General features: G+C 44.9%; 3 protein-coding genes across 6 annotated transcripts in view; 1 reads left to right on the plus strand and 2 right to left on the minus strand.

Moving 5' to 3' along the window:
- Positions 1-8946: 8946 nt before the first annotated feature.
- On the minus strand, positions 8947-40178 carry vapb (VAMP (vesicle-associated membrane protein)-associated protein B and C). The gene is made up of 6 exons (XM_056274498.1): positions 39926-40178; positions 21764-21916; positions 15998-16101; positions 13475-13555; positions 10564-10743; positions 8947-9329 (listed from the first exon to the last, which is right to left on the minus strand). Exons 1-6 carry the CDS (start codon positions 39981-39983, stop codon positions 9168-9170), a joined length of 738 nt encoding a protein of 245 aa, XP_056130473.1. The 5' UTR covers positions 39984-40178; the 3' UTR covers positions 8947-9167.
- A 14447-nt stretch (positions 40179-54625) lies between these two features.
- Positions 54626-61859, minus strand: rab22a (RAB22A, member RAS oncogene family). Its single transcript, XM_056274952.1, has 7 exons — positions 61559-61859; positions 60892-60971; positions 60340-60421; positions 56512-56583; positions 55659-55765; positions 54891-55000; positions 54626-54758 (listed from the first exon to the last, which is right to left on the minus strand). The coding sequence occupies exons 1-7, from the start codon at positions 61592-61594 to the stop codon at positions 54661-54663; spliced, it is 585 nt and encodes a 194-aa protein (XP_056130927.1). The 5' UTR covers positions 61595-61859; the 3' UTR covers positions 54626-54660.
- Positions 61860-62060: 201 nt separating this feature from the next.
- The window catches only part of ppp4r1l (protein phosphatase 4, regulatory subunit 1-like), a 29823-nt gene continuing 19794 nt past the window's right edge, over positions 62061-72089 (plus strand). For 2 of the 4 annotated variants that reach the window (XR_008809795.1, XM_056273456.1), the window contains exons 1-4: positions 63052-63516; positions 64010-64139; positions 68040-68146; positions 68360-68502. Coding sequence is in view for 3 of the 4 variants with exons in the window: in XM_056273456.1 (XP_056129431.1) it covers positions 63414-63516; positions 64010-64139; positions 68040-68146; positions 68360-68502 (483 nt within the window). In the remaining variant the exon portion in view is untranslated. Of the gene's footprint in view, positions 62152-63051; positions 63517-64009; positions 64140-68039; positions 68147-68359; positions 68503-72089 lie in introns of those variants that run through there. The other 2 variants (XM_056273457.1, XM_056273458.1) reach the window with 2 other exon arrangements.

Genomic DNA, 72089 nt, shown 5'->3' on the forward strand with positions numbered 1-72089 from the left:
TAAATGGTATGCTACCATTACTTTCAGTTTATCAAAGAAAAGGACAAGAACACAATCTATCAGACTTTGGTCCTTTGTCTGCCTGCCCATCCATGTCTCCAAGCCATTTGTTTATGTAAAAAGGTCTAGGCTAATTAATTTTTCTATATCATCACACTATTGTTAATATATCAGGTCTATGGCTTCATTAGGCTGTAAAATATCGCCTACCACTGGGTTTGTAATTAACTGCAGTAAACTTGAGCTTCTGTGCTTTGATTACCAACAATGAAACATTACCCTCTTCCATTTTATAATGCCCTGTCGTACTTCTGCGGTTATTTTGGTGGAAGTAACGCAAAAGTAGTGTAATCAGTAACGCATTACTCTACGCAGACATCCATCCATCCATTATCCGAACCGTTTATCCTGCTCTCAGGGTCGCGGGGAAGCTGGAGTGTATCCCAGCAGTCATTGGGCGGCAGGCGAGGAGACACCCTGGACAGGCCGCCAGGCCATCACAGGCATCCACGCAGACAATAATATTTAAAGTAACTTATACCTTTAAATGAAAGTAACTAGTGTAACCGAGCTATTTTCTCGCCCGGTGCGGGATTCGATCCGGGTGTGCTGCACCACAAGGCGACGTCGCTAACCGCTCCACTAAAAGGGGCTGATCCCCCTGGCGATCGGCCAGCGAGTCTGTTTATTTTGTAGGTTACACTTGCAATATGTAATACATTACATTTTGAAAGTAACTTGCTGATCGGCACGAATATGCCGTAATATCTAATTAGGCGGTATACCTGCCAATTTCCAGTTCTGTTCTTCATCCGATGATTCCAGGGGGAAACAATCATCTTGGTCTGTAGTGCGGGCCTACACAGAAGAAAATATATTTTCTACTTCTGCCATTTTTTTATATAAAAGATATGATGGACAGACAACTGACATGCAGCATTCCTGTAGATGAAACAGTCTTACTAACTTTCAGGTTGCTGAGGGACGTAGTTTGACAGAAGAATTCCCATAGTAGTCATCTATCAGTTCTGGTGGCTTGTTAAATCAGGTCATATTTCTGCTCTGAGGTTAAGTTTACACAAATGATTGAAAAGGTTATTGCTGGAGAGAGCTGCGGCAGCTATTTTCCCATACTGCATCACTGTCTGCCAGTTGTCCTGGCTCCAACTCTTCTGGCATGCTCCAAGTCCTGTTCAAACAGTTGTGGTCCAAAACGCATCAAAAACTCTTACACGGACCTCTTGGCTTGACCAGTGCCATTGGCGAAGCAGAAAACATTTGCAAAGCATTTGGATAATTAACCTGCCAAGCCACTCTGCCTTGAAGGCTGTTCAGGCTGCGTTGCACTTGCTGGTCTTTGAGAGGGAAAACAAATAAAACATCTGTATGTGCCAGTTTTGCTGGGGGAAAAAAAAAACTAAATGAGGATAAGGATGGATTGTTTTCTCCATGGAGTCAAAAACAGTGAACAACGATGCTCATCGCGTTGCCAAAAGTAATTATGGCACTCGGTTAACACAACTCAATCCATTCTACTCAAAGCATCTCGGCTCGATGCGTAGCTGAATGTGGTGAACTTGGACTACGATGTTTTCCAGTTTTCCACCTTTCACTCATGGCCAGACACCAGGTTTATTGCAGACCTCAATGAGGACCAGATCTACTGAAATGCAGGTCGGGGTGAAGCGTTTGGAAAAAGGAGACAAAAATCACACACGAGAAGGGCGGCACGGTGGCGCAGTGGTTAGCGCGGTCGCCTCACAGCAACAAAGTCCTGGGTTCGAGCCCTGGGGTAGTTCAACCTTGGGGGTCATCCTGGGTCGTCCTCTGTGTGGAGTTTGCATGTTCTCCCCGTGTCTGCATAGGTTTCCTCCGGGTGCTCCGGTTTCCTCCTACAGTCCGAAGACATGTATAGGTCAGTCAGGCCCAGATAGCATCCGGATGTGGGCCACTTCAGGCAATGATGTGGCACTGTTGGTCTTCTTCTGGCCCTGACATAATGGATATAAGCCTGAAGTGGCCCATGTGTATAATAGCAAATATGGCCCAAATACAGTGGTGCTTGAATGTTTGTGAACCCTTCAGAATTTTCTATATTTCTGCATAAATATTTCCTAAAACATCATCAGATTTTCACACTAGTCCTAAAAGTAGATAAGGAGAACCCAATTAAACAAATGAAACAAAAATATTATACTTCGTCATTTATTTATTGAGGGAAATGATCCAGTATTACATTTCTGAGTGGCAGAAGTATGTGAACCTTTGCTTTCAGTGTGCAGCAATAACTGCAACTAAACGTTTCTGGTAACTGTTGATCAGTCCTGCACATCGGCTTGGAGGAATTTTAACCCATTCCTCCATACGGAACAGCTTCAACTCTGGGATGTTGGTGGGTTTCCTCACATGAATTGCTCGCTTCAGGTCCTTCCACAACATTTTGATTGGATTAAGGTCAGGACTTTGACTTGGCCATTCCAGAACATTAACTTTATTCTTCTTTAACCATTATTTGGTAGAACGACTTGTGTGCTTAGGGATATTGTCTTGCTGCATGACCCACGTTCGCTTGAGATTCAGTTCACGGACAGATGTCCTGACATTTTCCTTAATTCGCTGGTAAAATTCAGAACTCATTGTTCCATCAATGATGGCAAGCCATCCTGGCCCAGATGCAGCAAAACCACCACCATGTTTCACAAATGGGATAAGGTTCTTATGCTGGAATGCAGTGTTTTCCTTTCTCCAAACATAACACTTCTCATTTAAACCAAAAAGTTCTATTTTGGTCTCATCTGTCTACAAATTTTTTTCCAACAGCCTTCTGGCTTCTCCATGTGATCTTTAGCAAACTGCAGACGGGCAGCAGTGTTCTTTTTGGAGAGCAGTGGCTTTCTCCTTGCAACCCTGCCATGCACACCACTGTTGTTCAGTGTTCTCCTGATGGTGGACTCATGAACATTAACATTAGCCAATGTGAGAGAGGCCTCTAGTTGCTTAGAAGTTACTCTGGGTTCCTTCGTGACCTGGCCGACTATTACACGCCTTGCTCTTGGGGTGATCTTTGATGGTCGACCACTCCTGGGGAGGGTACCAAGGGTCTTGGATTTCGTCCATTTGTACACAATCTGTCTGACTGTGGACTGGTGGAGTCCAAACTCTTTAGAGATGGTTTTGTAACCTTTTCCAGCCTGATGAGCATCAACAACGGTTTTTCTGAGGCCCTCAGAAATCTCCTTTGTTCTTGCCACGATGCACTTCCACAAACATGTGTTGTGAAGACCAGACTTTGATAGATCCCTGTTCTTTAAATAAAACAGGGTGCCCACTCACACCTGATTGTCATCCCATGGATTGAAAACACCTGACTCTAAGTTCACCTTCAAATTAACTGCTAATCCTAGGCAGGGGTGCCCGACTCCAGGCCTCGATGGCCGCAGTGTCTGCAGGTATTTGTTCCAACCATGCACCACACCACCTGATTTAACTAATTCCTTTCCCTCCTTGGTTCAAGAGGTGAGCTAATTAGTTAAATCGGGTGGTGTAGTGCATGGTTGCAACAAATACCCGCAGACACTACGGCCCTCGAGGCCTGGAGTTGAGCACCCCTGTCCTAGAGGTTCACGTACTTTTGCCACTTACAGATATGTAATATTGGATCACTTTCCTCAATAAATAAATGACCAAGTAGAATATTTTTGTCTCATTTGTTTAATTGGGTTCTCTTTATCTACTTTTAGGACTAGTGTGAAAATCTGATGATGTTTTAGGTCATATTTATGCAGCAATATAGAAAATTGTAAAGGGTTCACAAAATTTCAAGCACCGCTGTATTTGGGCCAAATCAAATGTGGGCCTTTGTTGGCAAAGATGCGGTGCTCTCGGCAACATGTAATCTGGATGTGACCCTGAAGTGGCCCGTGTGGTAAATGGTGAATATGGCCCAAATATCACAAAACAAATATGGGCCACCTTTGGCAAATGTGTGGCATACGTGGCATTGCTATGGCTTGCTTCTGGCCCAGATCTGGCAATCAGGACCGGACCGCCCAAGTGCCATCATTCCACACGGTATGTGGGCCGGATGAAAGTGTCAGTGTGGGACGGGTCCGGGCGAGGGCAGTTTTGCTCTCTGGGGGTGAATCAGCCATACTAAATTGTCCCTAGGTGTGAATATGTGTGTGTGCGTGGGCCCTGTGATGGCCTGGCGGCCTGTCCAGGGTGTCTCCCCGCCTGTTGCCCAATGACTGCTGGGATAGGCTGCAGCATTCCTCTGACCCTGAGAGCAGGATAAACGGTTCGAATAATGAATGGATGGGGGGGGGAGGGAGGAATCCTGTGGTCTTGAGAAGATGACTCAGTGAAAGGGTTAAAGGTCAGCATCAAATGTGGTTCTCTTATAGTCAGCGTTGATAATGAAAACCATCGGCTCCAGTGCTTTCACAAAGAAAAGTCAGTTGATTAGAATTTCCTGTTGGGGGGGGGGGGGGGACAATGATCTTTCATCTGCCCTAATACACACCAAAATAATCCATTCCATGTTGCTTCTTACCTTATTGTTTCCCAGCTCTTTTTCCTACATCATGAGGCTTATGTGACTGCGGGAAAGCCGCCAGGGCTAAATGGCCCTCAACCACACACCGCTTACGAGTGATCGCTTGTTATTTTGCTCTCGTTTTAAATTGCTCTACGAGTGTCATCCAAATTCCTGAAATGTGATTTAAATGAAATACATTTCAATTGTTGCTTGGGCGTACACTTAAACACGGAGGAGTGGAGCGGAGGCCGAGGCCAAGTGTGGTTTCAGCAGTCTGGCATGCGTGCTGAAGAAGTGAGCCGCAGTTTCAAACAAACGCGATGAGGCAATGGCACCAAACCAGCCACCTCAAGACGCTGAATTTAATCATTTAATCCCGGCCCCGGATCGTGGCGAATGTCGGTCGCCGACTCCGTGACCCCCCCCCTCCCTCCCCCATCAGGTGAGCGGTGCGAACCCCGTGCAGGACCCCCGAATACACCCCTGCCCGGCATGTGGAGACATTCCTTTGTGATTTACCTTGGAGATGGAACATTTCCCAGCTGAATGTAAAAATGTAAACCAACATCGGTCCCTTTCCATCGCTGCGTATCCAGCTGCGTCCTCCCCCGGCCAAGGCAAACAGCGGAGGAGCTACCGGGCCCAGGTGCACACCGGGGGGGGGGGGCCTTCGGCCAACCAAAGAAAGCCCCCGCCCCCCCCCTCCTCCCCCCCGCAGCCTCCCTGCGCCGCGAGGTGCGGACAGGAACAGTCGCCCGGCTGTTACGCGTACAATAACACGGGATGAATCAACGCCATTTTCTTCCACACCACAACTGCGGATTGCGAAAGGCGAGGGGCAATTAATTTGCCCCGGCAGCTACGCGTTCTAGCACTTTTATCCCTCTGCAAATATGGCCCCTGCCAATCCAAGCAAGAGAGAAGGACTTACATGCCGGCCAGGTTGTGGATCTAGGCTGCAAGTGCGCCTCGGGAGGATGCGTGCGCTCAGTGCAGACAAGTGACAACTTTCTGTCCGCTGGCGGCACTTCATCATTCGGTGACAGGAAGTCACACACGCACATACACACGCATGCATGCGTGGACACACATACACACGCATGCATGCGTGGACACACATACACACGCATGCATGCGTGGACACGCACACACACACACACACACACACACACACACACACACAACGTTCTATTTCTGAGATAGGACGAGTTACCCGCGAGCAGAAAAGCCTCCCAGCGAGGGAGCGTTCCTGCTCCGCGTGCGCAGTCTCCGCTCGCGCGACGTGCTGGGTTTTGACGCTTCCCTGCTCGCGCGACACGTCGCGTTTTGACCCATTTAAACGCCACGACCAGTGGCCAATTAGCGCTGCGCCTTCTGACAGCTTAATGAGACGGCCAACTCTCCGCCGGCAGGGCCGTGTCTAGCAGGGTGACGTAAAACACGTGTGCGTGCGTGTGTGTGATGTGCGCGCGCGCGCGCGCACGAATCACACCTGACCAAATGAACAATAAGTTTGACACAGAGTTAGATAGGGAATTTATTTCATTTAATTTATTAAGATGCTACATAGTCCAACAAGGTTGGGTTTGTTTTTATACACCAGAGAGACTACTTTGACTAGGAATATTAATCTGCTTCTCAGATAGAATTTTATTTATTTATTCATTTATTTATATACATACAAAACAGGTACCCGACTGCTTACATTGATCACGGCGATGGTAAGAGACTCCAGGATAGGTAACTGTAGTGTGTTCACAAGCAGGCCCGGATCAGTCAGTATCTGCAAATGATTGACGGTGTTTGATTTGATTTTTTTTTTTATTATTTATTTTCTTTTTCCACCTTTGGGTACCAGAAAAGTGGGGCTAACTGCGTCAGGTCATTTTCTTTTGTCAGTGTCAGGTGAGTTGTTCATTACGGAAAAGTATGGTATACAAAAAGTCTTTCCAGCAGTTCTCAAAAACAAAACAAAACCAAAACAAAACTAAAACTTTCTGATACTCGATGTAATGTCCTTTGCGGCAAACGCCACCCGTCTGGTACTTTTCCAGCAGGCTCAAACATATACCGAGACTTTTTGTTCACAACCCCAAGACGGGACCATGGCTCGGGCCTGCTCTGCCCTCCCTCTAAGCAGCAAGTCATCCTCCACCCAACAACCCTGCACAGATACAGTAGAAACACACACGTTCTTTCTTTCTATATTTGCCTCACAGCCTCCAGTCTTATCCATCCTCCTCCACTTCAGCTTCGTGGATACAGAGTACGGTTCATCTCTCCATCGGGAGAGAGGTGGATGAAATTCTCTCTCTCTCTCTCTCTCTCTCTCTCTCTCGCTTTCGCCCCTTCGCTCACCGCACCTCCGCACAGCAAAATACTCCCAACCATTCATTTACCCAAAAAACTGCGAAGTGGAATTACACTCCCCCGCTCTACACTTTTGATTTGCACAATGCATCGTCTTCTGTAATATGCAAACTGCAACATGGAACAATTTATTTGTTTTTCGTTTTTGTTTTGTTTTTTTTTTTTACATCATTTTTTTGACAGAACAAAGAAGAACATTGATGGTACAATGGTATATTATGGTCCCAAAAAGATATGGCTGGGGTCCACCACTTGAATCCCCTCGCTCGCCAGACGTAAAAGAGAGGAATAAAGGAAATCAAAACGGTTGCAAATTGAAAAACGAGAGAAAGAAAAAGGTCCTCTCCTCAAACAAAGGAGATATGAGTGTTAACGTGAAGACGAACTTTAGGTGCTATGATGGACATAACGGTAGGAGGCAAAAAGAAAACATACCTGTGCACATATATACACACACACACACACACTAACACACGTGCTCTGGAGTGAAAAAGGTGCGAGGACACTGAGAGTAGTCACACATGGACCTCAGACAAACTTCTGCCCCGACACACCAAACTGGTTTGCTGGGGAAAACATAACAACTGGGTGGGAAAACATAGCAAAACCAAAGGACCAAGAGGAAACCGATGTAGCGATGTCGCAGCTTGGTATCGGTAACGTCGCTGGGGGAAACGAAACGGTTCGCCCCTACACTATATATCTTCCGTCCACTTCTTCCTCTCTCCGTCTCTCTCCGAGAATAACTTGCCCAAACAGGTCACAAGGCAGAAGGCTGGCATCGTCAACAAACGGGCAGAGTCTGATCCAACCCTGCTGATTCGGAGCTTGTTTTTAGTGAGCTGTGATATAACTGAACGCCTTAATCCGAACACAAGAAGGGTCAAAATCATAAAAAAGCTATATATATATATATATATATAAAAAAAAAAATCAGAACATTGAGTTGTGCAAACCGATAGCCCGAGAGACGTAACGTGACGGTGATAAAAGCGTGTTAACTTAAATTAAAACGTCCAAATCAAACACTCTCTGTGTATGCATGCAGTCAAGCATCTCTTCAGCCAGCTAGGAAATTAGTGAACATTAAGGGATGAGGAAAGGGAACTAGGCCCGGTGTGTGTGTATGTGTGTGGGCGGGGGGGGGGGGGGGTTTACAAAAAAAGAGGGAAGACCATACCTATGTTGCTGTGTGTGATATATCGATCCAGGGTTTTCTCCAATCAACAGACGAGCCGGTTTACACAAAGCCTTTTGATTGGACGATTCCCGGTTCGGAGGCTTCTTCCTGTTCTCCCCGTTAAAGGGGGGTTTCAGGGAGTCGCTCCTCACCCGATGCGGGGGTCTAAGGACAGGATGTGTTGCTGTAAACCCCATTGAGGCAAATTTGTAACACTGGGCTGTACAAATAAAATGGACTTGACGATTCAGTTTAATTGACAATAGCCCCCCCCCCCCCCCCCGTGTGTGTTTGTGTGTGACTCCTACCCTTCCCTCTGGAACCGCTCATGGTTAAATCCCCTCCTGAAAGGGGCTTTTGTGGGAAGGAACACGGCAGACCTGGAGATACTGTACAGTTGGGGGGGGGGGGGGATGGGGGGGGGTTACGTATATGTACGCTCTGACTTCCATCACGTAGAGAAAGAAAATGACGTTCGCACAACACAAACCGACTCCATCGTGTCACCCAGTGGCCTCGATAGTGTTAGAAAATCCCTCGGTCTACATCGCAGGCATCAAATCACGTCTCCGTTAACCCCCCCACAACTAATCGTGTGTGTGTGCGTGTGCGTGTGTGTGTGTGTGTGTGTGTGTGTGTGTGTGTGTGTGTGTGTGTGTGAGAATCTTTGGAAAGTGGGCCAAGAATATTATGTAATGATTACTCAGAGGAAAGACCTTGAACAGTTGGGTTTGTTTGTTCATAACATGTTGACTCGTTTACCCCCCCCCCCCCCGTACAGTTTCCTTTGAAATTTTTACATAAATGAGACCGGATCAAAACTAGCACACCTCCCAACCCCCCCCCCCTCCCCCGCCAACGGACCGTGGCATTTCCGAACCAGAATGCAAGATCTAGTGTTTGTTTTTGTTTTGTCTGTTTTCGTCCCCATCCCCTCCCATCCTAAAAGCATGCTGCGGCCGACCGAATCGCGCTGCACTCTCTCTCTCTTTCTCCATCTCTCCCTCTCTCTCTCTCTCTTTCTCCCTCTCTCCATCTCTCTCTCTCTCTCTCTCTCTCTCTCTCTCTCTCTCTCTCTCTCTACAAGACCAACTTGCCCACGACGACGCCCACTACAAAGAAGAGCACGATGAGTGCCATCATGCGGGCGCTCAGCCCTTCCTCCTTCACCACGGCAACAGAGGCGGAGGGGTGCTGAGATGACATCACGTTGGTCTTCCTCATTCGCAGGCCGTCATCCTCCTGGAATTGGGGGGGGGGGGGGGGACAGGAAAGGAGAGGGGTGAGAAGAAAAGGGTTAAAAAACAAAGGGAGACGTTGGTGCGGTATAATAAAAAAAGAATAACGGTGACAGACAGAAAACAGTGGGAAGGGGGGAGGTGAAGTACGAGGAGGGGGGGGACATTTAAGAAGAAAGGGAGAGAGAGAGAGAGAGAGAGAGAGACAGACGTGAGATGAAGGACGCCCGCAAGGAAAAGAGAGCAGGTCGGAGTGTCAATCAGCCCGAGAGATAAGACGGCGTTCATCCGTTCATTCAAAGACACGGGATATGCCTAACTCTCCATCTGACCCGGTCCCCTGGAGGACTGCGAAAGGCGCCAGGCTTTAACACACTTCATTTCCCAGCAGCGGGTGGGGGTGGGGGTGGGGGGGGGTTCTCTGTTAGTTTAATCTCGGCCGCAAGAGCGGCCAACAGTCGTTCTGCCTCTGGCAACAGTTAAAGGGGAGACAGTGATGTTTGGGGGTGGGGGGCTCTCACTTGGCTGTCTGTGGTGTGTGTGTGTGTGTGTGTGTGTGTGTGTGTGTTGTGTGTGTGTATGTGTGTGTGTGCGCCTGGATACGTTTGTTGGTGTGACTTCATCGCGAGCCAGTCCTTTTAAAAAAGCCGAATACCAAACCCCGCTTTAGTGATAGCCGTGATTGATGGCGTATTCATTAACGAGCAAAAAGTCGCCTCACGAGCTTTAGGATCAAGAGGGTCTGCCACCGATCGTGGATTTGAGGGTACTTGTACTTGCCCCAGACCTTGCGCTCGAGTTCCCTCTGTTTCTATTCGGATTGAAGTAGCGGGATCAAGCGGCGGACAGTAACATTATTTGTGTGAATCGGCCTCCCCTGTGATCAGACTGTCTATCCTGTGAATATGACCCAGTACGATGACTCAGTCATGAAGGACAGGGATGACCACAGACGTACAGCTGGGGCAGCAGTCATCAGTGCTGTGAGAACCGCTGTCCTTTCTTGGCTTACGCTGAGCAACTGGAATGTCTATTTCTGACCGATGCCCCAAAATAAGCAGCACAGTTGCTTTGCGGACCACTAATATGGTAAATACCTTTAGTTCCAATGAGACCTACTGATCATTGTAAATACCTTAACTGCTCTTGTCAACCCTTAAAAAAGCCATGCAAGCCATTTCATGTTTCTTTTGACAACAGATCAGAAGCGACTCTGGATCTGGGGTCGTCAAACCCACCCTGATCTGTTTGTTCTCTTCCCGTAGCCTCTGGGCCTCCATCTGCAGCCTCTTACACTCCTCCATGATCTTCTTCACCTCGCCGTCGTCCAGGGTGGAGCCCATGGACTTCATGGACAGCGTGGAGGACTCCGACTTCAGCAGGCTGGATGACATCATCTTGTTGGACTCCATGTCGTGCTGTAAGAAGGGTTAGAGAGGAGTGAGGAGATGTGCCATATTTTTATACCTGGAGACACAGGAGTAGGCTACATAATGAGCACATGAGCACCTGCGGGCTCACACATACACAGATAATGCTCACAGTCAATCAATCAGTCTATCTATCTATCTATCTATCTATCTATCTATCTATCTATCTATCTATCTATCTATCTATCTATCTAGCTGTCTATCTATCTATCTATCTATCTATCTATCTATCTATCTATCTATCTATCTATCTATCTATCTAGCTGTCTGTCTGTCTCTGTTTGTGAGAGTTCACCTACGGGCGCCCTCCATAGGTGGCTCAAGCTGGTTCCTATTAGCAGTATCTCTCAAATGCACTCTGTGGTGCATTGTGTCGACTGGGAGGTGTGGGTGTCTTGCAGCTCATGGTGAATAGAAAACGCCATCAACAAGAGGCTGTGTTTTCATCCTCCGGGTGCTGGCGAAGCCGTCAGGTTCCTCTCATGAGGAGATAACCTCCACGGCTGTGCGTGGCGCGAGCGGAACCAGAATAACAATAACCTGCGTGTGAGGACGGAGAGGGCGGCCATTTAAGGGCTGCCGCTAGGGGAGGGCAGAGCTAGGGCATGGGGGGTGTGGAGAAAGAGATGGAGCGAGAGAGAGCGAGAGAGAGCGAGAGAGGAAGAATAGGAAGTCTGCGAGAGATGAAACATCACACAGGTGCGACATTTCCATCAGCGTGTTTTTAAGATGAAAATGAAAAATGTTGATGGAAAAAAATCCCAAACATTACACAGACAGTTTTACAGGGTGATGGGGACGGAACTGTTCGACTAAATGGTGACGTAGGGGATGAAGTTGATAGCCATTGCTTTGCAGCCAAATATAAGTGTCAAATACATTTCCTTGTCTTTGTCTTTTGGACAGCATGGAATAAGACCAGGTACAGCTGACAAGAACGCACAATGATGACTCTCAACAGTCCTGACAACTCGCCTCCTCTGAGCGTTAGCACTTGTTAGCCGTTGTGCTAGTTGCTGTTTCTGAGCAACTGTTATTGGCACTCTTTTGATGATGTAGTCTGGTTGCACCCTTTGCACATGGAGGCCGTTTCTTTACACAACACTAGTTAATGGAAGAGCACACTATTTGGCATTTTCGTTGGCAACACTTCAAAAATTTGCCTAAAATTTGTGCAATGCTTAGATGTAAACACAGGCAGTGTTCTAGCACAGCAAGAGAGAGAGAGAGAAACAGAGAGAGTTCTAGCACAGCTAGAGACAGAGCGTTCTAGCACAGCTAGAGAGAGACAGAGAGAGTGTTCTAGCACAGTAAGCGAGAGAGCACATGAAAGTGAGACAGGTGAGAGAAGGGACGGAAATACTGGGAAAGACAGGAGAGAGAAAGGCAGAGTGGAACAGAATAAAGAGAGAAAAAAGAGAAACAGAAGAGAGAGAGAGGGGGGAGGCCATGAGAGCTGGTGAGAGAAGAGTTCCTGGGATATGATCATTTAAGAGATTGGGGATAACGGAGAGTGACAGAGAGAAAGTGTGAAAATGGAGAAAGCAGAAGGAAGGAAGGTAGGAAAAGTGAAGAGGAAGAGAAGGGGAAGAGAGTCGAAAGAGGAAGATTGAGAAAGACAGGGGAGCCATAAGACAGACAGAAGAAGAGAATAAGGGAGGGAGGGAGGGAGGGAGAAAGAGAAAGAAAGAGTGTTCAAGCACAGCAAGAGACAGAGAGAGAGAGAGAGAGAGAGAGAGAGAGAGTTCTAGCACAGAAAGAGAGAGAGAGAGAGAGAGAGAGAGAGAGAGAGAGAGAGAGTTCTAGCACAGCGAGAGAGAGAGAGCGCATGAAAGTGAGACAGTTGAGAGAAGGGAGGGAAATGTTGGGGAAGACAGGAGAGAGCTAGAGAGAAACAGAATAAAGAGAGAAAAAAGAAACGGGAGAAGAGAGAGAGGGAGAGAGAGAGGGAGGCCATGAGAGCTGGTGAGAGAAGAGTTCCTGGGGAATGATCATTGAAGAGATTGGGGGATAACGGAGAGTGAGAGAGAGAGAAAGTGTGAAAATGGAGGAAGAGAGAGCGGGAGGAAGGAAGGTAGGAAAAGTGAAGAGAAGGGGAGGAGAGTTGAAAGAGGAAGATTGAGGTAGACGGGAGCCATAAGACAGAGAGAGGACGAGAATAAGGGAAGGCGGGAGAGAGGGAGAAAGAAAGAACGAGAGAGAGCGTGTTCTAGCACAGCAAGAGAGAGAGAGCATGAAAGTGAGACAGTTGAGAGAAGGGAGGGAAATATTGGAAAAGACAGGAGAGAGAGAGAAAGGCAGAGTGGAACAGAATAAAGAGAGAGAAAAAAGATAAACGGGGGGAGAGAGAGCAAGAGAGGGGGGGGGGAGGCCATGAGAGCTGGTGAGAGAAGAGTTCCCGGGGAATGATCATTTAAGAGATTGGGGGATAACGGAGAGTGACAGAGAGAAAATGTGAAAACGGAGGGAGAGGGAGAGCAGGAGGAAGGAAGGAAGGTAGGGAACGTGAAGAGGAAGCGAGTTGAAAGAGGAAGATTGAGAAAGACAGGGGAGCCGTAAGACAGAGAGAGGAAGAGAATAAGGGAAGGAGGGAGGGAGAGGGAGAGAGAGGACTAGTGCAGCCCGGCAGTGATGAGAGGAGAAACAGACTAGGGAGGAGAAGAAATAAACATGGAGGCTATGAGGAGAAAGGAGGAGAGGAGAACCACGGCGTGCCTACCGTTTTCTCGTTCTCCACTGGCAGCTCAAACATGCACCTCAGCTTGGAGTCCATCAGCTCCTCTGGCTTGGCCTCCTTCCACTGAAGACGGAGAGAGAGAGAGAGAGAGAGAGAGAGAGAGAGAGAGAGAGAGAGAGAGAGAGAGAGAGAGAGAGAATAGAATGAAATGTTGGTTTTTCAGCACCAACGCGTTATTACTGCATCACTTGCAGCCAGCCCGGAATATTACTGCAGTCCCAAAACAACAGAAACCCAATACTTTTATTGTGCATCTGATATTGAAATAATGTGTTATTGTTGTTGTCTCTGTCCCTCTGTCTGTCTGAATCTCTTGTCTGTGTGTTTCTCTGTTGGTCTGTGTCTGTCTATCTCAACTCCGTCTGTCCGTCTGTCTCTCTTCCAGGGATTGATGATAAAACACTGTTTCACACCCCCCCCCCCCAAGTCAATTCCAGCTTTTTCCTGGAAAGCCCCCTTTCAAATACCCCCAGTGAACCCCTGCGTTACGGTTGCACCGTTCTCGGTCCTGTTCTGTGACCACCTCCGTATCGTCGCCTTCTTGTTTATAGTGCGTTGACAACACTGGCGAGTGGACTAGATTATTCCGCTGCGTTGCTATTTGTTTTTCTATGTTGTTCATATTTGCACAACTTGCAGTTGCTTTGTGGGGTTGTCATCATGAGCTACTCCACAGCTGTGGCGCATTTGAACAGGGAGCAATATATCACCAGCAGAATCTGAAGCTGGGCGGCACGGTGGCGCGGTGGTTAGCGCGGTTGCCTCACAGCGAGACGGTCCCGGGTTCAAGCCCCGGGGTCGTCCTCTGTGTGGAGTTTGCATGTTCTCCCCGTGTCTGCGTGGGTTTCATCCGGGTGCTCCGGTCTCCTCCCACAGTCCAAAGACATGTAGGGCAGGTGACTCGGCCGTACTGAATTGTCCCTAGGTGTGAGTGTGTGTGTGTGTCGGCCCTGTGACGGCCTGGCGGCCTGTCCGGGGTGTCTGCCCGCCTGCCGCCCAGTGACCGCTGGGATAGGCTCCAGCATCCCCGCGACCCTGGGAGCAGGAGAAGCGGTTTGGATAATGGATGGATAATGGATGGAATTTGAAGCCGTTGTCTTTGCATGCGTGTATCTGTAACAGAGATTTGTGTTTTCACTGGCTGCGTATTTGACACGATGTGTCAAACGAAATACATCGAAAATGCGAATGCTGTGATTCTGTGGGGTCCTTTCACACACACATACACACATACCCACACAACACAACACCACACCAGGAGAATACTGTGCCAGTGCCTAGGAAGATCCTTTTACACAAAAGGCCATCCCCATAAAAACCCAGGATTTTAATTAGGTGTGAAAAGGGTTTTAGACCCTCCAGCTCGTAACAGCAAGGTCGCTAGCTTGATTCCTGCACCAGATGGAAATATTGGCACAACGAAAGTGGCAGAGTAACTCTCTTCTCTCTCTTCCTTCAAACTAACTGAACCAGTACACAGGCAGTAGAGGCGTGACAACACCGCGGTACTGGACAGACCCACTGGGCATGTGTAAGCCTTGTTCCTTTTGCAGCTACAAGTCACGGTTATTTGTATAGCCCTAAATCACAACCATTTAGTAATTACACCATTTAGCGGTGGTTAGCGCGGTCGCCTCACAGCAAGAAGGTCCTGGGTTCGAGCCCCGGGGTAGTCTAGCCTTGGGGGTCGTCCCGGGTCGTGCTCCGGGTGGAGTTTGCATGTTCTCCCCGTGTCTGCGTGGGGTTTCCTCCGGGGGCTCCGGCTTCCTCCCACAGTCCAAAGCCATGCAGGTCAGGTGACTCGGCCGTACTAAATGGTCCCTAGGTGTGAGTGTGTGTTTGTCGGCCCTGCGATGGCCTGGCGCCAGGGTGTCTCCCCGCCTGCCGCCCAGTGACTGCTGGGATAGGCTCCAGCATGCCGCGACCCCAGTCGGGCTAAGCGGCTTGGGTGATGGACGGATTTACACAAACAAGCGAAACAATGCGGAATATTTACAGCGATTACATAACAGTAATACGTGGGTCTGTAATACCCTCAAAGCTTGTGACTGTGAGTTTAACCTGACAGTCGGTTTTCCTCGAGGCCCGTCTGTCCCTCAGGGGGTCGCCCAATGTTCTGCTCCTCTTCTTTAATTGGGAAAGAAGAGGACGCTGCAGAGGACGGGAGGTTTACCACCAGGAGAATAAGTCGTCTTCATCGTCCTCCAACCACGCGCCCTCTTAACGTTCCCTCGAGGGTTTCTCTAACCCCCGTCCCAATCCCAGCGTAGCGGTTATAGCCCACTGTATTCAGTGTGTGTGTCAGAATTTCGCACTGAATTCTCAGGACACTTGTTGGCATGTCAGAGACGTCTTACAACAGTACAGGGGACAGGGACGCGGCGACTAAACCGCACACTTAAACTGTATCTGGTTACTGTGACGCAGGCCCCCAACCTTACTTCCTGGTTGACCCCCTATGTGTGTGTGTGTGTATCGGTGCGAGATGACAGGGTCCACACTCACCACTCCCTCCATGTCCGTCATGTCGGGCGGTGCCAGCATGGACTGGACCATGAACTTGTGTTTGCTCTTCTCGTTAGGATCGTAGTCGAAGGGCTGCAGCATGACTGAAATGTAGAAAACACACAGGGAGGAAACGCGTAAATAGTCACCCCTCAAATCTAAAAGACACATCTTCGGCATTCCTTACACTAATAAAGTTGGGGTTTTTTTTTTCATCTTCCTCTCGCCCTTTTGGTTATCTCGTTCCCCTCTGCGGAATGATTACGAAGACCCTCCGGAGAACGGGAGAATGTGTCATAAGGACATCTTGTTAGCATCCCCCGAATCACGGCTGACAGGCGGGGGGACGCAATCTGATTCGCAGGCGAAGTGGAGCCGTGAAACTCTGCCCTTCTCGACGCAAACACTCGATAGGATGCCGGCGATTAAACCCCGCGGACCTCTATGTCAGCGACCACCCCCCCCACCCCCCGCGCGCGCTCGGCTCGGCTCGGCTCGGCACCCGGCGTTCCGGTTCACTTCTTCAGATTAAACGAGGAATTAGCGAGTATCGAATGAACGTATATTTGTCAAACGGTAAACTAGGCCCTCTGCGGCGTCAGGCCTCTCTGCTTACCCCCTCCCCCCCCCCGCTGCACGGGGGGAACGGCGGAGACGATTTATTTCCGTGTTCATGTTACCATGACAGTGAAACACTGATGGATCCACAAATATCCCCGTGGGGGTAATCTTTCCAACAGCTTCCAAGGCTGTTGCTTTCCATCGTAGCGTTACACATCGCTTTAACAAAAAACAGGTGTGGGGGGTGGGGGTGGAGGGTTTGGAGGACTGCTCCAACCCATCCCGGCATCGGTCCCCCGCCGTCGGTGGCGCGTTACTTGATGTCATTCCAATGACTAAAGGAGGCATTTTAAAGCTGTAACAATGATTTACAGTGATCACTTTCTTATGTCTCGTGTGTTAGCTAAGGGAGATGGCAGTCAAGTCAAGAAGGGGTGAAAATGGCTATTGATGGGTGATCTCCCCCCCCCCTCCCCCCCTCACCGCAGTTTTTTAGAATGGCGCGAGGCCGGGAATTCAAAGTTCTGATATCGATGCCAGCTCCGTGTGTAGTGCATGCGTGATCCCTCGGCTTTCATTAAAGACGAATGACCTCTTAATTTCAAAGCCAGTGTTGGACCCCTCAGATGTGGCTACCAGGATGGTTCTCATATACGGTACATGCCAATTCTCCCCAGAGTGGAAAAAAAAAAAAACCTCAAGAGTGAGCGGTGGTGCGCCATTACAGCAATCAGAGCAGTTCAATATCGCAAACTAGAACCAGACGGCGGGAACAGATTGAGAACGTCCTGTTTCGGTCAGACCCAATTTGCACGGCCATCCACCTTGGGTCCGAGGGGACAATACTGGAGAATGGAAGCAGGAAGGCGTGGAAGTTCTTTGAGGAACACTGAATAACATGAAAGGGCCCGAATTCGGTCAGATGGAGGGGAGAAGAAGAAAAAAAACAGCAACCATAGCGGGGGGAAAAAAATGAGTGAAACAATCTTTGGTCTGCAGACTATAAACAGGCCCTGACTCAACTCCTCTTCTTCTGATGGTGTGACTTGGTATTCTTACTTCACACTGGGCGATCATTCGTAACAACAACGGACGCTAACTGTAGTCAACATGGTCAAGTGGTGTCGTAATCCGCACGTTTGCTTGTCTGCTTGTTGATGATAAATGAAGCGATCAGAGAAGGGAGGAAGGAAGGTGACAGAAAGTTTCCTTTTCTGTGGCTAGTAATTAACCGGCTGCTGTGAGAATGGATGCTTAGCGCGGCTTCGATTAATTAGTCACCTTCGAGTGTTTACAGCGGTCCCCCAATAAGTTCAGCTGAATTCACAGAGCATCCAGTTTGTAGGGCTGTAGCTGGCTGTCGAGCGGCATTAAACTGGGCTTAAGTAAGCTTTTATGTAATGTTAAACTATTCACAAAGCTTCTTAAATGAGAGGACTACTTTCATGCCCTTTCGGCCCATCTTGTTCATTACTGTAAATAAGGAAAACCCGGTCAAGGATCAGCAAGTCCACCGAGACGCGATCACTTAAGGGTGAGAAGGGCAAAAAAAAAAAAAAAAGAAAAGTGATAAAATCAGCGTGTTCATGAGACAGGTCTTGGGGGACAAGCTAACTAAAACCTACAAGCTATGCTGATGAAGCTGCTCTATAGTTAGGCTTCTAAGTGTAGCAGCGCTAATCTCAGACTCCTGATTGTGGTCTCTAGAGTTCTTGTTAATGTTCAATTAAATTCATTAGGGGGTTAAAAAAAAGAAACCAAAAGGATCAGAAAACCTATTCCAGGGTAGTAAATAACCACCAGCTGAATGTTGGTGTTTTTCTCTGCATCTGGTAGGCATATTTACCCCACTGCACACTTCGGCAGATAAATAAAAAAATTTAAAAAAAATCACAGGTCATAGCATATTCTCAAAACCCGTTTGGTGTGTTAGAATAGTGAAAGAGGCTGGTGCATTTTATGGATGTAACGGGTGGAGAAGATGCCAAAACAGTGTGCCTTGCTATCTTCTGGTGGTTTATGACTATGGACTCAAATATTTAAGTGTGGCACATGATGGGTGCCCCCTTGAATCTGCTCGCTCGAAACAGCTGATGACGCTGGAATTTTACTCTGTGGAAAATGAGGCCTCTGCACGGACAACCCCTGTGCAAGTAGTTGTAGGGGAAGAGTGTTATTTAGCCCCCTCGTTTCTACAGGAATATTGGAACGTCCTCAGAGATCAACAGACTTCTTGACATAAAGGAAAAAAGTACATTGACGTTCTCCCAGAAGCAGGTAAATGTTTGTCAACACAAAGATTTTAAGGCTTCACGCTGCACACCTTTCAATGACCAAACCAAGCTCAACAAAACTAAACTTCAAGAGGGCTACATGTAAAATCTAAAGCTAAGCCGGCAAACTGACACGTCGAGGGTGGGCAGGTATCTTTTAGCCGAGCGTACCCAACAGAAGTACATTTCCACATTGTCCCTGTGTTTATACTCAGCACTCAAGAGACCCGACTCCAGGCCGACTGGAATGGAGGCGGTTACATCACCTAAACCTAAGAGGGCTGGAGCTATTTAGTATAAGCCTGGGTTTCTACTTTAAAGGAACTTCAGAGTGTGTGCAATTCCTGCTCCACAGGCAACCCCTGTGGAGCAGGAATCCATGACCCCGGCCATCCTATTAAGTTCACTGTTCTAGGGTTGGGCGACATGACAGTATATACCGTGCGACGGTAGAAATGTGCCCACCGGTAGAGATTTGGCAATACCGTTTCAACTGCAGGAGCGGGTTCATGTGATTTGGGCAGCAGCACACGCTCCATACCAGTTGATGGCGGTAACGCACCATAACGACAGAGAAACCTGGAGGAGGAGGCATCCCAAACAACCCACGATGAGGGAGAAGAACTCGTTATTAAAATGGGTGCGACTTCTGTTGTGTGGACACGGTTTAGGATTAGCGATGCACCGATCGATCGGCCGGTGACCGGAATCGGGACAGTTTTAAGCTTGATCGGCCATGACTGGTGAACGGCTGGTCGGGCTCAGATAGATCCGATCCTGTGCCAGTCAGAATTACACACACACACACACACTAAAACATCTCATTGGTGGGAAGTTCTTCACCGTGAGTGAAGAAGTTTTACTGTGAACATACCATTGAAATTGCCATTAATGCTGTCAATTATAGTTCTTGGGGGGGGGGGGGATCCGAATCGGCAGGTCAGACTTTTAAAAAAATCAGAAATCGGAATCAGTCCAGAAATTTGCAGTCGGTGCATCCCCAGTTTGGATTTAGAAAATCTGACACCAAACAGAAAACTGTCATCGCCGGAGATGGAAATGCGTTTGACTCAAGGTTTGTCTCATGTGAGGCAGTGTATGGAAGTTTCGAATAAAAGAAGAAAACGGGTGGCCGGGTAGCGTAGCGCTCTATTCCATTGCCTACCAGTGTGGGGATCGCTGGTTCGAATCCCCGTATTACCTCCGGCTTGGTCGGGCATCCCTACAGACACGATGTGGGTATGTGTCCTGGTCGCTGCACTAGCGCCTCCTCTGGTCGGTCGGGGGCGCCTGTTCGGGGGGGGAGGGGGAATAGTATGATCCTCCCATGCGCTACGTCCCCCTGGTGAAACTCCTCACTGTCAGGTGAAAAGAAGCGGCTGGTGACTCCACATGTACCAGAGGAGGCATGTGATAGTCTGCAGCCCTCCCCGGATCGGCAGAGGGGGTGGAGCAGCGACTGGTAGGCTCGGAAGAGTGGGGTAACTGGCCAAGTACAATTGGGGGAAAAATTGTCACTGGGCGCCTGCCGCCCAATGACTACGGGGATAGGCTCCCGCAACCCCGACTGAGATAAGCGGCTTGGATAATGGATGGAATGGATGAAAAAAAAAAAATAAAAGAAGAAAATAATGTGACGAAGTATGGTATGGTTATTTGAAACCATGTGTTAATTGAATTTACAGAACAATTAGTGTATCATTATCTATACCATTACCGTGATATAAAATTACATAGATTTTGGCCATATCGCCTACCCCTACACCGTTGTGATTGCAATTAGAGCACTGAATAGTCACTGCAGCCATGCCGAACAGAAAAGGTTAGTGAAAATGACGGTATTCTCAACATACAGGCTGCTATCCCCATGGGACCCCAACCGGTGACCTTTGTCAGCCTAATGAGGGTGACAAATGAAGGCAGCTACCAGACTTGACCGCGCCAATGTGTTGCCCACTACTGACCGCTTGTCCCAAGTGACACGTGGGCGAAATGGTGTCACCAGATCTGGGCAGTTGTAAAAGGAGTATGCGGTTGGACATAGCAGAAGCTGTGTAGCCTTGAAACCCTAGATTGTACCTGTCTAACTCAAATAGCATGGCCGGGGAGGAGGCCTACCAGGGGAAAAGGAGAGGCGTAAGGAAGAGAAGGAGGGCTACTAGAGAGGAGTTCCTTAAAATAAGAGTATGTGTGTTTTTGTTTGTGTGTGCTCAGTAGATTTCATGTAAAAAGAAGAAACACCTGTGAACTCTGGGAGGAAAACCCGAAGAACCATGGGGAAAAAAATAATGTGATCAGGCAGCAACTTCCTTACGTTATTATGTTGTCGCATATGTGCCGAACCCTGATCCTTTCGGTCCCTTTTTTTTTTAGATTAGGTTCAACAGAAGAGAAGGACACTGAGGAGATCCAGACAGGCTGTGTGCAGTACTGACTGAAGGCTACCCTCGCATGGGATCCTCTTAGTTTATAACCCGGGGCTTGTCTCGTCACCATGGTACCATTTATAAACTGGTGTTGCTGCCCTCTAATATCCCTGACAACCAGTATTACTGCCTTTTGTTAACCTTCCTTATTCTGCATTGTAAATCCTCCCCCATCACGCTGCGTGATTAGGTAGTATGGAAACACTTGTGCCAAAGAGAGACTAAAGAGAGACTCACTGACTGAGGTTAAGTCATGATTTGATGTTGAAAACAAAGTCCTCCAGCTTGTCAATGACTTCAGCCTTTTTCTATGTTATCATTGGTTAATGATCAGCATGTTAAGTGCATTGCTGAATGTGTTTATCCGTTTAAGCTTGTTGCCAAAGGTTAGTGCAGGAGCAAGAATATGCGCTTTCGTTTATTACTAATTAAATAACGGTTAGTACCGTTGGTGCCGCTCTGATACTGTGTGCCATCTGGAGGACATCGTGCCGTGACCGACCTACCTGAGACGTTGATGGAGGTGCCTGCGTCGATGATGCCGCTGTTTGGCCGGACGCAGTACCGGCGTGGTGCCGTCGTCTTGACCTTGAAACACACATTTCTGTCTGTAGGGTTGGAGAGCTTGAGAGTCGTGGTGACCATGTCTGAGAATGGACCTATGGAGAAAGGCGAGGGAGAGAGAAGAGGGAGAACTTAGGCTAGATAAATGAATAACCAGTTTTGGTTGTTTCAGGGTTGTTTTTTGTTGTGTTTTTTTTTTTTTTTTGCCAAGAGCACATTCCATAAGTTCTTAAAAACACTTTTTAATTTGTAACTGAGAATATTGCTTTAGGAAAATTACGTAATGGATTAAGAACGAGACATCGTTGACGATAGTCACATAATCCTACATCTGCGGAGAATGTGTCATGACTCTGTGTTATGAAATGCATCCTGAAAGGGAAAAACCCCTGCAATTATTTCCAAATGACATAACATAACCTACACTCGGCAAACTAAATGACTGGTTATTAGCAGTAGAAAACTAATTAGCTGACTTTATATACAATGTGCTCATTGGTAAAGCACAGTGGAAAGATGAGATGATAACTAAAAAAAACGGGCCCGTAAAACCACTTCTTTTAAGAGAAGCCAAAAAGTAAGCATACAGAAGCAAATAGGCTACTTACTAATAATCAAATGAGTAAAAGGATGTGAATAATAACAAAAGACAATTTCAATCACAAGCAAAAGGAGTACATTTTCTCTGCTAGGTTATACAAAACTGATGCTCGTGGCTATGACGTTGTGGAGTTGGTTAGTTACACTGGTCACGTGACTGAACATCAGCAGGTGAGGAAAAGAACAAGGCTACAACAGCTGCTAGGCTGTGACACCATTGCCAGCATACAGTCAGAGCCTGCAGCCTGTAGAAGGTGTGTAGTATTTGTACACAGTACGACAATACGATAGGATGATTGGACGGCATGGTGGCCCAGTGGTTAGCGCTATCGCCTCACAGCAAGAAGGTCCTGGGTCCGAACCCCGGAGCCTGTAGAAGGTGTGTAGTATTTGTACACAGTACGACAATACGATAGGATGATTGGACGGCATGGTGGCCCAGTGGTTAGCGCTATCGCCTCACAGCAAGAAGGTTCTGGGTCCGAACCCCGGGGTTGTCCAATCTTGGGGGGGGGGTCATCTCAGGTTGTCCTCTGTGTGGAGTTTGCATGGGTGGGTTTTCTCCAGGTGCTCCAGTTTCCCCCGCCATCACAAAGACATGCATGTTAGGGTTAATACTCCTGTCTGTGCCCCTGACCGAGGCATGGCAAGGCGAACTGGAGTTGGTCCCCGGGCGCTGCACAGCAGCTGCCCACTGCCCCTAGCTACACAGCTAGGATGGGCTAAATGCAGAACGCAATTTCCCTACGGGGATCAATAAAGTATCTTAAAATAAAATGTAAAAAAAAAAAAATCAAGGGAGCAACGCTCTACTCAAACAAAGTGAGGGTCAGCTGATCAAAAAAACCACTGAAATGCAAAGCCAACATAAGCTGCTGCAGAAGTGCTGCGGAAGAAGCACTGGATTGAGAAAAAGTACTGACATAAGAGAAGGAAGAAAAAAAAAATACCCCTCAGGCAGGCACTGCTCCTTACATAAGTTCAAAAGAAACAGGCCAGGTTTACAAAATCATGTCCAAATACTGACTTAGACTTGGGGCTTCATTTTTCCTGTAAAGTTCACTGACAGTTTCTGCCTACTCACGGCAAGAGACCAAAAAGGATTGTGCTGAATTTGAGCACTGTGACATTAATAGGGTGAGACAGTTTTCTCGAAATTTAGAGCGATATCTTACATTTGAAGCACTGCCATACATTTTCGGGTGTGCAATTGTCAACGACTTCATGCAGATGTTCACCAGTTTCTCCGTAGAGTCGGGCCTTGGTAACAGACCTATGAGCCTTGTTGACAGAGGCTGTTCAAGTGTGTGAAATGTTTGCATAACAAAACACTGACATACCAGGGATGAAGTTTAGTCAGTATATGAAAAGTGCCGCCACACAAATTTACAAATCACCTTCTTCCTTGTAATTTTATATGCCTTACACGCCGATTATGGCAGTTATCTATAATCGGCACACAAGAGAAGAAATTTGTGACTTTATTTTGCATTGCTGCATATTTTCTCTATGGCCAGCCAGAAGACGTAGGGTTTGAATAACCAATATTCCAATATAAATTCAGCAACATGTTTTTAAAGGACTGCACAGCACTAACACAACTTATCTTCACCGAATACCGATGCACTTGGACACATCCAAGTCAGAGACATCGACCCTGATCTTGACATTTTAGTGCAATCTACACCGTCTATATCCAAAGCAGTGAATTTCAGCGAAGTGCCGCTTCTGTGGTTATAACTGTGTTATTACAACCACAGATTGTCATGGGCTTGACTATGTGATGTGATATGAGTCACAACCCCCCGGCTATGCCCTTCCACCTTCTACTATAAATAAAAAAAATTCAAATTCTTCCGTTGAGGAGAGGAGTGTTTGAGTGAGTTGTAAGAGAGCGAGAGAGAGAACAGACACAGTTATCAACAGAAACAAACCAGTTACATATTTTTGTCTTTTTCAGTAGTTCTAATTTGATAGTTTTTTAAAGTTTTTGTTTGATTTTCTAGTTTTCTATAGAGTTATATATATATATATATATATATATATAATAGTTAGTTTATAGAATTAGCACTCTCGCTTCCCTCCATAATTCCTGTCGACTCGAGCATTGTCCAGAGTAGAATGAGCTTTTCCCAAAGGTAAAAAAAACAACAACAAACAAACAAACAAAAAAACCCCTGCAGGCTGTAGTTTGAAACCTGTAGCCCATCCCAACATTTTCCCCCAGATTCTGTTATTTTTTAAATCTCAGATGGGGCTGCGATCTCTACATTGGGGTATTTTGTTGATCTTTAATGTTTTCCTGAACAGTCCCAAATTCTCCCTGGTAAAAACAAAAACTAGGGGGCGTCCGGGTAGCGTAGCGGTCTATTCCATTGCCTACCAACACGGGGATCCTGGTTCAAATCCCCGTGTTGCCTCTGGCTTGGTCGGGCGTCCCTACAGACACAATTGGCCATGTCTGCGGGTGGGAAGCCGGATGTGGGTATGTGTCTTGGTCGTTGCACTAGCGCCTCCTCTGGCCAGTCGGGGGCGCCTGTTTGGGGGGGGGGGGACTGGGGACAATAGCATGATCCTCCCACTGGCTACGTCCCCCTGGTGAAACTCCTCACTGTCAGGTGAAAAGAAGCAGCTGACGACTCTACATGTATCGGAGGAGGCATGTGGTAGTCTGCAGCCCTCCCCGGCTCAGCAGAGAGGGTGGAGCAGCGACTGGGACGGCTCAGAAGAGTGGGGTAATTGGCCATGAACAATTGTGGAGAATGGGGGGGGGGTTATTTTCCCACACTTTCTGGTGAATATCACTGCCTCGCTTGAAAATAGAAAACTTCCCAAGTTCATAAGCTTCAATTTGAGCCCAAGATGACATTTCTATCTTGCATCTAACACTATGTTCATATGTACTGTTACTACTGCTATCTCAAGTGAAAAACATAAAAAGTGAATAATACAGGAGGAAAACAAATGCTTTTAAATGGTATTACAAATATTTTTAAGTTGTATATGCACACACGGCTTGTCCAAACCAATACACTGAAGTAGTGTGCAGTTACAATACAGACTAGCATGACTACCATGTGATCAAGAAGCCAACCATCAATAGTTATGAATATTGCAAATCAATGTGCCCCTAAGTAGTACTTATCGTTTAACAACAGACCTAGATAAACACTCTAAATACAACCAAAAGGCAAAACAACAACAGAAAAAGCCAAAGACAAGGAAGTATCAAAGTCTCTGGTGTCCACCTTTAATCCCTTTTAAATCATCTTTTTCCCCCCAATTTCGTCACTGGCATGTCCACATAAAAAAGCTTGTAACAGAAGAACTACTACTACTACTACTACTTTCAGCTGCTCCTGTTAGGGGTCACCACAGTGGATCATCCATTTCCTTCTCTTCCTGTCCTCTGCATCTTCCTCTGTCATGCCAGCCACCTGCATGTCCTCCCTCACCACATCCATAAACCTCTTTGGCCTTCCTCTTTTCTTCTTGCCTGGCAGCTCCATATTCAGCATCCTTCTCCAAATATCTCCCAATATATTCAGCATCCTTCTCCCAATATAACCAGCATCTCTCTTCCGCACAAACCATCTCAATCTTGCCTCTGTTGCTTTGTCTCCAAACTGTCCAACCTGAGCTGTCCCTCTAATATACTCATTCCTAATCCTGTCCCTTCTTCGTCACTCCCAACGAAAATCTTAGCATCTTCAATTCTGCCACCTCCAGCTCCACCTCCTGTCTTTTCGTCAGTGCCATCATCTCCAAACCATACAACACAGTTGGTCTCACTACCATCTTGTAATCCTTCCCTTTCATATAAAAAACATGTACATAGAAAACAGATGGGGGTCAAGAACTGAGCCTTGAGGGACATCACAACTCAATTGAGACATCGAGGAAGTAGAGTTATCCAGAACAACAGAAAAAGTCCTTTTGAAGAGGTATGAGCGTAATAAACTAAAAGCCAAGCCCTTGATGCCTACCAAAGTCTCCAAGCCATGTAAGAGGATACTGTGATCAACTGTGCCAAAAGCAGCATTTAAATCTAAAAGAACTAAAATCGAGCAGTCACCTCTGCAGTCAGCAATAGGTCATTAGTAACCTTAACAAGAGCTCTCAGTGCGATGAAGTGCTCTAAAACCAGGCTGGAAACTTAAAAACACTCAAAGAAGGTTGAATCGGTTCAACTGGATACGTTTACTGACAGATTCCTTACATCACTCAACTAAGGGACAACTTCACTCTAAACTGACTGCAGGAATCCCCACCCCTAAACAACACAGTACAGGAATCCCCACCCCTAAACAACACAGTACAATACAGTTGCCTAATGACTGAAACCATTAGAATACTATTAGTGTTAAAAACACTAATAGTATTCATAAAAGATATCAGTTGAGATGAAATTACTTTCTCCAGAACCTTAGATAAAAAAAAGCCAATTTAGAGATTGGTCTGTAGTTACTTCAGGACAGGGAATCCAAATTAGGTTTCTATAGCAAATGGCATGCTTAAAACAGTCTGGAAAAGAACCAGACGCCAGAGAATTATTAAAAATTTGCAGAATAACAGGGCTAACAGTAGAAAATACCTCCTTGAGCAGCTTAGTGGGGATGATGTCTAAGATGCAGAAGGAGGAGTTCATATGGGAGACTGTACTCTCTAACACTGAAATTGTAATGGGTTGAAACTGGGTTAAAGAGGCAGAATTAACATGGGCAATGGAAAGAATGCAAGGGTCAGGCTGGATTTGGGACCTGATATTCGCCACCTTATATACAAAATGAGCGAGAAAATTTTCGGACAGCTCAACATCAGGTTCAGAAAAAGAAGTGGAGGGACCGCTAATAACAGAATCAATCAGAAAGAAAAACAGAATCAAAAGAACTTTAGGATTGTGGTTTTCCTAGATATCAAGTCAGAGAAGTAAGCTGATCTCGCATCCTTAACTGCTTTCTGGTCATTTAACATTTGGCTTTTAAGGGTGTTATGTGCTACTTCAGACTTGTTGACCCTCCATTGTCATTCAGATTTTCTACAGAGTATTTTAAGGGCTCAAGTGTGATCATTCAGTCAGGGGAGGTTATCTGATTTTTTTTTCGCAAGTTTTAAATGGTGCAATTTTGTCGATGATGGATAGGCACTGATCATTGAATGAATTTAACACTAGTGTTGTCACGACACCAACATTTTTATTTTGATACCGATACCATTACCAAGACATGAATTTTGATACTTTTCTAAACTTTTTTTTTTCTTTTTTTTTTTTAAGGGGGAAACACTCTCATATATCACTATTGTGCTTTATTTCAAAACTGGACAATGTTTTCAGCCAAAACACAAACTTTTAGAACAATGAGAACAATAAATTAAAGCAATGGCCTTTAATGTAAAATGACAATAATCCGAGTTAACTAAAATAGCAGCATAATCTCAAACTTTTCAGTTACCTCTAACCTATCCTAAATCTTGGCTGTGTAATTTCTTTTTTCTCGGTCAAGAAAAGTATTGTCAACTTGGCCACTGAGCTTTATCTTAATTCTGAACAACTTTTCTTTGTCACAATTCAAAACAGATTTGTATATATTGAAACAATAAGAAATTACATTCAACGCAGTGAGATCTATGACAACATTAGAACATTAATAGCCCAACTAACATAGCAGCACAAATGGTTTGAATGGTATTTTGTCACTACTCAGCCTAAACCGTAGTCCTAGAGTGGCTGGCTGTTTTTCATTTGTTACTCAGTCCCTTTGCCTTGTTTAGATTTTTGGCCAAGAAAACAAGGGTGTCTAAATTTTCCTCCCTCAGTCTAGAATGCCTAGCACAGCAGATATTTCCAAATGTGCTAAAGACACGTTCAAGATGCACAGCTTGATGCTGGAATACACAGATACTGTTTTGCAAAGTTAGCCAGGATGGGCAGGTGTGCCTCATGTTGACTCCACCAAATCAGGGGGTCCTCTGCAGGGCTGATGTCTCTTAATTGTTTATGGTCTGTGATCTCACCATCTACTGGTGTGTTGTGGGTGTGGAAGAATCTTGTCTTGTTTCAGAACTATCAGCCCCCTTCTTTTCTGAGGTGATACTACAGAGCAAACTTCTTAGATCACTTCTTTTTCTCTTTGCTGCAGCAGCTGCTCCTCTATTGTCCTCCAAGTCTTCTTGCTGCCCCTGACTGTTCTCCCTAGGAAGCTTAACTGTCTCGGCTTTTAGGAGCAGTTCCCTCTTAACTTCCCCTTCCATAGTAACAAAAGTGCTCTTAAATCTTGGATCTAGGATCTAAGTGGAGATGTTTAGTGTCATCTTCAGCTCATGCTCATCATATCTCTTTTCTAATTCTCTGCTTCATTTCCAGCGTTAGTGGACTGTCATTGTCCTCATCTTTCAGGCAGGCTCTTATCTTCCACATGAGTGGCAGGACTGATGAGAGAGTTGTTTCTTTCTCTCCACTTAGGGCATCTGTGAAATCACTGAGTGGAGCCAAGACATCCCTCACTGTTTCCAAAGTTGTCATGTCTGTGTCTCTGGGCATCAGGTGCCACTTCTTTCTGTCCTCAGCCAGAACAGCAGAGACTGCTTGCTGTTGCTCACAAAATTGATCCACCATATCATAGGTGGAACTCCATTGGGTGGGCTCATCATGAATTAGTGTACGCTGTGGCAACTTTGAAGATTTCTGTTTGTCTTTCAGCAGTCTTGACATCTTATTAGATCTTGAGAAGCCAGAGACAGTCGTGCAGAGTCGGGAAAGACAGCTTGCCACACAATCAATGTTTATGGCTTTCTTGGCTGACTAATGCAGATTGTGGTCAAAACAGGGTATGCAGGTGTAGTCAGCAAAAGCCTTGCTGTTGTTAGAAGCATTATCTGTTGTGATACCAGACATTTTGGCCATATCTAGCCCCAGGAATCTGTCACAATATCATCCAGGGCTTCCTTCAGACTGTCAGCTCTATGGTCAGAGTGCAATGCAGAGCATCCTAAGCACCATGACTGCATTTCCCGGGATTCTGTGATGAACTGGATTGTTACAGCCATGTATGTGTTTACAGTTCTGCTGGTCCAGAGGTCCATATTGCAGGAGAAGAATGGCTTTGATGTCAGCTGTGCACTGATACCTTGTCTCACCATACACCTTGGGAATTTCATTATACATGGGGAGGTCATACCTTTTGTCCAGGTTGTGTACAAGGTTTCTGAACACAGCTTTCTCAACTACATATACTGGCACTTGGTCCATACAGAAGAACTCTGCCACTGCCCTGTTGAGCCTTTCAGTGTCTTTGGACTCTAGTGCCAGTTCTGTAGTTGGAAAAAAACAGGGTTAGAACATTTATGGTGATGAATTCGTCGTAGCAGAGAGCCTAATTAGTTGGTGAGATACCATACCTAGAAAACATTTAGATGAGACTGATTAGACATATCATAACCTAGTGACTAGGTTATGTCATATTATATGCTAAGAAAAGAAGAGTTCCAATGCTTTCTTTATACAGTATACATGAAATGGGCAATGGCCAAATCTCTGTATAAAATCATGTTTGTGACTTCCCTATATAGAGTTGCACGTGTACATTAATTAGTTTCTGTTGTGGGTACAGGGGATGTTGTGATGACTTGTTTGCTAGCTTGGTGCATATGCAGGATCGAAATGTCTCTCCGCAGTTAAGTGACAGTGTCTCCGACACCATTATTTGCATACGACATCATGGATGACACTTTCAGCACTACGCAAATATGTAGGCTATGTATGAGTATGTATATTATTACTGCGGAGAGGCTTTTCGATCACTATTTTTTTCATGGACATAATAGGGGAGTGAACTAGTCAACTATCACCTGTCAGTCTCTGAATTCCTTGAAAAGGTCGGGATGTTTGTCCAACAGATGTTTGGCCAGGTTTGACGTGTTGCCTCCTTTTGCGCGACACACTTTAAAACACCACTTGCACAGCGGTGCTGCTGTGTTTATGGGCTCGCCTTTTTTGTCCACTTTAAAGACGAAATAGCTCCATATTCCACTTCAGGCCCCCTCTTTGTCAACGAGTTCAGGTGTTGCTGAAGCTGCTGCCATCTCGTCAAGTCTGGTCTCTGAACAATGCGAAAAAGTGGTCCGCTCTCTCTGCCATTGTTCTCAACTCACTTCACGCTTGCTGCGACTTGCATTACAAACTCAGTCAGGGTTGTGTCCCACAACATCACTCACACCACTAGCGTAACTTCACCGCTGTCAGCATTGTGCTTAAAGAGACAGATTCCTATTAGCCAGATCAAATAGCCGTTCTCATAATAAAAATATCTTTTTTCAAAATGCTGGTATAGTACCATTTTCAAAACTCTTGTACCGCTGTACTTTTTCAGTACCGGTTTACCGTACAACACTATTTAACAGTGCACCTGGATTGTGAGGGGATATAGTGGAATTAAAGGACGATGAATTAAGAGCATCACAGAATTTAACTGCAAAACCAGCATTGAGAATGCAAGAACATGTTGTAGGGTAGAGACTAGGACTAGAGAGCTGTAGTGGAGCTTTAAAAACAACAGCTTTATGGTAAGTCACAAGCATATCCAACAGATTAAGACACTCAAGACAGAAACCAGATGAGAGTACAAAGTCTTAAGATGTGAACTTTGGAATGTGTGGCCCCTTTTACCGATTGAATGAGGTTCAGAGTCTATAAGATCTAAAAAATGTGAGGTGAGGGAATGGGAAGGACAACATACATGAATATTAGAATCACCAAGAATAAGCACCCTGTCATATTAAGGCATGACAATAGATAGAAGCTCAGAAATAAAACTAACTGAATTATGGGGCCTATAAATTAAAATGCACAGTAAAAAGGGGGGGGGGCATGATGAAGAAACTTAAAACCTCAAAGGAAATAGAATGACCAAAAGTAACAGGGTGGCACTTAAGACCTAACTTCTAAAAAACAGCTAGGCCACTCCCCTCTACCAGAGGGCCTGGTAATATGAAAATATGCAAAATCAGGGGGCCTAGCATCAATCAGGGAACAGTGTCCCCTGGGGACAGCCATGTCTCAGTAATCATAAAAAGTCCAGCTCATTAGAAACAATAAAATCCTTGATGCTAAAGGACTTATTACCAAGACACCTTACATTCAAGAGGCCAAAATTGTTTGATGTCAAAGAAGAGGGGAAAGAAACAGGAATACAGCCAATAGGACGTATGTAAATTGCAGGTATTTGCTCCAAATATTAGGTTGTTATCATTTCTGCCATTAGATATGTTGTGTGGACGAGAGGCCCTGTGCTAATTGATTGTCTCTATGGGAAAAACTCCCGTTGACAGGGTAATGACAGATGAGGACAGAGGGGGGAGCTAGCAGGGGGAACAGTACTGCGGGGTGCCACCATGGGCGAAGATGAAGATTCCGCGAAGGAAGTGTGGGATGTAAACTGTCAGTCACGTAGAGAGGACTGTAGGGCATGCTGCAAATTGGCTGCTAGCATTTGGCTACCCAGCCTGTTTGGGTGAACTCAAGTCAGTCCTGAAGAGGGAGACGCAATCCCAAAAACAGATTAAAATTGTCAATCAAACCTATATTTTGAGTACTTTAGGCAGATTGGAACCAAGTATGGAGGCTGAAAATTCTGCTGAAATGCCCTGCTCCACTGGCCAGTGTGGGAATAGGACCGGAAATAAAAACAGACTTTCCACAAGTACTTAGAAAGCTAAACATGTCATTAAAATCCTTTTATGTAAGTTCAGACTGCTGATGAGCTGCATCGTTTCTCCCCACATGAACGATCACTTGATTAGTGGAGGACGGCAGTGAGTGCAGCAGCCCTGAGAGCTTATCCAGGATATCAGGGACTGTGGCTCTAGGGAAAGGGTGCGTGGCTGCATTGAAGAAAGTGATGTTCCTGATTATGAAATCCCCAACTATTAATGTGGCTGGGGAGGAGAGGGGACAAGGGGATGTCGGCTGTGAGTTCTTATAGTAGGAGTGCACGATCCACACTGTGTGTTGAAATTGCTGACTGGGGTTTCGGTGTCCGAGCAGGCAAGTGTTGTGGCGAGGCAGCGACATCAGCTCTGAGAATGGATTTCCCTACCGGCTTGGGAGAAGGAAGACTTCCAGAGAGTCTGATCACGGCCTCATTCAGGATCTTATGACGGGACGAGGAGGTCATTACCCGGGATGAGGGCTCTTGTTTTGGCTTCACAGTAGGATGGTGAGCCATCTGAAAACTTCTAACTGCTAGTGGTGGGGAAGCTGGAGTGTTTGGCAGGTGCTGTTTTTGTAGAGGTGTCTAGATCGGGATGAGTCGAAGCCACAGGAACATAAGCTTGGTGGACCGGAGTGTTGTCAGACAGGGTCGTGTAGTGGTTAGAGAGGCTTAGGCGAGGGATGAGGCAGCGGCATCCGAGTCTTTCTTGCAGACCACCACTTTGGCCAAGGACAACTGGTGGTTAGGTGTCGAGCAAAGGAAAGCCGTGGACAAGTGGAGGGGTCCCACAGAACTGTGTCCTGGATGGTTGCACTGAGAGAGGCAATCTGATTTATCTAGCTATGTTATTGTTAAATACTTAAGTGCACATTGACTTGCAATATTCATAACTATTCATGATTGGCTTCTTTATTTTCTTGTTTTGGATTTTTCCCTTTTTCTCCCCAATTGTACTTTGCCAATTACCCCACTCTTCCGAGCCATCTCCGGTCACTGCTCCACCCCCTCTGCCGAGCTGGGGAAGGCTGCAGACTACCGCATGCTTCCTCTGATACATGTGGAGTCGCCAGCTGCTTCTTTTCACCTGACAGTGAGGAGTTTCACCAGGGGGATGTAGCGCATGGGAGGATCACGCTATTCCCCCAAGTTCCCACTCCCAAACAGGTGCCCCGACCGACCAGAGGAGGCGCTAGTGCAGTGACCAGGACACATACCCACGTCCGGCTTCCCACTCGCAAACACAGCCAATTGTGTCTGTAGGGATGCCTGACTAAGCCGGAGGTAACACGGGGATTCGAACTGGCGATCCCCGTGTTGGTAGGCAAAGGATTAGACCACCACGCCATCCGGACGCCCCAAGGTTGAGTTTGATTTTTTTATATATATATATATACTTTATTAATCCCTGTGGGGAAATTACTCTCTGCATTTAACCCATCCTAGCTGTGTAGCTAGGAGCAGTGAGCAGCCGCCGTGCAGCGCCCGGGGACCAACTCCAGTTCGTCTTGCTATGCCTCGGTCAGGGGCATAGACAGGAGTATTAACCCTAATATGCAGGTCTTTTTGATGGCTTCTTGATCACATGGTAGTCATGCTAGTTTGTATTATAACTGTACAACACTTGAGTGTATTGGTTTGGACAAGCTATCTATGCATACAACATAAAAATATTTTGAGCACCATTTAAAAGCATGTTTTCCTACTGTATTATTCACTTTTCATGTTTTTCACTTGAGATAGCAGTAGTAAAAGTACATATGAATATATTGTTAGATACAAGAAATATGCTTACCCCCATCTGGAAGGCTAGTGACTGAAAATTCTGTTTTCTCTAATTTGAGGTATAGTGAAATATTTCAAGTTCAAGTTCAAGTACTTTATTTGTAACATGCACAGAAATACAGAGTAAAACATGCAGTGAATAAAAGCTATTTTTTTGCATTTGCTATTTTGGCCACAGCAAATGTAATTTTCAAGATAGAAATGTCATCTTGGGCTCAAACTGAAGCTTATGAACTTGGGAAGTTTCCTATACGTATACAAGTGAGGCAGTGATATTCACCAGAAAGTACAAGAAGATAATCATTTTGGATGACGATTTGTCAAGCGGACAGAAATCTTTTTTGTCTTTTTGGGATGTTGTGGGTGATATTTTAAAATAGAAGGGCAGCAAGCCCCAGAATCTAATTTTGTTACTTTCCCCTTTGTTTCAGGGTACGGCCTGCCAAATTTCATACTTGCATGACTATCTATGCAATTGCAGTACCTTAATATTTGCATTTAAATCATTTTGCCAGAAACATGTCCCAAAAAAAGGATTTTGGGCCCCCTATGGTCCAAGGTATAAGCTAACAGGGAATGATGGGGGGGGGGGGGTAGCAGAAAACATCCTATGGGCTGGACCTGGCTCCCGGCCTATTTTGCAACTAATTGCAATTATCCATGTGGCAAAGTATAAATGCTGGCTTTGCAGCAAGAACACAATAGGCAGTTTCAATATCATCCTTCATGTCATCAAGTATAGCAAGAATTATTTGACCTGGCAACCTGTATCTGCAAATGATTTCAGTTAAATATAAAAAGTGATATTCTCTTTCAAAAATATCCATTCACAAGTATGCCTGGCATGGCGATGCCTTCGCCTGGCCATGATCACTGCTGCCATGATCACTGGAAAGTCTGGGTGTGACACCTCTTATGGATGCACTTGCGTTACCAACAACTCTCTTAAGACGCTAATCATTTTCACTCTGCGTGTGCCTAATAGTGCTGGTGTTTGTATATTGGACTTTTTTTGCAATGAAAATCATTTGCATAGAAAGGGGCCAATTTTGCACCAAATGTTTGCATATTGCCAGCGCAGTTAGGGGTGCATTTCATCCTTTGCAGGTGCTTTTAGAATTACAGTTTCTTTTTGCCTTATTTGTGCAGGATTAGCAGCCGCAAAAGCCATGCAATCGTTTTTGTGAATTCGCCAGTGAGTGTATTGTCAGAGTGATTGTTATTTGGGGTGCTTTAAGTGTGTGCTCTCCCTCATGCCTCTCAGTGCTTGGCCGACCAATCATGTAACTTCACTGACATTGTTGGTCATCTGATCCAGCAGCGCAATCATGTAACTTTGTCGCTCAGTCACACCAAACTTGATCAGTCACAGACATTATGGCTTGTAGGGCTGGCCCGCTGGTCTGGTCCAGCCAAAAACCACAGATATAGATCACCAGTTAAAAGAGACACCAATGTCTTTTATGATATAATACTTTGAACACAACTTTGACAGAGCATTCAGTGGTGCACGCCACAAGCTTTCGTTTCTCTGCCACCGTAAGTAGAGCAGCTAATGCAGTCAAGGCTCAGCTTACTACAGCTAACATTATCAATGCTGGCCACATCACCAAGGCTTCTGGAGAGCCAGATGCATTAAAGTCTTAACAACACAGATTGTCAATTATGCTGGAACCTTCATAACACAATTCCGCAGCAATAAAACACCAAGCCAGCTCTAAGAACTAAAGGTTTATTGGCATCCTAGGTCTCCTAATCCTCGATGTTAGTTTGGAAACAAGACTTGACTTTTGAGATTCTGGGTAAAACATTTGATATTTGAATCAGAAAGAGGATAAGAATCAGGAATAAAAGGCAAACACAGCCCCTAGCTTAGAGGAAACGATGAATCAGGATTTGGCCATTTGTAAAGGTCAATATGAGGACACAGTTGATGGTTGATGGTTAAGGTCTAGAGCCACATCGAGAATTATCCAGCCAAATACAGCAGTAAAATGTCAAATATTTGTCGTAAACTTATGTAACCGACCCCCCCCCATTTTCTTCAAAATGACTTTATCCTATATGTCTTATTTCCTGAACCTAAATGAAGTAGGCTACGCCGATCTTGAAGCTACACTTTGCTATTTGTTTTAATTAAGTTTTCCTGAGTTTATGCAGAAGCGATTGCACCCACTGGCAAGTCGATACACCCAAGCACTTTTACTGCTATCTCCTCAAGTGGACTATGGCGACCAGTTGGGGTGCATTCATAAATTCACTCGAGGACATCACAGCCACTCTTGAGTGCTCTGTTGTTATTTGGAAATTCACTGCATTCCCTTTTGGAATGTTGAGAGCTTTGCTCCAGGAGTACTCAGAGAATAAAAGTAGATACTGGTTTTTTCTCTGGTTGAAAATGCCAGAAGACGAGGTTATGGCAAAATGCAAAGGTTGTGGCCCAATTTGGTGATCTACGAGTGGAATTACGAGTGCATCCTTGGTCTTCTCATTTACAAATAGGACTCTTTCACACCAGGAAACATGAGTGCTAATAGGCTTTAGTAGTTTTGAATAGGTTATCATGCGGCGGTAGACAAAACAAATACATGTTTTGGCATCAAGTACGGTTCAGCGATAAACAAAATCAAATATCAGCCCATTTTGACTGAATACCTTTATCAATTGTGACAATATTTTGGGGATGACAAGTCATGCTGTCATAAGGTATTTATAGACAACAACAAAAAAACTGAGAGATGAACACTAGCCATGTTGATATGACAACCAAACAGGCAGAGGCATTCATTGTGAATTTCACTCAGCTGAACTTATTCAGCTTAGTGAAATTCACAATTTTCTGAACTTATTTCAGTCAAATAAGTTCAGAAAATTATATCACTTTACTGTAATGTAGCCTTTAAGACCAGGGAATGACAACATTTTAAGTTATATCACAATATTATGAGAACCATAATCCCAGACAATATTTAGTCTCACATATCATGATATCGATATTATTGATATACTTTGTTACTGCAAACCACTACAGTCTGGCAACAAATATATGAGAGTGGCGAGGAAGTACTGCTTTTAGAAAAAGACCACTGCTACTGTGCCGAACTTGTAAAGTGTAGCTTTAACTTTAAAATAAATCTCTCAACTCTTTTCCAATCTTTACTAGAACTAGCGTGCTATCCATTGTGAAACATTTCCCTCCATCTCATAATCTCCAGGAAGGTCTTGAATCACGGTGGCCTCCACAATTTGCTTCGTACATTTTCCATCAGTCCTATACCTACAGGACATTCAAAGTATCCTCAATGCTGGCTCAAAGGAAGGTCTGAGGTAAGAGGAGTAGAGGAATTAAGGACATGGGAATGACAATGAAAAAGACCTTTCTTCTTTCTTGTTGTGTCCTACTACCGGTAAGAGCAAAGGTTTGCATATTTTTCTATATGAAGGACTTGGAACGACATCCTGAACCTAATCTCACTTCCATAATGTTTAACCCAGAGTTGTAAAGATATCAGTGGGAAAAATTTTGTATGCAATCAAGAATTAAGCCTATTCCTTACTTTGCCGGGCTACTGCTTAGAATCCCTTCATGCACTGGAAGGGCGGGTCTCCAAAAAAGCTAAAATAATATTCAGTTGTTATTAAAGGGGAATATACACTTATCTTTACTCAACTGAGACATAATTACCTCTCAAACCAAGTATTTTGAGATTACTTGACCATGATTCAAGGGTCACTTGGTTCATAGCTCTGAATGATGTCATTGATGTTGAAACTGGTGAACTACTCACGCCACAGCAGTATAATTAACCCAATAACTCACTCAAGTCATTGCTGGTTTAGAGAAACCCATTTGATACAATCCAAAAGGATTTTTTTAAACATGGCGACCTATTTATCACTGAGCAACAGCATCGCTATTTAGGTCCTACCCAGTAACTTTTTATAACTATTTAACTAACTCTGTATTGTAGACCTAGGCCTAAAGGTTCTGTTTTAGAAACAAAACTGTAAATAAGCCTAAGATTGGCCCAGCTTTAAAAAAAAGGCCATAGAACCGCATGGTTGGGTGTCCTTACAAATTTTAGTCTACAAGTATAAAATCACATTAGCAAACTAAAGTAGCTGGTGCTTGGGGGGGGGGGGCTTGGTGGACACAAAAGCCCTGTGCAGGAAAACGTGAAATTAGGCTATTTCAAAATTAGCACATAGACCAGATTCTAGATAAGGTTTCACCTCAGCAAACATCCAGAGCAACTGACACTTCCCTCTGCTATTGAGCCCAGACAGAGAAGAAATTCAGACCCTCACAGGCTTGGCTTCACATCTAAAGAGTCCCAATGAAAGGACTCAAGCCCCTGACTACTGTACACCTGATCTACAACTTCCTGAAAGTACCTCAGGAGATTAGGCTCAAAGAAACCACAAACTCAGTTAAAAAGTATTTTTAAGAGTAGATATCTGACGCTGCAGTCTGTGGTCCACCTTGCAGATATTCATTAAAATTAGCCCTGATAAAAACAGATAGGTAACAAGAAGGTTAAGCCATTTCCTCACTTTTTAGAGCCTTTAGACCGGAGCTGGTTTCAGCCTGGATGTAACTATTCACCCCTGAAATCTTTGTTTTCTACAGACTTTTGGCATGCCTGTCAGTTAGCTGGAGTTGAATACCCACATGTGATTCAAGGTACACGCCTCAAGACAGGGTAAGGCATAGACCTTCCTCTGTCCATCTCAATGAATAAATAAGCCTAAGTGATAGAATACAATGGCAATTTACAGGCTCACAATAGGTTGTACTGAAATAATTCTGTCCAATTCATTATTATCCATAAGGTAATGAGTAAGAGTGTTATTCAATATTCAGTGTTATTAGATCGGAGTAACCCAGGTCGGGGGACACTGAATTTTTCATGAAAGTGCTTTTTTTGTTGTGGTTGTTGCAAAGTACAAGGTTGTATATTACATGTAACATTAAATGTGTCGCAATAAATGACATAAAAACCGGATGAGCTTACGCCCCTCACATTCGTGCACTGACTTCACAGTAGTCCTTGAAACATCTCAGTACCATTTCCTTTTCCTCCTGGCTACCATCATTTAAATCAATATGCAGGAATGCTGTAATCAATACAAACAAAAGCTAAGGATAGCCATTTGGATTTGTGCAAGATTGACTGTCCCTAGATCAGCATGAAAAGCTTATTTCAGAGGAACGACGTTATTGTTCAGTGCTTATCAATCCAGGTGCCACCAGTGCGGCTGGGTTTCTTTCCAGGACGCTGCAACAACCTGCACCAGGGACGAACGACCACGTTGCCCATTCTGGGAGCTTAAACACGTTGTTCATTTGTCGAGTCCATTTATTTACAAGGCACATTGCTGACCAAAAGGTTGCACAATTTCACAAGTGCTAAAAAAAATTTTTTTTTTTTTAAATCAAAAGCTAAAAATCGGTCGGCACACACGAGGGGACGAGAGCGCGCAAGACGCCCGGCTGATCGTTTCACATTTAAATCGGATCGTTTGAATGACAGCGGGCGGGCCAGCGGCGCGAGACAGCCAACCAGAACCCAAGCTAACGCTAGCTAGCAGAACCTGCTAAGGATGTTGCGGCTAATGCGCACTGGGGGCGGGGGGGAGGCAGGGAGGGAAGTTAGCCGTCCGAACAGAAAGGACAACGGGGGTTTGTTTACTGTGGCGACTGTCAAAACCCACTCGCGTCTCCCGCGGGGGGGGGGGGCACCGCTTACAGACAGCTGCTGCCGCTGCTGCCACTGCCGCTGCGGCAGCACCGTCTGCCACGGCCCCTACCTAGCCAGCCACCTTAGCTAGCTAGCGCAAGCTAATCCGGCTAACTAGCGCGCCGGCTGGTCGTGTCCGCGGCTCGTCGTTAGTCCCGCATCGCGTTCAAACGGAGACATATCGCACAGGGGGCAGTTACTGCAGGTTACCCCCTACCCCACCGGTATGTACCCCCACCCACCATGTCAAAGACGGGCCCTCCCCTCTTACCTCGGAATTTCAGCTCATGCTGAGGCTCCAAGAGCAGAACCTGTTCTTGTCTGGCCATATCCCAACGCAACCAGTCTCTGCAGGTCAACCGGTTATGATGCTGTTATAACGTCTAAAGTTACAATATGTGTATAGATGTTTGTGTGTGTATATATATATAGGTATGAATATGATAATTAGCTACGGTTATCCTGCCCTCCCGGGTCCACCGGCGCTGCTCGAGCTGTTAAGCGGCTGTTGTGATGCAGCAGGAAGGGAGCGAGAGAGACTTGTGCGACGTCACAGCCCCTGCATAGATCCACTTACTCAACGGGGGGAGTGTGAAAGGGGGTTTTAAACGTGGTAACGAGAACGCGGCGTTTTTATCCCCAGTGCGCCGGGGAGGACGCATAGAACTCTGTAGGTCCGCACCCTGTCGCGCAATTCGTGTCTGATTATAAAGCGCGTAATATGGAATAAAGTTGTTGGGGGGGGGGAGGGGGACTGTGATGGGTGATGCGAGGTGCACTTTCACTTTCAGGGCTGAGATTGGGGGGGGGGCACCAAATCTGGATATATATATATATATATATATATATATATATATATATATATATATATATATATATATACATATGTATATACACTGCTCAAAAAATAAAGGGAACACCTAAAAACACAATATAGACCTCGATGAATGAAATATTTCAGCTGAAAATCTTTATTTATTAGACAGAGGAATGTGTTTAGAGCAAAATAACCTAAGAATGATCAATGGAAATCAAAATCATTAGCCCATTAAGGTCTGGATTCAGAATCATACTCAAAATCAAAAGTGGAAAATGAGAACATAGGCTGATCCAACTTCTGTGGAAATTCTTCAAGACGATTCAAAATGAGGCTCAGTAGTGTGAGTGGCCTCCACGTGCCTGTATGCGCTCCCTACAACGTCTGGGCATGCTCCTGATGAGACGACGGATGGTCTCCTGAGGGATCTCCTCCCAGACCTGGATCAGGGCATCGGTCAACTCCTGGACGGTCTGTGGTGCGACTGGCGTTGGCGGATGGTACGAGACATGATGTCCCAGAGGTGCTCGATTGGATTCAGGTCTGGGGAACGTGCAGGCCAGTCCATAGCATCAATGCCCTCGACATACAGGAACTGCTGACACACTCTGGCCACATGAGGACGAGCATTGTCATGCATGAGCAGGAACCCAGGGCCCACTGCACCAGCATATGGTCTGACAATGGGTCTGAGGATCTCATCCCGGTACCTAATGGCAGTCATGGTACCTCTGGCTAGCACGTAGAGGTCTGTGCGGCCCTCCAAGGATATGCCTCCCCAGACCATCACTGACCCACCACCAAACCGGTCATGCTGGAGGATGTTGCAGGCAGCAGAACGTTCTCCACAGCGTCTCCAGACTCTCTCACGTCTGTCACATGTGTTCAGTGTGAACCTGCTCTCAGCTGTGAAGAGCACAGGGCGCCAATGGCCAATCTGCCAACCAAGATGTTCTCTGGCAAAGGTCAATCGGGCTGCACGGTGTTGGGCTGTGAGCACAGGCCCCAATTGTGGACGTCGGGCCCTCATACCATCCTCATGCATTCTGTTTCTCACTGTTTGAGCAGAAACCTGCACATTAGTGGCCTGTTGAAGGTCGTTTTGTAGGGCTCCGGCAGTGCTCCTCCTGTTCCTCCTTGCACAAAGGACCAGATAGCGGTCCTGCTGCGGGGTGGTTGTCCTCCTGCGGCCCCCTCCACGTCTCCTGGTGTACTGGCCTGTCTCCTGGTACCTCCTCCATGCTCTGGACACTGTGCCGGGAGACACATCAAATCTTCTTGCCACAGCACGCATTGATGTGCCATCCTAGATGAGCTGCACTACCTGAGCAACTTCTGTAGGTTGCAGATACCGCCTCATGCCACCTCTAGTGGTGAGGGCACTAGCACAATGAAAAACTAACCAAAGATCGGCCAGAAAAGATGAGGACAGGCAAATGGTCTGTGGCCACCACCTGCAAATCCATTCCTTTTATAGGGGTTGTCTTGCAAATTGTCTAATTTCCACCTGGTGGAAATTAGACAATTTACCAACAGGTGAAATTGATTCACAAATCAGTGTTGCTTCCTAACTGGACAGGTTGATATCACCGGGGGGGGGGGGCGTAGCGCGTGGGAGGATAATAATAATAATAATAATATAGTAATTACATTTTTATAGGGCTTTTCAAGACACACAAAGCGCTTATCACACGCTACCCCCCCTCCTCCTCCTCCTCCACCTCCTCCTCCTCCAACAGGCGCTCCGAACGACACCGACCGAACAGAGGAGGCGCTAGTGCAGCGATCAGGACCCACATCCGGCTTCCCACCCGCAGACACGGGCCGGCCAGTTGTGTCCGTAGGGACGACCGACCAAGCCGGAGGTAACACGGGGATTCGAACCGGCGATCCCCGTGTTGGTGGGCAACAGAATAGACCGCTGCGCTACCCGGACGCCTTAGCCGCTTCTTTTCACCTGACAGTGAGGAGTTTCGCCAGGGGGACGTAGCGAGCAGGGAGATCCCCGCTATTCCCCCCAGTTCCCCCTCCCCCCTGAACAGGCGCCCCAATCGACCAAAGGAGGCGCCAGTGCAGCGACCAGGCAGCGACCGGGGGACACATACCCACACCCGGCCAATTATGTCTGTAGGGACGCCCGACCAAGCCGGGTACTCTACAGCAGTGTTTCTCAACCGGGGGTCCGCGGACCCCCAGTGGTCCGTGGTGTAATTGCAAGGGGTCCGTGAAAATAAAATATCTTTTAAAAAAAAGATCCTATGACATTTATAGAAATAGGATTATTTTACTCAAATGAGACTGAGACCTTTATCTACCTAAACTATAAAGGGTAACAGGACTTTTTTCTCTAATTACATCTGTTTCACAAGTGTCATTTATTGTATTTTAATAAGAGATCTCGCTCCCGTTTGCATTGTTAAAAGTTACCGCATAAAAATCCTGTTGTTACATATATCTGAAAGTTACTGAATACATATTCTGTTTTGTTACATATATCTGAAAGTTACTGAATACATATTCTGTTTTGTTACATTTATCTGAAAGTTACTGAATACATATTCTGTGTTGTTACATATATGTGAAAGTTACTGAATACATATTCTGTTTTGTTACATATATCTGAAAGTTACTGCATAAGAATTCTGTTTTGTTACATATATCTGAAAGTTACTGCATAAGAATTCTGTTTTGTTAACTATATCTAAGTTACAACTGAAAGCTCTTATTTTTGCCCCAGAGTGAATAAATGCTATAATGCAATTTAAAATGCAGTTTCTACTGTTTCTATCAAATTGCAACCCCCCTCCCCCAAGATCAGGTGGAGGAGTCCTCAGGGTAGATCAAAAATACGCAGGGGGTCCAGGACCCCAAAAAGGTTGAGAACCACTGCTCTACAGTTCTTATGCTGACGACACGCAGTTATACTTTGCACCAAAAGCCACAGATCCTACCGCCCTGGCACGTCTCACACCCTGCCTCTCTGGCGGGGAGACACCCTGGACAGGCCGCCAGGCCATCACACACACACACACACACACACACACACACACACACACACACACACACACACACACACACACACACACACACACACACACACACACACACACACACATCCACTCCTAGGGACAATTTAGTACGGCCAATTCACCTGACTTACATGTCTCTGGACTGCGGGAGGAACCCGGAGCCCCCGGGGGGAACCCACGCAGACACGGGCTGAACGTTTTCTCAGATTTAATGACGATAAGTCTGACGTCATTCTGTTCGGTCCCGAAAATCCCATCAGCCCTTTCGTTACTGATGTTGGTGCGGTGGTCTGGCGGGTAGTCTTAAGCAGGCTGCTAGGAATCTTGGGGGCTAACCTCAGTTTTGATAATCCAGTCAAACGTGCTGCTCAGTCATGCTTTCTCCAGCTCAAGCTAATCTCCAAAAAATTAGGTCATTTTCATCAATTGCCGATTTTGCAAAAAGTCGTGCATGCTTTCATCTATTCTCGGCTCGACTATTGTCGTGCACTTTACTCTGGTGTCAGCAAGGGCTCCCTCCGCTGTCTGCAGCTGGTACAAAACGCTGCTGCTCGGCTCACTACCGGGACAAAGACGCATGACCGTATCACTCCTGTGCCTGCCTCCCTACACTGGCTCCCTGTTATTTTTCAAATTGATTTTGAAATTTTATTGCGCGCTTTTAAGGCTTTAAATGGCCTTGCTCCTACATGCAGTTGTGATTTATTGATCTAGTCCAGTGGTTCTCAACCTTTTTGGGGTGCTGGACCCCCTGCGTACTTTTGATCTACCCTGAGGACCCCTCCACCTGATCTTGGGGGAGGGGGGTTGCAATTTGATAGAAACAGTAGAAACTGCATTTTAAATTGCATTATAGCATTTATTCACTCTTTGGGGCAAAAATAAGAGCTTTCAGTTGTAACTTAGATATAGTTAACAAAACAGAATTCTTATGCAGTAACTTTCAGATATATGTAACAAAACAGAAGATGTATTCAGTAACTTTCAGATATATATAACAACACAGAATATGTATTCAGTAACTTTCAGATATATGTAACAAAACAGAATATGTATTCAGTAACTTTCAGATATATATAACAAAACAGAATATGTATTCAGTAACTTTCAGATATATGTAACAAAACAGAATAGGTATTCAGTAACTTTCAGATATATGTAACAAAACAGAATATGTGTTCAGTAACTTTCAGATATATGTAACAAAACAGAATATGTATTCAGTAACTTTCAGATATATGTAACAACAGAATTTTTACGCAGTAACTTTTAACAATGCAAACGGGAGCGAGATCTCTCATTAAAATACAATAAATTACACTTGTGAAACAGATGTAATTAGAGAAAAAAGTCCCGTTGCCCTTTATAGTTTAGGTAGATAAAGGTCTCAGTCACATCTGAGTAAAATAATCCTATTTCTGTAAATGTCATAGGATCTTTTTTTTAAAGATATTTTATTTTCACGGACCCCTTGCAATTACACCACGGACCACTAGGGGTCCGCGGACCCCCGGTTGAGAACCACCGATCTAGTATATGACCCCCCTCGACCATTAAGATCTGCAGATGGAGCCCTGCTGGTTATTCCCAGGTCTCGGTTTGTTACAGAGTGTGATGGGGCTTTTGCTGTTAGAGCCCCATCACACTATGGAACTGTCCTCCTGTTGTGCTAAGACAAACCAAGTCTCGAGCTTCTTTTAAATCTGGTCTTAAAACTTTTCTCTTTATGAAGCTCTTACAAATGTTTGGGGTTTTTTTTTTATTCACTGATACTTTTTATTTTTACTCTTACTTATTTGGCCTTACTCCTATTTTAGCCTTGTCTAGTTTTACTTCTTCGTAAAGCACTTTGTAACATTGTCTTATAAAAATGCTATATAGATTAAGTTATTATTATTATTAACATGTTTGATTTGATTACCAAAATCGTGGTTAGCATCGAATATTACCCCAAGATTCCTAGCAGACTGCTTAAGACTACTTGACAGACCACCATGATTAGTAAGAAAATGGCTGATGGACTTTTTGGGCCCGAACAGAATGACGTCAGACTTATCATCCTTAAATTTGAGAAAAGGGCGATGGCTGACTTTAGGGAAGCATCACAATGGCGGGGAGGGCGGATGAAGGCTGCAGCAGAAATGGGCCCCCAGTCGTCTTGGACTCCATGCCACTGGATGCTTACCCAGATCTGTCAAGGACCGTGTGGTGGCTGTCTGTGCACCAGTCTACCCACGTTAAACAAAGCCACGCATAGGCATCCTCCACAATGGGAATCCACCCCAAGATCCTGGATTAAGTCCTATGGCGTGGCGACCAGCAAGAGGCGATGGGGGCAGGACTGTGAGATCTGGAAGCCCCTAATCATGAGTCAGCACATCAGGCGGTGGGTGCTAGATTAGGTCGATGGGCTCTTGGAAAGAGGTAGAAAGAGCCATTCGGTAGCTGCACCCACAGCTGAGCAACCCTCTTTAGGATTCACTCTGCTCACCCCACCCGGGGGAGGGGCTACAAAAGGTGCCCTAAAATAGCCTGCTTCAAACCTCCTGAATGGATTACTGCATCCACAAAGATCACAAAATGTGGTCAGAAACATAGAAACATGTGGGGGTGCCTCGGTGGCTAACCTGGTAGAGTGTGTACCACATAAGGCGGCCTGGGTTTGAATTTGGCCTGGACCCTTTGCTACATGTCATCCTCTCTCTCTCTCTCCCCTGCCTTTCCTGTCTCTCTCTACTGTCGCTGTTAAACTAAAGCAGAAAATGCCGAGAAATAATCTTTAAAAAGAAACATAGAAACATGAACTTTGGAGCATGGACAGTGCGCACACTGATGGATAGTGCAACCAGTAACAGACTGGAGAGGAGAACTGTGGTCATCGCTAGAGAACCGAAGAGATGCCTGATTGACATAGCTGCCCTTTCTGAAACCCGACAGGCAGACGAAGGACAACTGAATGAGGAGAAGGGTGGCTACACTTTTTTCTGGAAAGGAAAAGCTGCTGATGAGCCCAGCATCCATGGCGTTGGATTTGCCATCAGGAACCATATTACCAGCCTCTTGTCTGAACTTCCTGTGGGGATCAGTGAGTGTCTCATGACCATCCGTCTGGTGGTTGCCAGCAACCAGATGGCAACAGCTGTGGGTGCCTATGCCCCTACTTTAGACTCTGAAGAGGAAGTAAAAGAGACCTTTAACACCTGCTTAGACGAGACACTGTCAAGAATCTCCAAGGAGGATAAGATTACTCTCCTAGAAGACTTCAACGCCAGGGTTGGCCGGGATCAATAGCTCTGGAAGGGCACTATAGAAAAGGAAGGCATCGGGAACATCAACTCCAATGGAGTTCTGCTTCTTAGCAAATGTGCTCTGTATGACCTCACCATCACTAACACTCTGTTTTGCCGGGAAAAAAAAGAAAAACAAAACAAATGTAAGGCATCTTGGAGACACCCCAGCTCTAAAGAGTGGCTTCTCATTGACTATGTCATTGTGCGAACCAGGGACCGCCATGATGTGAACATCACGAGGGTCATGATCGATGCAGATGACTGCTGAACAGATCATCACCTCATCCACTCGACAATGTCCATCAAGCTCAAGAGGAAGAGGAGGGTTCAAAAGTAGCAGATCCAGTCAAACTTTGAATGCCTTTGCCAAGGCATACAGAGCCCTGGGTCTAGCATTAAACATCAAGAAGACCCAGGTCCAGGGCATCTGGGTAGCGTAGCGGTCTATTCTGTTGCCTACCAACATGGAGATCTCTGGTTCAAGTCCTTGTGTTACCTCCGGCTTGGTCAGGCGTCCCTACAGACACAATTGGCCGTGTCTTCGGGTGGGAAGCCGGATGTGGGTATGTGTCCAGGTCGCTGCACTAGCACCTCCTCTGGTTGGTCGGGGCGCCTGTTCGGGGGGGAGAGGGAACTGGGGGGAATAGCGTGATCCTCCCACGCGCTACGTCCCTCTGGCAGAACTCCTCACTGTCAGGTGAAAAGAAGCGGCTGGCAACTCCACATGTATTGGAGGAGGCCCGTGATAGTCTGCAGCCCTCCCCGGATCGGCAGAGGCGGTGGAGCAGCGACCAGGAAGGCTCGGAAGAGTGGGGTTAATTGGTCAGATACAACTGGGGAGAAAAAGAGGGAACAAATTCCAACAACAAAAAAAGAAGACCCAGGTCCTATATCAACCTCCACCCAACCAGCCATCTACCCAGCTCACCATAAAAGTGGACAACAAAATTCTTGAAAATGTTGATCACTTCCCCTGCCTTGGCAGCCTTCTGCCCTCAAAAGCTGACATTGACTCTGAGGTCAACCATCACCTGAGTTGTGCCAGTGGTGCTTACGCCAGACTCAGGAAAAGAGTCTTTGAAGACCGAGACCTAAAGACCCAAACAAAACTCCTGGTCTACAGAGCTGTCGTTTTCCCCACCTTGCTGTATGGAGCAGAGTCATGGACCACCTACAGCAGGCACCTGAGAGCCCTGGAACAATACCACCAAAGATCTTTACAGAGGATCAGCTGGAAGGACAGATGCACCAACATCAGCGTTCTGGAAGAAGCCAACATGACTAGCATCACCACCACAATAATGTAGCACCAACTCCGATGGACAGGCCATGTCATCTGCATGTCCAACACGTCTCCCCCAAACAGATCCTGTACTCCCTGCTGAAGGAAGGTCAGCTAGCTCCTGGCGGACAAAAGAAATATTTCAAAGACAATATCAAGACCAGTTTGAAGAAATTCAGCATCGCATCGAGCAACTGGGAACACATTGCACTGGATAGGTGCTCCTGGAAGAAATCTATGCAGGAAGGAGCTACACGTCATGAAGTGGAACTCCACTGTGCCACAGAGAAAAAGCGACAGCACCGCAAGGAGAGAGAGAAAACGGCTCAACCACCACCACTTTCCCCTATCCACACTGCACCAAAGTATGCGGATCGCGGATCAGCCTCTACAGCCATGTGAAACCCACAAATAGACAACCCAACGGAGAGGACAGTCATGCTCGCTTCGAATGGCTGCCGATGATGTACAAGGTGGTGCATTTTATTTGCAAAAAATACACAATAAAAGTATGTTCCAGTGTAATGATATGGCCTTATTTTTCAATTCTACTTTAAAATAATTCAAAAATCAAAGACAATGATCACAGTTTCTAACTCTTCTACTTCTCTAGAAATGTGAAAAGGTTCTCATATTGCTTTGTGTGGGTTGCATTTGACAAGTAATTTAATGCTCATTCAGAGGGTATATGCAATTATATCAGTGACATTCTGTCCTAGCACGAGTCCGAGCGGGCCCCTAGGTTTTCCAATCAGGAGCTTTTTTGATGGTCCAAAGGTCCCAGTTAAGATTTGCTATGACAGCATGGCCACTGGAATATTGTTCTCCAAAGCATCGGATCAGCCATATCTGTCAATATTTGGAAGTACTTATCTTAATCACTGGTCTTTCACTGTAACTAATACCCTATTGCTGTTTTACGTTATTATCCACACTCATATTCCCCTTATACCTGGAAGTTACAAGTGGTGTTGCAGACTCAACCTTTTATGCTTTTTCTATTTCACAATAGCCTGTATTATTCAGTCACTTTGCTACAAACTCTGTTTTAAAGTATATTAAGTCAAGTCAATTTTATTTGTATAGCCCAATATAAAAAAATACAAATTTGCCTCAAGGGGCTTTACAGCAACACAACATCCTGTCCTTAGGCCCTCACAACATCTAAGGAACTCCCTAAAAAAAAAAAACTTTAATAGGAAGAAAAAAATAGGAGGAAACCTCAGGGAGAGCAACAGAGGAAGGATCTCTCTCCCAAGACGGACAACGTGCAATGGATGTTGCATTTACACAACTTACAGAATGCAAAGTTAAAGTTAATAAACAAAGTTAACTATTGAAACTCTACCCTTGAAATGTACACCCTTGTTGCTACCTCTTGGCTATAAAGGAGAAACCCAAGCCCTTGAATTATCACCAAAAATAAACAAATCATAATCCTCAAAAAATCTCATCCTCAGATATCATATCCCCAACATTAATAGTAATATGATGAAATGACTGCGACATACAGACAACCTTACTGGGGTTGTCTCGCTGTGAAGTGTTGAGTGGCTGTCAAGACAATGTTCTGCCCTCTCAGCACTATTCAAAGTGCAGTGAGAAGCCTTCGCCCGGTCAAAGCCCTATCTGAAATGTCATATTTTTATATATAGCCTGGGTGGTCTGACTGCCAGTAGAGCGACACAGCCAATTACTACATTATTGTCACTGTATCCCCCCCCCCCCCCCCCCAGGAGCAAGTTTACACTCATACATCTCCCACCTGGCCCACCACAAGAGTGAGAAATTGTTCAGACACTCGCATATAAAATGAATGCTGCAGCATGTCACTCGACAACACAGAGGGGGAGAGAGGCAGGAAATATATTTTTTTTCTTAGTCTCTTTTTATTAGTAAACAGGTTGACAATTCCCTTTTCTTAGACATTCAGTAATACACTGCCAACAAGTGTTTTCAGGCATTTTTTTTTCTCCTTTTACTTACAATCAATATGAAAGGTAGTGGAAAGCTAAACATGATAACTACAGTGCTGCTGGAATCACTGCAAATGGTGCACAATTGTATAACGCTGTTACAGCTGATGAGCACAACAGAATATTCAGAGTCTTTTATCCGACCGATTAGGTCGCTGCTTTGTGTGCAAATCGATGGTATAAGTCTTCAACAGTGAAATAAAATACATAATTAACTTAGATTTTTTTTCACATTCCTAGGGCCAGCCCAAGACTGTTGCTAATTTTCCACATTGTTAACACAAACTGGCACACGATTTTTTTTTTAACTAATGGCTCATCTCTGAAAAATAGTTTGGGAAGTTACCTAGCCGCGACTAGCTCGTTAGTTATCATTAGCAAATTTTAGACATCTGAGAGGATATGTAATATGCCACTTTAAATCGTTACAATAAATCAATACAATAACAAACACTATACAATGGGTAATAATGCACGGTGTTGCACAATGGTCTTGACATGACACAATTTGGCATCCTGTTCTGCACGGCGTAATGGACTAAGAAAACATTTAGGGGCTAAAAAATAGGTGGGGGCAAATGAAGAATTCTGACACCATAAGCAATGTCTCGTGAAGTAATTTCATCAGACTGCAAGGTACCGAACGCAAGTAATCTCTAAACCAGTTCAGAAATACATCCCCTTGGATTAAATGCTGTCTCAACACCTATCTGTAATAAACACAAAAATAACCCAAAAAACACATTGCCATGAAGATAAAGCGTGATATGAGCCAATTAATATCATTATTTTTCTTCCAAAGTGCAGCTTTCAAAGTACCAGTTATTCACTTTAAGATATATCGATGTATGCATTCCCAAAGCTATGAAGAATATAAGTTAAATTTAGGAACATGATGCAGTGTGAGGCTACCTGTATGAAAGACAACATTGTGAATCAAAGTCTTAAAAATAGTCTTAAGGTTTTGATTTGGAATGCCACAGCGGCGCTCACAGGACTTCGCCCACCGTGTCACACTGCTCACTTCATCAGATACCAACGACTGAAAACGTTCTCTTAAATTAAGCAACTATGTAAAAAAAAAAAAAAAATCAATATAGGTCTGTCATCTTACAGTTATAACATTGTAGGGACACACTTAGGAAACCCTGATGGAGTCCCTGGATTTTAGTCGCTGTAGTTTTAGGTCACATTTTACACTTGTCGTAATGACAACTATTGCACTCTGTGTTAAAAATCGTAGACAAGTAGGCAACCTTGTGTATTACATGACTCATTAGTAAGAGCTTCCATTTAAAAAGCAAAACGGGGAGGGGAGGGGGGGCTTCCGGGTAGTGTAGCGGGCTATTCCGTTGCCTACCAACACGGGGATCGCCAGTTCGAATCCCCATGTTACCTCCGGCTTGGTCGGGCGTCCCTACAGTCACAACTGGCCGTGTCTGTGGGTGGGAAGCCGGATGTGGGTATGAGTCCTGGTCGCTGCACTAGCGCCTTCCTCTGGTTGGTCGGGCGCCTGTTTTTTGGGGGGGGGACTGGGGGGGAATAGTGGAATAGTGTGATCCTCCCATGTGTTACGTCCCCCCTGGCAGAACTCCTCACTGTCAGGTGAAAAGAAGCGGCTGGCGACTCCACATGTATGGGAGGAGGCATGTGGTAGTCTGCAGCCCTCCCCGGATCAGCAGAGAGGGCGGAGCAGCGGCTGGGACGGCTCGGAAGAGTGGGGTAATTGGCTGGGTACAATTGGGGAGAAAAAAAAAAAAAGAAAAAAAGGGGGGGGGGGTTGGAATAAAAAAAAAAGCAAAAAGGGAAATAAAAGTGTAAATAGTGTAAAAGGAAGTACATATTTCATATTTAAGACTGCAGAGCCCCAGTTTCAGTAATCCTCACCTATATTTCAGGGTTTTAAAAAAAGAAAAAAATTAAAGAGATACTTTCATGCTGTTTCTGGGCACATTTTTAACACGGATGGTTTGAATTACAAGCGAAAGGTAGGGGTGGTTTTATGATTTCATAGCTGTTGGCTGCTGATATTCAGGGTGGTCGTGTGGGTGTGGCTGGGTGGGCTAAACCACTTGCCGTAGAAAAACGAGAACTTGGCTGGCAACGGGCCCCTTCCTGCTCTGCCGTCACTTAACAAAAATTAAATATGGTGAGCGACGAGACCACCGATAGCAGCTTTGAGGTTGAGGATGTGGAAGACGATTCCTCTTTCTCGGTGGAAGTTGACTACTCGCCTCACGAATATGTCGCTCAGCCAATACAGCCGTATTCGAGCCAAAAGGGGGCGTCTCCGCTTTGATAGCGTCCCGCTACGGACACGCCCTCTATGCTAATGTCATTCATGACGCGGCAAGTTACCACATTTTTGCCAACCGGAAATCAGTTACTCGACCGCCGATATCTCTCGTCTGGCCATACATGTGATTTTAGGGCTACCATTTGTCTCAACAATCACATCCACACTCCTTATATCAATTAACAACAGGAAAAGTCGGATTTTGATGCAAGTATCTCTTTAAGAGAGATGCCACGGCCAAAAAAAAATATTCAGAAATATACAGAAAACAGCCTGGTGGCAGATAAGTAACAAGACTACATGGGCTTATGAGTCCATCAGCATAAAAAAAAAAATCAACTAGACCAATACATGGTCTTGATACACGTGAATGGTGACTGTGGGTCTCTTTTAACGTACTGTAAATCAGTAAATCTTCTTTTTTTTCCGCACAAATTGGGAATTGGATATAATGTATCATGAGAGCAGAGTAATGACGAGTACAGCAAGCAGGAAAGGAGGGAGGCATGAGGAAGGAGGAAGGAGTAGAGACAGAAACGGCATGGCGGAAAAGAGAGCAAAGTTCAGTGGCGGGTCAGTATCGACGCAGCGCCGTGTCTGATTCTTTTGCAGAGAATATTTTCCAACAGGGAAATTTAAGCTCTCTGACCAAAGGCTACGTTGCCTTTAAAAAGAGCTCTACTTCCCAGATATTGTTCTTTTTTATCATAGGCCAGGTAGTAAAACTATATTGGATGTACTAGCCAGCACTTGTACTGTGAAAAAAAAAAAAAGGATGAAAAATATTTATAGGACAATTAGAGAAATTGGCAAGACCTAACAAAATCAGAATCTCCTGTAAAAAGGCATTGTAAAACATCAGCAAGAGACTGAGGACAGGCAGGCTCGCCAGAAGACACCAACAGTTAAAATGAAACTAAAGAAAAATTAAAGCACAATTAATACTGTAAAATAACTGGCAGGATTCTCCGGGTGCCGCGGAGCAGTTCATACACATACTTCTTTCTGGTGGCGTTGCTCCAATATCACAAGTGGAAATGCGGAAACATTGTGAATAGCTGGAAACGTTATCACATAGCACACGTGGGCGCTGCCAGTCACATCAGCACTTTATGGACAAAACCTATCAGATGCACCATCGCCGGGAGCTGCTGACAGCGAAGTTCTTCCTCATTGTTGAGATGAGATTTTGGAGGACTTCCGCACTCAGCTACATATGACAGTCAAAATATCTGCGCGAGTCTAACAGAGGGGGGGGAAAAACAATGCGCACCCCACTGCCCAGTCATTCACGGGGCCGGGTTCTGCCATTTATAATGAAGTAGAAGGTTCCTGCATGCAAAGGTCAGACCCGTCTTTTAGTGTGTAGTCGAAGCTTTCGTCAACGGACCTGTCTGGTGTTCATCTTGTGAAACGTCTTAGATGGGAACACTGACCACACGATACAAGATTAAGAGGACGACGAGCGTCCAGGTGCAGGAACCTCTCCCCTATCAATGAATACAGGTCATGATTAGCGTCAGCGTTGGTGAAAATCGAAATATCCTTTTTTTTTAATACCTCTGACGTGGCAATAGAAAGAGCACCACTATAAACACAATGTGTGACGTTTTCAAACAAGCCAAGTCCTTCAAAATCTCACGATTAATTAGTCAATTTTGTGATTTAGTGAACTGAAAGACTACGGCCAGATTTCTAAAGGAAGCATTAAGACAAATATTATTATCTATATAACTTGGCAACATCAGAACAAATTTTTGTCCCCCTATCTTTGTGGGCAACCTAACATTGGTACAGAAGAGGACTCAGAGGGACTCTAGGAAACCCTGAGAGAACACCTCAGTATGTCTTTGTGTCCAAAGCAGGTCTGAAGACACGGCGGAGTGCTGTCCATGGTGTTTGCAAGTGTTTTTTTGAGCCGCTAATGGAACAAGAAGCTATGTTTTTTGATACAGAATGACTTTTTGGCGGGTGATTGGTAACGCTTAAGGAATCCTTTCAGCAATTGCAGACACACACACAAACACACACGATGCAAATAGTGTGTTGGTTTGGAGAAAATGCTCCATAAACTTCCAATAAAACTCCTGTAAATAAGTTTACCCGCCCAGGTAATTAAAGTAAATACATAATGCTTTTTTTTTTTTCATATGTTGCCTTTTTGTAATGAAAATATATGTGCACTGGCCCTTGGAGTTGTACTGTTCGGATCCAAGTCTTGGGAATGATGGCATGTGGTGTTGTTTCAAGGTCTGCTGTGAGTAGGAGCTGAAGCAGATAGGTCAAAGGTCATCTCGTGGTAAGCCGCTGGCATCATCAACAGCATGTCCTGCGGGATTCTGAGGTCTGGCGTCCCAGTTTGAAACCCTTTCCCGAAGGTCCTCCTGTTGCATCTAGAACAGGGATGCGCTGACCTGTGAGGGTGCGCACACGCACACGCACACACACACACATGCACACACACACACACACGAAGAAGCTATAATGTTCAATACAATTACAAAAGGTGACCAGACAAGAGAAAAGGCGATCAAAGACACACTCACTTATCTCTACGAAGACTTCGTTGATGTTGATGGCGTTCTTGGCACTGGTCTCCACAAAGATGGCATGGATGGAATCGGCATAGTCCTTGGCGTCCTTCTCCAAGACTTCCCTGTGAGGATGAGCGATTGTCCAAGATCACTACACTTTGATGTGGAAAACTTCTTAATTTTATGGATGGACATCACCGTCAAACAAGCTTGTGCAGCTAGAATTTTAGGATTTTAACTTTAATCGAAGATGATATATGTTAACCATCAAAAGAATTTCTACAAAGGAGGTTGTATGGCACTTTCCAGGCTGCTGCTATTGAATAACTGGGCATGGTTGTTCCCCCACCACAGTGTTGCTGCCACTCAATCCCCATAATGACTATCAAGTTGCACCGTGCAGGCCAAGTGAGGTGAGAGACAGTCAGGGGATATTCCACAACAGTCGACTAAAGTTACATCGAATATTAATATGCACCAAATCGTAGATTTTCAGCTGCTTCTGTGTAACCGCAGTTGCTGAGGCTCTGAGCAAATATCTGACCTGAGGGTCATCGTCTCTGTGGAGTTTTAAGACACCATGTGGGGGAAACCCATCAGAATGCACAAATTCTTCTTTCTTTTAGAACTCAACATCTTACCACTGTACCATTTGGATGGTGTAACAGAAGAAATAAAGGGTTGAGTATAAGAACTAACTGATTAGAAAAGCAAGACGAGCAAGTGCATAGTTCATTACAAACACTGTATCCGAAGCAGCCCAGTGGTGGTTTACTGTACCTGGCATCTGATAGGTCACACTTGTTACCGGCGATGGCTACCACTATGTTGGGAGGACCATGCTGCCGCAGCTCTTTCACCCAATTCTTCAGTGTTTGGAAGGACTCCTGGGAAAACAGGTAAGGAAATATTTAGCAGGGAGTCCGAATGACGCAATTAGGTTTCCATCCATTAACCAAGCCACTTATCCGAATTCAGGTCACGGGATGCTGGAGCCTATACCAGCAGTCATGGGGCGGCAGGCAGGGAGCCACCCTGGACAGGCCGCCAGGCCATTGCAGGGCCGACACACACACACACACACAACACAATACCTAGGGACAATTTAGTATGGGCGATACACCTGACCTACATGTCTTTGGTCTGTGGGAGGATATCGGAGCATCCGGAGGAAACCACATGCAAACTCCACACTGAGGATGACCCCCAAGATTGGACTACCCCAGGGTTCGAATCCAGGAACTTCTGACCTCCACATATAACAATACCTGCCCAAGTATCTTCGAACTAGATACTTGTATCGTTTGCACCATGTAGGGGGATGAACTTCCAGGGGCAGCCACACTAGCTGGCCTAACCCATTCCCAAACAAGAGGGGGGGGGATTCCCCCTTAGGGAATTGATGAAGTATACCAAAATACAGTCTAACCAAACACTGAATGAATTCATGAAAAAAAAAATACATAAAAAGATTTACTATGCATTTTCATTACTCCATGATAAGCTCAAAGAGAGAGAAAGTTTAGTTTTGGGGTTGACATTGTTGCTAAGTGGATAAACAAAGGAAGCATAAGACACGTTGGAGGAATGGCAAGTAATTAAAAAGGAAGCCGTAGAGATATCATGACTTTACCTCTTTTGTGATGTCATAAACAATGATGGCTGCCGCCGAGCCTCTGTAGTACATCGGCGCCAGAGCACGGAACTATGGGAAGACAGAGGGAGATTGGGGATGAGATAGGGCATGGTGAATAATGTTCTGTAATCATTCCTCAAAGAAAGGTGGATGTCCACAGCACGGAGAGAAGGCTCGACTGCCTGAAGAGTCCTACTGAGTTTTTATCTCTGGCTATACAAGCTCCTAACGTATAGTGAGATTAGGGGACTTTGGGCCTGCTTATAAGCTGCGTCCTATAGTAAACTATCTGTCACGACGACCATCTTTGACTCCTCTTTGGAGACCGTTTATCTCGATCTCAGCCAAATATTTTTACTTGGACACTCTTAGGAAAGAAAGATCTTATCAAAACAGCATTATGCTATAACCGTCCTCCTCTTAAGGAAAATCCAAATTGCATTACTAACAGGGACTTTGACAGTGTCTTGACTTCTGACTGTCTATGTCTAATCTACGTATCGTAAATAGAATTTTGTGATTACATCTCTTTGTGCTTCACCACAACGGCTATCAAATACAAACACGAGAATGAAAAAAAAAAAAACAGCAAAGAGTCCAGACAGTGTTTCAAGACACCAAAAGGCCCTTCGTTCCGAGCCCCTAAGCCAAGTGGCTTCATTTAAGTGGAAGTATGGCAAGGTTTTCCACGGAGAGTTTGCACATGTGGGAGCCATCAGGAGAAAGATGAGCAGAATGTGTCAGAAGCCGTTAGCGTTTTGAAATTTATGGAGGACTATATGGTATTTGGTCTTCACCCAATCCATCGCAAAGCCGTGCATAATCAAAACAATCTGCACATCATTTTCAAATCCACAGTTTAGGGTGGGTAAATTCCAATGTTTGCCCATTTCTTGGGATTTTTTTTTATTTCTTTGGTAAAATATTTTTTGACGCTTGCTGGGATCCGGCTTTGACAATTAGGCTGTTACAGCAATACTTAAAACTTGAGTTCACAGCATTTTCACATTGAGTTTATCAAGGGACAATAAACCGAGTAGGTTACCGTGCTTGATGAGAGAGAAAGGAGGAGGAGAGAGCGAGAAACAAGTTAAACTGAGGTTGCCAATGGAAACAAAATAAGTAGAAATTTTTCCAGCTTATCAGTGTCACAGTTGGTCCAACATCGATGGACTTTTGCCAAGTCACAGGCCCTTAACGGGAAGACAGAGCAAAACATGTCCATCGGTGTTAATCCTTAATGGGGATCTTTGAAGTCCTAATCCAGATTCGATACGTTAAATTCTTAATCCAGAATTGGTGTATGCGGGCCACCTGTGGTCAAGTCCTCCACCTGTGGACAAGTCCTCTGTTGTCAACTTCTGGCCTTGAAAAAAAAAAAAACTTACCGAAGACATTTCTTTCGCTTTTAAACTGATTTGAATGCTTATAAATGCTGACGTAAATGCTAAAACCCGAAAAGGGGACCAATATTTTTTTTAAATTACAGCTAAAAAGGAAATTATTTTTCTCCGGGGAGTCATACACTTTAAGAATCTATGTGGGTCTGTACTTTCCAAAGATGGATATACTTGGATGAATAGTGGAATGGAGGTATAACATGCTTGAAAAAACGAATAGGCCAATAATTAGATGTGTCATGTTTTAACTAATGAAATTAATGCTAAAACAAACAAACCCAGGCCCAAAAAGCAGTTCACTTGGATGGCCCTCCTGTCCCGCCCATTCCTTTTTCCTTTACAATAAAATGGAATAAACTATCCATCTTGGAGTGACACAACCTCAGGAAAGCACACATTCCACATAATTACAGTTGTTACTGGCCCAAAGTCCACCAAAGGGAGCCCAATGCGGGATATTTGGCAGAGACAAGGAAGAGCGCTGTCTGTCTCAACGGCTAACATTGGTTTGTAGCTAGCTATACAACCGCCAGTCATGTGTGGTCTCTCTCAGCCCTTACCCAGGGAGCATTCACAGCAATGCCAGACCAGCCATCTGGCCACAGAACGGCCCTTAAAACATCTCCAATGATGTCCAGTATGTGCTGATTAATTACTGAGACCATGAGTTTGGCACTCAATGAAAGGGGATGCAAAGTTAGTCTCGCTTATTTTCTATAAAGAGGAATGGCCAGCGGGGAAGGCCTGGATATAGTGTTGACAGCAGACCTGAGATGTACCCATAAGGCCCCATATGGCCCAAGGAAAAATGTGGACTTTAGAAATCTCAGACCGTTCTTCCTGCTCCTGTCTCCCCTTCCATGTATGTCTGCTGGCTCCAAGTTCCCCTCGCTCAACTCGACAGGTTTTGATAGCCCAAAAAAAAAGCAACGAAAACCTTCAAAATACCACAGCAGCTTGGTATGAAAAAACCCCCAAAACAAAACAAAACAAAACAACAACAAAAAAGACACGTGAAGCCAACCAAACAAGACGTTTGCTACTTTTTTCATTCTGAGATGAAAAAAAAAAAAGATTTGGTAAACGAAGGCCACTGCGGAAAAGAAAAAAAGAATTGCGGGAATGAAAAAGTGGAGAAGATCGAATTGAGTGTGACAAGAGTTGCAGGAGAGATTGAATGGTTTTGGGGGGAAAAGCCGACGAGAGTAAGAGAAACGGAGAGAAAAAAGGAGAAGAGGACCACTTTGACATGGACTGGCAGCACAGCGACTTTTAGATAGGAAACAGTAGCGGCAGGCACCAGTGGGCAGAGACAGCTCGGGTTTCATCCTCTCGTCTTATCTTAAACGGACCTTCAATTATGTGTCTTCAAGGCTCTGGCACAGCGTGACCCTGGTGGGGTTGATACAAAAGACAAGCAGTGTTTTATCTGACCCCTTTGGAGAGCAGAGCAGCAGGGAATAAACCATGAAGAAGAAAGGGAAGGGCACATGCAGAGAAAAGGGAACCATTGTAGAACGCCAACACAGTGAAATGTAGGATACAGCGTACAAGGCGCGGCTGAATCAGAGGAGAAAGTGGTTCCTCGTGTTACTAGCGTGCTCTGGGGCCTCCATGTTGGACCTGGACGCATAGCCTTATCATATTTCTCATATCCTGTGTCATCTGTGAAGCATCTACTCCGGTTCAGCGCCTTGTGAGGGCTACAAGGCATTTCAAATTCTGTATCATATAACACATCATATAACACCATAGACAAACTTCAGCATACATCTACCTAGAGCTACACTTATTAGAGCTGCCTGCCATGTAACTGCTGACCAAAAACTGCTTTCAAGTGTAAAATATATACCATAAAAGTATTAACTCCTCTGAAGAAGCACACAGCTCAAGGTGGTTTCATAATGTGTCTGTTTGGGGGAGTCAAAGGGAGAGTATGAGGGATAAGAGAGAGAGAGAGCGCGCAAGAGAGTAAATAATGATAGACATATTGATGTCATCTGCTAGACTAAACAGACAGCAATGACTGATTTAGTGACTGCAATGCAAGCCCATCACATAATTCCCTGCCATTTACACTGTGGAAAATGGGCCTCGTAAGACCATTTCACTAAAAATATGGGATATCGGATAGTAAGGGACAGAACTCCTATTGGAAGGTAAACATCGCCCCCTACCAGAAATAATCTATTACTGCATAGGGTAACAATTCCCCCCCCCCCCAAGTCTGGGTTTGTTCATGAGTGGTATGTCCATGAGGTTTTCAGAAGATAGTCATCTGATTTCACTGTTAAACCCAAGTGTTATCATGCTTAGTCTATAAAAAGCTAAAATAGGCAAAATTTTCTCTTAAATATCTGGTTTTGCGACCACTGGCTTACTACTGAAAAATTCTAGGCCCTGTGTTTCCATGGGTAATACTGACCCGCTCTTGCCCTGCCGTATCCCAGATCAGGTACTTGTGCAGCTCATTTTGGTATTGCACTGTCTTGGTCATGAAGGATGCGCTGGAAAAAAAGAAATACTCGTGTATTTTTACTGACATTATAAAAACTTTATAAAACATAGCAGACATTTTTCAACCCCCCGGCTAACAGCTGGGGGCTATGGGCTCGATACATACACAGAAGAGGTTTCTTAAACCACTGAAACCTTAAATTTGCCATCCCTGACAATATTGCGGTATCATCTCTTAAATACGGTCATTAATCATTAGATAGATAGATAGATAGATAGATAGATAGATAGATAGATAGATAGATAGATAGATAGATAGATACTTTAATGATCCTGAGGGAAATTAAAGTGTCTCTATTAGAAAAACCCTTGTAACATGTGCCTGTCTTGGCAAATCACTATGACGACCCAACATGTCCAAAATATTCAAAAGACATTAATGTTCATCAAAAGTTGTGTACAAAACAGATGAGAAGGAGCATGCACCAAGATTCTGTCAGGCTACACAACAGGAACGTACCCAATTGTTGGGTTGATATTTGGGTCAAAACTGTCCTCCACAAATCTCCAAACAATGCTTGACTTTCCAACCCCTGTGTCCTGTAAGAAAAAAAACAAAAACAGAAAACTCAGAAAACACAAACAGGAGAAAAAAAAAGATTTTGGAATGAGATTGCAAGAATGTACTTCTTTTTAATGACTCCAATCATTCTCTGGAAATAAGTGTCTAGTGTTCACATTATAGTTTATCTGGCTTCTCGCTCCTTTATCACATAATTTGGGCAGACAGGGATGACATGACATTAAAATTGTAATTCATTAGCAGGTAAGTGATAAAGATTAGGTCGATTAGCGATACAGAGGTACAGACACAGACACATCTCTTGGGGTTATTGTGGTAAATCTGTGGGTGTTAATGGTAAATGCTATTGTATTAAACGGGAGCTTATGCGATCCAGGTATGTGCGATCAGACTCGTCGTCTTAACATACATCACCGAGCCATTACTGAACATGTCTTTGCTCTAGTGCTTGCGTGCGAGAGCCTCAGCGTGACTTGGGACAATCGTATAGAGGTTGTCATCCAAAGGATCAACACATTTGACTCGTGTAAATGAGTAGAGACCGGCACTTGGACGTGGACCGGATTCCGGTGAACATTACAGACGAACGAAGTCGATCACTTACCCCGAGAAGACAAACTTTTAACTCTCTCAGTGCCATTTTGCTATCCTCTCAGGGCTGGGTTGTGATGAACATTCCTGTCCCTTGATAGACAGCAGTCTTTTTTGCTACCTCTTGAATATTCTCCAGGTGGTCACTGTTTACACCGAGCTACAGCCCACTAAAGTCGCAAACAGACGGCACATATTGTGAGGGGAAATGCGTTTCACAGGCTTTCAGACGCACGGCACCGCGCACCATTTGCCATCTTTTCATTATTGTAAACAGCTAGCTGGCTAGCTAACCAAGTCGCATCGTCTCCATCTTGAACTCCAGACCGCGGTCACGTGACAGCACTGGTTTCCTTCGTGTTTGTGAATTATACCAAGTCCCTGTATCAGCCAGCGGCTATATTTACCTGACTCCGGGCATATTTAGGTGCGGGTTGACAAACAATCGTCGGTTCCGCAGTTAAACACATTAAACGACGTACGAAACGCCGCCTCAGGAAGTACCTTCCGGAAGTGGTTTTCCGCTTTTGTTGATTGACAGCCGTGCCGTGAGTGACAGCCCACACGGCAAGCTCGCGGAGCGGAGCGGATGAGCCAAGATGGCAGGTAACGACGCTTTCCTCACGATATGTATTACTCGACACTTTAAGGAAATTGCCTTTTTCATAAACACGTCGAGGCGTCGTTTGCGCACAGTTTTTTTTCCCCGCCACGCCCAGTTTTCCTTTTCATGTGGCACTTTTTTGGGGAGGCGAACTGCGAATTGCAAAGGGAGCGAAAGGGGCTGGACGATGTTAGCTATTGCGGCCAACGGTAGCGGGCGAGCTAACCAGCTAACGTTTGGGAGAATCGACTTGTTTCCACGTTAACTTCGACTTTAGTGTAAATGCGCGCTTACAGTAGAGGCCTAAGTTCGCCAAATTCTCCGAAAGTGTATCCCAGTCGCCCGCTTTGAACTGTACGCAGCGTCGAGTTGTTGTCCAAGCTAACAGTATTAGCCTGTTGACCTAGCTAACGTTAGCTTGCTTGCTAACGTCAGTTTCGGCCATAAGCTGACCAAATCCTATCCCGAACCATAACAAAGGGGGAGATAGCTCGTAGCCAACTCGTTTGCTCGTCATTTACTCGCAGTCAAACCGATTAATAGCGCACTTGCGTTAAGGTGTATGGCACTCGGTGGTTCTCTTACGACTTAAGTGTTATTTGGGTTTTGGGGCGAATTCCCTTACTTATTCAGTTGTAAACATTGGCATCAAGCCACCTCATAACAGCGCTGTCTCTGGGATCTTTGATCCATTTTCCTGATAGCCCTGTTCTGTCTTGTTTGTAATACCCTGCGCTGATGTGACTTGCCCGTAATTTAAAATGGTAACGAGTGAAGAGTTCCGTGTTCATATTGTCAAAACAGCTTTGATGATATAGCTCAAAAAAACAACCAGGTAGCTGTTGCTTGAGCTAGATGTTGGAGAAAAGGCTGTTGTCATATCGAGAATTCTAGACGTGGAATAGGTTAAAATTAACATGTTATGAAATAAAAATCATCCTCGCCCCCCCTCACTCTGTCTCTCACACACTACAAGTTATATAAATTAAGTCTTTTTGGGTCTAGCAAATGTCTGAGATTCCAGGAACACCTTAAGTTTCCTACAACCAAATTTCTTCTGTAATGTGAATATATTGCATCATGACATTTCTTTGGTGACGTGATTAATCAGCTGGGTAACAGAAGTAGCGTTATTATGAACCTTATTGGAGCAGACTTTGTCCTTTCTCAATAGCTATGAGCTTGTAAACTAGCCAGCCTGAAACACCTTTCATGTGAAATTAGTGTGCTTGATTGTGGGAGGCTTAGGAAGGTAGATTAACACATGTTGATTACATGTGTGCCACCGTGTTTTTCCCCATCTTATTGCCCAATCCTTCCAGGTCTGTCTTTATACTTTGAAGACGGTCATGATGATTTGGATGACTGTGAGTATTACTGTTTCCCCATATTTGTTTCCTGTATTTTTTAACAAAGCTAATGAACCAATCATGAAGTGAATGTTTCAATACACATGTGTGTAAAACTTAATTTTCTTCCGTGCCAATACCAATGTATGATCCCTTAATGGGAGCATAGTCCCTGCAATTCAACAATGTTTGTCCATGTGAAATTTAAAGTCATCAACAGAACCCCTCACCCTACACCCTGCTAACATTATGTTGAACTAGATGATGCCTTCAGGGTTAACCCTATGCTATTATTAGGGGTTATACGAGCCATCCTATCCCTGTTGTCTGCATGTGCTATGATGATGAAACCACAGTCTTGCTGCAACTGCACACATCTGTGGCTAGAACTCAAAATGTAACAGTTAGGCATTGTGCATGTAATGTCCATGTGCATTATTTGTGCTTTTATGCATAAAGCTATGTTTTTGCATTCTGAAGGCTTTAAACACTGCAACATCTCTGTCCACAGTTGGATTTGACGACTATGGATCAGAGTGCGATGGAATCCGTATCACAGCCTTCCTTGATGCAGGGCAAGACAACCTTACTCCTTTAGGAAGGCTAGAGAAGTACGCCTTCAGTGAAAATGTCTTTAACAGGTAAGTGGAGAGCATAGTCTGCCCAATGACCCAGTGGAATGAAACCAGAAGAGAAGAACACAGAAAGTTGAATTAGTTCATCTGGACTAGGGCTGAACAATTGGGAAAATAATCTAATTGCCTTTTTTTTTAGACCAATATTGTGCTTGTGATTTAGTTTGTGTTTTTTTTTTCAAAGTTCATTATCTTCTGTGTTATCCATTAAAAACAGCAATAAATCATTCTATAGTATGACCAACGTACCAGTCAGCATATAAACTGCTCTTTTCTGTTGGCCAGGCCTACGTGTTAAGATGAAATGAAATTAATTGATGCATGAATTGATATGAATAACATAGCTTCATTTAACTATTTAATTGTAAAAAGAAAAACCTTCAGTCACAGTAGAATATTGACTGGTTGATTTAACTTCAAGCCTTGTAAACATGTACTATAATGATCGTGACTTAATTTTTTAATAAAATCTGAAAAAGGAACAACAAAGTACCAGAACAGGCCTGGTATGAACATTAATATGAAAATAAATATGAATCTTACTGATCTGCTGTTAGTACCAGTAACAAATCGCACAAACTGAAGTGCAGAAATAATATATATGCTGGGTGGTATTCAGCCTACTTGACACACAGGTGGTCGGGTTTTTAGCCATGCAATTGTCATACATGACCTTGTGATGCTTTCTTAAATGCTGGAAAAGGTTTGTAGTGTTGCCCCGTGTTGTAGCTACGGTAGCAAGGCACGTTCTGCACAGTAGGTCTAGACAACCGACGTACTGCTTCTCTTTGACGCTAAAGTCACCTTTTCAGTGTTCGGTTCTGTCGAGAATATTTTCACAAGATACTAACATTACCGCTCCAACCAAAGCGTAGCATGGCAAGTTGTTTTCTTCATTTACTGCTCTGCACTCACTCGCATGCCACGTGAGCATAGTGTGTGTACATGACACCCCACATGGCCATGTGTTTCCAACCCTTCTAATTGGTAAAATTGTGTAACGTTAAAAAAACTTTTCTTTTTTTTTTAATCGCAGCCTTTGCAATTTGAAAATTGCATTTTATTACATTGCGATATTGGTTTGAATTCGATTAATCGTTCAGTCCTTATCTGGACGCGTTTATTGAGAGAAACGTTTCATCACTCATCGAAGTGACCTCTTCAGTCTTAACTGACTGCAGGTATCTCCACCCTTATAAACAATATTTTTTGATTTTGATATACTTCATTAATCCCCGTGGGGAAATTCTGCTCTACATTTAGCCCATCCTGGCTGTGTAGCTAGGAGCAGTGGTAGGGCTGGGTGATATGGACCAAAAATTATATCTCGGTATTTTTAGGCTGAAGGGCGATACACGATATATGTCGGTATTTTCTACGAAGTGGGCTAAATGTTCAGTTGCAAGTCAAAGCCACATGTGAGATGTCACGAGCACTAAACTATAGCACTTAACAGATCATCCATCCATCCATTATCCAAACTGCTTATCCTACTCAGGGTCGCGGGGATGCTGGAGCCTTTCCTAGCAGTCATTGGGCAGCAGGCGGGGAGACACCCTGGACAGGCCGCCAGTCCATCACAGAACAAAAACAGATCAAACAGATCAAAATAAAATGCTAAGAAAGGGTTTCCTTCCCTGTTTTAAAATATGCAGCTGCACACTATATCAACATGTAAATGAAAAATTATCTAAAATAAATAGGCCTATTTTTATTTAATATAGGCTATCTCAGAGAAAGCAAACCGCATTCCATTTTAGATTTTCAAAGTTTAACAACTTTGGGGGAAAAAAAGACACAGACCTGCCACTCCCTGAATTCCCCTAAAATTGCATATATTTGCATTTAAAATGAGTTTTAGATCAATTGCACAAAAAAAATTATGATAAGATCTACCTAAATGACCGTGTAATCGTGCGCATTATGTCACTATTTATGGCGTGTTTTGGTCACATCATTTCCTTCGTGAAGTTCATTGCTGTCCTAGAAACACACTAGTGTTCTCCAGTGCAGAGAAATAATCTAAACTTGATTTTTGATTATTGCCAACTTGTCTGGTTGCAGATGCCATTCAGATGCACCATGACTACCACCGAGGCCTTGCAGTATTTACAGACGTTGGACGGTGGCAATTTTAAATTTTTTGAAAAATAGTATTAAAAGTTGTTAAAATGTTAATTTTGGTGTCGGTTTCTTAACAGACATACTAATGTATGTAATGCATTAATATCTCAATTGGGTATTTATCTTGACAGAATATAGAGTTTAAAAATCAGCCGACAATTAGACCGCCCATGGTCGTTGAGGTAGGAGTGAAATCCCGGTTGTTCTAGTGTTAAGAAACGGGTTATGTATTTTAACGCAACATTAGACTATATCGATATAAACGGTATTGTCTCATCCTATGTCGTGTTTGAAAATATATCAATATAACGTAAAAAGTTGATGTACTGCCCAGCCATAAGCAGTGGGCAGTACCAACTCCAGTTCATCTTGCCATGCCTCAGTCAGGGGCACAGACAGGAGTATTAACCCTAACATGCATGTCTTTCTGATGGTGGGGGAAACCGGAGCACCCAGCGAAAACCCACCGCAGACACAGGGAGAACATGCAAACTTCACAGGATGACCCCCCCCCCCCCCCCCCCCCAAGGTTGGACAACCCTGGGTTCAAACCCAGGACCTTCTTGGTGTGAGGCGACAGTGCTAACCACTGGGCCACTGTGCGACTCCGTAATACAGTGGCATAACGACTGAAAACAACGACGGGTTTCATATGCAAATTGCCATGACCATTATCTAGAGTTTTAATGGCAACACGTACTATTCACAGGATTAGGGAATGGTTGAAATCACAGTATTATAAGATGACAACAGATGTACTCTTAGCCCCCCCACCCCCCTCGGTTCAGGGATGGTCGTTCCCTCTTCATATATAGATGGCCTCTTTGACTCTTAGTTCAAACCAGTGTTCCTCCCTATCAAGGATGTGCACATCCTCAAAAGAGTGGCCACTGGCCTGTAGATAGGTGTAGACTGCGGAGTCCTGGCCCTGATGAGGTAGCTCTTCTGTGATGTGCTCATTCCCAAATCTTCTGTGAATAGTACACACTACCATTGGAAAATCTAGTTAATGATCACAGCAATTTGCATATGAAGGCGATAATTGTTACACAACGTTTATTATATTATAACGTTTATAAGTGTGAGCATACCTGCGGTCAGTTGAGATGAACTGATTCAACTTTCTGTGCTTTTCTTACCTGGATTATTGAGCATGCATAAAAACAGAGGAGAAGGAAGTAAAAAAATATCAGATGATTCAATGTTGGTGATCAGCAGTGTTGCCACACTTGTTTTTGCCAACCACAACTTTGTCAGAGTCTGGCTGCATTCCAGGCTCATTCCTCAACTAACTCTAGCTTTGGAATGCAACAAGTCTTGATTTAGAGCCGTGATCGGTTGGTTTCAATCTAAACATGGCATGGAACTAGGTGTAGTGCTGCTCTCTCTATATTTCAAGTCACGTACCTCCCCCCCACACCCACCCATTCCCCTCTGATAACACATTGCATCTAGTGTATATGGTGTATATGTGATCAACATTTTATCTCTGTCAGCTTTCTGCACATTGAAAGATAAAGGCCTGAGGGGTAGCCTCAGTTGCTTTTGTAGACCTCAGGGTCTTTTTTGCTTAGTTTTAACGCAGTGCCTCAACAATCGCAAACCTTTTTAAATCCCGTTTTCATGCTTTCCGTGCTCTGCTTGCGAGGTTCAATCCCTCCAGTCATTACCAAGTACATGTGTGTGATGTACTTGTCAGCTGTGGTAGTGCTGTGTCATGCAGCATGCAGTTGTAGGTATTGGCGAGCAGGAGACTAACCAATGGCTTCTGTTGCTTTCTAGGGAGATCGTGGCACGCGGGCTGCTTGATGTGCTTCGAGAGTTCAGTGATAATGAAAATGACTTTATCAGTGTCATGGAGACAGTTGCCAGAATGTCAGAAGATGGAGGTAGATGTGTTTTTTTAGTTGTGTTTTTAGTCTTGCAAAAGTAAAAACACTGGGACTAGTTCTTTCTGAATTGTGTTTGTCTCAGTGTCTTGTGTCTCAGTTTAAGTTATAGGAAACTTTTGCAAGCGCCAAACACAATTGACATCAATTTAATGGCAGTCATTCATATTTGTGTGTGCACATGCTAATTGATACTTTGTTGTATGTGCTCAGAACCCACAGTGCGAGCCGAACTCATGGAACAGGTTCCCAACATTGCCATGTTTCTACACGAGAGTCGACCGAACTTCCCAGCAGCCTTCTCCAGATATTTGGTACCCATTGTGGTCCGATATCTTACTGACCCTAATAATCAGGTGGGCATTTAAAGAAGAAAGTTTCTCTATTTTCGAAATCTAATTACAAATATAATATTGTAAAAATAATGGTAAAACTAAAACAGATTTTAGTTTCATTTAAATTAAGTTGATTCAAAAGTACTCAGCATAACAAGAAGTGCTGTGATAACACAGTCTGTACTCTCATTTGTCAAGTCCGGATCATTTCCCCGGTCCTCGTCTATCAAGTTTTTGTTTAACATTTAGTCCAAGTTTGTCCAGGTTATGTGCAAGTCTGCTTAATCGCTATCATGGCTAAAGTGGCCAACGTCGGAAAAATGTTGTTGATTATACTGATCATCCTACAGATCATCTGTGATCTTAGAAGTGCTGCGTTTCACCCCAGAGTGCATAGCGAAAACAGATTCACCTATTCCCTGGAAAATTTCCCCTTTCTCTGGGGCTCCATCTCTCACAGCCTAAAACCATTGGATGTATTCCCAGCCAACAGCTACACAGGCCGAGGAAACGGGGAAGATGAGGTGGGTCTGCACCAGGCTGCAAAAGTGTCCCTTCCAGCCCCCCTTTCTCTCGGTTGTGATGGCTAATTTACAATTTCTCCGGAGCAAGATGGACATCCTACATGCCAGGTGCCGAGTGAAGAAAGCCTTTTGGGAGGCTTGTATCATCACCCTGCCCGAGACCTGGCTGAATGACTCTGTTCCTGATGAAGAGGTTGGCCTGGATAACTTCATCATCATCAGAGCAGATAGGACGAGGGAATTGGCTAAGGAGATAGGTGGTGGAGTCTGTATTTACGTCAATAGCTGATGGTGCAACAACATCAAGATCCATGATAGGGTCTGCACACTGGACATAGAAATGTTGACCCTATCACTTCGCCTCTACTACCTCCCACAGGAATTTCCCACTGTGTTCATCAGCTCTATATACATCTTTCCTGGCGTAACCACCAAAACCGCAGCTGAGCTAGCAGCCCAGAGCGCCCATGCTATGCTAGGAAACTACCCAGATGCTCCGGTGTTCATTATGAGGATTTTAACAGCTTCAGGCTGGACAGGGTTCCCCCATCCTTTAAACAGTATGTTGATATCTCTACAAGGAAAGAAAATGTTTTTAGACTTGTGTTATGAGAACATACACAATGCTTACATCACTTGTGTGCAGACACCGCTGGGCTCTGAGGACCTTAGCATTGTCTTCCTGCTTCCGCAATACACACAAGTGCTGAAACATCATAAAACACTCCCCTAGAGCGTCAACCAGTAGGTGGACGCAACTGCACAGCTACAGGGGTCCCTTGCTTGCACTGACTGAAGTATTCTTGACAGCAATCTGAATGCAAGAATCGAGATTATCACGGATTACATCAAGTTTTTCATGGCGACTACCATCCCAGCCAAAACTGTTAAAGAATATCCCAACTCCAGACCATGGATGACTCCTCAACTAAAACTTAGCCTTAAGGAAAAAACAGCAAGTATTCCGTGCAAGCACTGGCTTTCCATCAGTCACTAACCACTCTGAGAAAAATAAAATCAAGAAAGCAAAACTCGCATATGAGGACAAATTAGAACGGGACTTTAGCAGCATGAATTCCAGGCAGACCTTTCAGAAGGTGAGAACACTCACCGGGTCCACCTCACAAACTAGCACTCCTACACCCACTGACCCCACCACGTCCACTAGAGACCTGAACAAGTTCTATGTCAGGTTTGACACTCTCAACTGCTCCACTGAGTGTGAGAGATTGCTTGGGAGCCTACCCACCCCTGAGCAGTCGCACTCTGTCCCTTTCACAGAAGTTGACGTCTACCATCAGCTCATGCGGTGTAAAGCTGGCAAGGCCCCCGGCCCAGATGGGATCAAAGGAAGGCTGCTCAAGAGCTGTGCCTTGGAGCTCTCCCCTGTTCTCCATTCTATCTTTAGTGAGTCGCTCCAGGCTGCAACCATCCCCACCCTCTGGAAAACATCTACCAACATTCTTATCCCCTAGAAACCCTGCGCCTCTGAACCGAATCACTACAGACCAGTAGCGTTCACCTTCATCATTGCAAAATGCTTTGAGAAACTGGTACTGAATGTTATTCTTCCAGTTGTTAGCCCACAGCTGGATTCCCACCAGTTCACTTACAAGGCAAAAAGAGAGGCAGAGGATGATGTGGCATGCCTCCTTCATACTCTACTTCAACACCTGGACTCCCCTGGCCACTATGCCAGGGTCCTCTTCACACATTTTAACCCCCCTTTAACACCATTCAACAGCCTCTGATGATCAGCAAACACCACCATCTCCACCCTCTTCCATATCCGTTGGATCCAAAGTTTCCCCTGTGACAGAGCCCAGGAAGTCAGGGTGGGTAACTTTACATCCCCCATCATCACCGTCAACACTGGAGATCCTTAAGGCTATGTTCTGAGTCCCTTTCTATACACATTGTACACCAATGACTGTCTTAGCCCAACCTCCTTTACAAAGCATTCAAATATTCTGATGTCACAGCCATACTCACCCTCACAGAGACTCAGTCACAGCCTACCAACAATCTGTTGCCCACTTCACTCAGTGGTGCATAAACAGTCACCTCCTCAACGTCAGTAAGACGAAGGAGCTCATTAAAACATTTTTTTTTGGCATTTTCTGCCTTTTATTGGATAGTGAGAGAGAGAGACAGGAAAGGCAGGGGGGAGAGAGAGGGGTTGACATACAGAAAAGGGCCTGAGCTTGATTCGAACCCAGGCCGCTGGGGTAAGGACTCAGCCTCATGTGGTTCGTGCTCTACCAGGTGAGCCACCGGGGTGCCCCAAGGAGCTCATCTTTGACATCCACAATAAACTCACCACCCCTCATTGCCCCACTTCCATCAATGGCCAGCCAGTGGAGATGGTGGAGAACTTCAAGTATCTCGGCATCATCCTGGACAAGAAACTGAGCTTTGATCACCACATCACAGACACCCATAAATGCTGCCAAAAAGACTCCCTGCCATCTGCAAACTTAGGGCTCTCACAGTCAATCCCCACCTCCTGCTCCTTCTGTACCAAAGTATTATTGAACCCATCCTCCTATACTGCACCACCTGCTATTTCACCATGCTCACCCTCACCAATAGAAACAAGCTCCTGAAAATCACTAACATATCTTCTAAAATAATTGGTCCCCCAGTCCACAACATGCCAGCCCTCATTTACACTGCCACCACTCGCAGAGCACTGACCATAACACACAACTGCTGCCACCCCCTCAACCCATACTTCACTCTCCTCCCCACTGGCCACAGATACAGACAACCACTCTGCAAGAAAACATGCTTTGGGCAGAGTTTTGTGCCCTCAGCTATCACTGCCTTAAATAGCCTGGGCACACTGTAACAGACTTGTGTTGTTGTGCTATTCTTGTACCCTGTTTTGAGTGTTACTTGTGTACAGACTTTGAAAGAAAATTTCTTGTATTGAGGACCATAAAGAAATGAATCTGAATCAATGGATGTGTAACCAGAACTTTTCGTGCTTCTGTGGAATTGGTAAACTAAGAGTTCATTATTTCCAATAATTATCACCTAAAGATAATTTTCTGTCAAGTTTCTAGTTTTTTTTTTTCTGAA

This window comes from Lampris incognitus, chromosome 2 (genome assembly GCF_029633865.1).
Source record: "Lampris incognitus isolate fLamInc1 chromosome 2, fLamInc1.hap2, whole genome shotgun sequence".
Lineage (NCBI taxonomy): Eukaryota > Metazoa > Chordata > Actinopteri > Lampriformes > Lampridae > Lampris > Lampris incognitus.

Bases quoted from the DNA above. Each gene is read 5' to 3' on its own strand.
- vapb (XM_056274498.1), bottom strand. From the start codon at position 39,983: ATGGCCAGACAAGAACAGGTTCTGCTCTTGGAGCCTCAGCATGAGCTG. The intron at 21,917-39,925 runs GTAAGAGGGGAG...CTTTCTCCATAG, and splicing joins GCATGAGCTGAAATTCCGAG to GTCCATTCTCAGACATGGTC. The intron at 16,102-21,763 runs GTAGGTCGGTCA...TCTACATTTCAG, and splicing joins CACCTCCATCAACGTCTCAG to TCATGCTGCAGCCCTTCGAC.
- rab22a (XM_056274952.1), bottom strand. From the start codon at position 61,594: ATGGCACTGAGAGAGTTAAAAGTTTGTCTTCTCGGG. The intron at 55,766-56,511 runs GTAAAGTCATGA...CTGTTTTCCCAG, and splicing joins TTTATGACATCACAAAAGAG to GAGTCCTTCCAAACACTGAA. The intron at 54,759-54,890 runs GTGAGTGTGTCT...GCACCCTCACAG, and splicing joins CGAAGTCTTCGTAGAGATAA to GTCAGCGCATCCCTGTTCTA.